The sequence below is a fragment of the Protopterus annectens genome, chromosome 1.part1 (assembly GCF_019279795.1).
Source record: "Protopterus annectens isolate FY-2018-M chromosome 1.part1, PAN1.0, whole genome shotgun sequence".
NCBI classification, from domain to species: Eukaryota; Metazoa; Chordata; order Ceratodontiformes; family Protopteridae; genus Protopterus; species Protopterus annectens.
In genome coordinates, this window is record NC_056726.1 from 17278966 (window position 1) to 17351054 (window position 72089).

Consider the following 72089-nt stretch of genomic DNA (forward strand, 5'->3'; position numbering starts at 1 on the left):
AGATTTGAATGCTGTATTCATAACCTTGCGGGGGTCAGTCAGTATGATTGCATGAAAAACTGGTATGGTAGCACTATACTGAGGAGATTATATTACAATATCCAGCAGATGGTAAAAGGATGGATGAATGGATGGATACAGAATATCACCCACTCTCTCCTTCAACTTGCTGTTGACTTTATAGACGTAAATAAAGCTTTTGTTTTTGAGTTTTGGAATTTTTTTATGACTGACTCTTACATATTTAGGCATCAAAGGAGATTTTCTGATGTGGTGTTAACTCCTTTACTCATAATCTTTACCTCAAGTTATTACTAATAATCGTTACCTTACCCCTTTCTGCTTATGAGTATGCACCCTAGTTGTCATGTCTCCCCCTTTGTTTTTTATTTTGACAATAGAATATGTTACGTTCTTCATTAATCAATGCCAACTGGACTGGGGAGTGGGTTCAATTTTCAGAAGATAAAGTAGTTGTAGATGTCTGGTTTACAGATGACTACATGCTCTTGACAAACACAGAACCAAAACGATACAAAACCAAACCAGTAGACTTCCAGGACAAGAACACCGTCAAACAAACTTTTATTGCACAAAAAAGAACAGATTAAGCCCTGTCATCAGGTTGTAGCATAGGACTTCATTAGAATCTAAACACATATTTCTTAAAACCATTTAAATACCTTGTTAATTAAGTCACATGATCTTCAAATAAGTCAATTAACAAACAAAAACGGTTTACCTTAAAGGAAACTTTTAACTAAAAATCAACATTCTAATAAATAGCACATAATTAAAAATTTCATAGTGCTTTATGCTACTACCTAATCATTTCACTGTACAAAATATAAAAACATATATGTGTATATATATATATATATATATATATATATATATATATATATATATATATATATATATATATATATACATATATGTGCACATAATATAAATACTTATAACGATTTTAAAAAAAATGCATGTACAAAATATGGAGCTGTTAAAAATATTGGTGTTAGTCTTACTTAAATATCATACAATATAATAATGTCACACTTGTCATAAGGCTATAGAACATAAGATCTAAGTTTTAGTATACTGGTTATACTTAAATGGTCATTCAACCCCGGTGGATATAATGCTTCTAACTTTAGCTGCCATTTAAGTTCTTTGGCCTCTAAAATATCCCTTCTTGTGTTCAAGTCAACCTTGTCTATACCAAAAAACCGAAATCTGTAACTGTTGTATTGCCCAGTATGTTTAGCTAAAGAATTTGTACTCCTACCATGTCTAATATCTAGCTGGTGCTAATAAATGCGTTCCTTAAAGTGTCTTATGGTTTTACCCACATAATAACATGTACACACTTTGCACACAACAATATAGACAAGACCCTTAGTATTGCAATTGCAATAAAAAGGTGGGTAAGGTATTCTGCCATTAACTGACAGTGAATTCCCTTCCTTGATGTACAAACACTGTGAACAGCTTCCACACTTATAAGTCCCAGTTCTCTTGTTGTGTGTTCCTGGCCATTTAAGATGATCTTTAATGGAGTTCCCTTTTCGAAATACGACCTTCAGTTCATTCCCAATACATTCAACCACCCCTTCAAAACAAGAAAAATGTCCAGTTTTTCTTCAGTATTAGAACTATACTGATGTCTAAATTGTAGGTTGTAATACATGCATGTGTAAACCTGTCATTGCCCTCTTTTACTATAGCTGTTACATCCCCAGGATGCACTTCTTCATCCCTCAAAACAGGTTTATAAAAACCCTCCTCTCTTTTCCTAACAACTTCACTATAAATGGTGGAAATAAGAAGTTCAGGGTAACCACGCTGGGTGAGCATTTTCATCAATAATTTTTTTCCCTCCTGTACAAATGATCCTTCCTCCAAAACCACACGTGCCAACCTAACATATTGGCCTATGGTAGTTTTGCATAATATAAATAACTCTCCAAATATTTCTGACACTAAATTGTAGCTTAACAGAGAGTTTTAGTTTAAAAAGTAATGTATTACATGCATTCATATGATATGCCACTAGATGGTGCTATGAAAGTACAGAGTAAAAGTTCAGTGACGATGCTATGGAAATGTGGTTGTTGTTGTCCTAATGGTGTTCTGTATGTTCAGCTTATACTGCTGCTCTTTGCAATGAAATTTGGATTATTTATTAAAACTTTTGAACTATTAAGGTGCTAGATTTTTCTTCTAGGATATATAATAAGTGTGAACCGTCAAGAAAAGCTGTGCTAGACATGTAGGTCAAGTAAAAGTTCGGACCGGGAACAACAGACAAGACACTCTGCATTATGAAAAAAGGTTAGAAATATCAAAAAGTTTAATTAAAACAATCTCTCTCTTTTTTGGAGGTCTGCAGTCTTGAAAACTGTATACCAATGGCAAATATGTTCTTCAGTGTTTCATTCCAAATATCAGTGCATACTTTTAAAATTAAACCTCCAACATGAAGTTATTCAAAATGATAGTTTTACATATGGTACCTTATGTTTCTGATTGTGAAAGGTGCCTAATTGGCCTTCACATTCACTGATTCATTTAATACATTATTCTCTGGTATTTAACTTCATGTGGCTGAAGACCATGGGTGGACCCCCCACATACCAGTAAAATCAGTGGGCATGTAGTCGTTGTTCCCATTTTTGATACAATTTGCTATAATGTGGCTCACTGCTTAAACAGAAACAATTTCTAATTGTAAGGTGGTTATTTTGTGCCAGTAATCAGTTGTTGTTGTTTGTCTTTCAGCTTTTTCCCGGTAAGGGTCGCCACGGTCCGCTAATGAGTGGCAGTAGATTTTTACGAAACGCTGAGGTGCCAGCTCGATGCCCAACCGTGGGGAGGACATGCAGACTCCACACAGAAGGCACTCCCAAGCCACGTCGAGAATCGAACGGGAGAACCTCTTGCTGTGAGGTAACAACGCTGCCGCCGTACCACTGCCAGTAATCAGTACTTTAAAAATTATTAATGTAGAACATTTGTTTTTCAGTATTAATTATATTATAGAGGATTATGGGCAGGTCACTGTTCATAACCAACTTATTATGCACTCGAGACATGGATGCCAAGAAATTCACCTCGAGAGATGGGTCTTGGCATCCATGTCAAGAACACATAATAGTGGGCTATGATCAGTGACCCAATCATTATTCTTTATAGTGCATGGAGCTTTATCTGCTCCATACACTACTAGTTATAGAAAAAAAAAGCACTAAGTGTTTTGATGGCATTGAATGCCATAAAGCACTTAGTGTGCACTGTGAGAAAGACAGTTATGTTACAAAAAGTCAGGAAAACATCACCGACACAGACAGCAGAAAAATCTGTTTTTAATTCTGCCACTGTCGTTTGTTGGTGAGCACTGGCAGATTTAACTACCTAGCTCTCTACTCGATCTTAACAAGTGAAGCAGGGGGTGCTTAATAAATTGTTAAGATCAGGTCTTGTGCTATAGAAGTCCTTAACTAAGTTGTCTTTTTCTAGATATTGGAGTGTAATCACTGTGCTCCATGTACTACATCATTATTACTCTTAGCAAAGTTAACTGAATAGGAATTCATCATCATCAACTCTTTTTTTCCCATTTTTGTAACATTTGATCTAGGTGTCATTTCAACGCGTCTATATCATATTATCGTACGATGTAAATAACGAATGCTATTTCATAGTACCGATAATATCGAAACAAAATATCGCTGCTCCGTAAAAAAATAATAAATAAACACAAATTTAAGTGGGGGGCTGTTACGTGACTTCGCTATTTTGCCATTTCGACAGTATCGGATAAACTAAATAGCATTCGCTATTTAGTCCATTCGATAGCGTCATATAGACCCCATGTCAACTGTTGCCACCTCTCTTGATTCAGTGTCACTTTCCTACCTTCTTGCAGGTATTCTCTCCCACAATCCAACAATCTTTTGGTTGGACATCTTCATTTCGTTTTGCTTTCTTCCTATCTCTCCCAAATCTCCTTCACCAAACAGCTTCTGCTTTACTGCACACATCTGTACCACTGTATTATCTTTGATCTTCTCTGCAGTTAAATTGTCTTCATCTCTGATGTCATCATTTGTTTGCTCTCCAGCAGTGTGCATCCTAACACCCATTTCAGGCACTTCATCTCCATCACTTCTAGCTTCCTGAACTGCTCTGCCTCACTGACCAGTTTTCTGTACCACATAGAAGTACTGGTCACACTGGGTAGTAATCGGAACACCTTTTGCAATGCATGGAGTGTTGCAATTATGCTCTAAAATTAGGGAAAAAACAAGCTTGTTCATCACTTTTCTATTATCATAACAGCACTAACAGTGGTCCGCAGCCACTCCAGAAACCACAAATGTCTTTAAAATATATTCAACACTTTGTTCAGCCTTTTATTTGTGTTGGGAAGCTCAGCAAAGTGTCAGAATATGTTTTAAAAGTCTTTCTGCTTCCCAATGCTTTTCTATGGTGGATGATCTCTGAGACAATAAGTGTGTTACAGTTTTAACATTTACTTTTGCAACATTTGTTATCCTACTTTTGTAGTTCATGGAAGCAGGTTAAGCTACGTGTACTACAAACAATTATGATTGGGTTTTTCAGACATAACCCTCCTTGTTATATTTTCTCAACATAGGTATTAAGATTCACCTAGGGAGTGAATTTCTTGACATACATTTCTCAAACAAAACAAGTTGGTTATGACTGGAGACACAGTTATAATCCTGTATACCATGGGTTACGGAAACAGTATCACGGAGATCAAATGAGACAGAGCTTAACAGTATCTGAGAGCCCATCATGAACTAAATTCTATTCAGAGTTTAGCAGGACTGCGGCTATCCGGCACAAAGTAAATGCTAACAGTTTTGTAAGTCAAAAAGTAAGTATACAGGATTAAGACAGGTTTAGATATTGACACTGTGAACAGCATGATATGATGTAATCAGTGTCGTGAGTTAGCCTTCTGATATTTCTTCATAGAGCTTTACAATTCAGAATAACGTATGTAGTTTTTACTGTTGCATTTTGCCTTAGTAAATTATCAGTGCTGAATGAACACCTTTCTAAGAGTCATACTTCTTTTACATATTATTAAATTTACAAGGATTTACTTTGGACCATATAGGCCTACAGTATTCAAAGCAAATACAGGTTCACAATCGTCAGTTTTAAGAACTACTTTGAAAACACTAATGTAACAGACCTAAGGGGGCAAGGATAAGTTTGTACATTGCTTGGAGCAAAGTTTTCATTTTCTTCTGACCTTCTGCTCCCTCCATAGCTCTCATCATCCCACTAAAATTGCACAATAACCATAAGTGCAGTTTTGACATTCACTGTTCATGAAATATATATACTCTGCCATTTAATTTTGGTTGTTTGTTTGCTGTTTGTTTGCTTGTTTGTTTATCTGGAATGTGTTAGCAATGGTGATACACTGATCCATGTTTCAGATATACCCAAATGCAGAGAACAGAAGTTACACAGTGACATGTAAACATTATGAAGAACATATTTATTTATTTATTTAAATTTGTTTACTAGGGAAGAACACTGGCCCCAGATGGACCTATTTCAGGATCAGCTAGGTACAGAACACAGAAAGAAAATAACATTGCAATGCATAAAAAACTATACAGATCAACAACAAACACGGACAAAATCAGCAATTTTCAGTTAATTACAAAAGTATCTAAACAATGCAAACAATAGCCAAAAGAACTGATTCAACACAAAGTAAACACAAAAATAGCAATGTCAATATAGCACTATGTGGAGGGGATATAGTAGTAAACTGAAGAGAACAGACAATGTCATATAATAGATTGTAAGAAGGATACCAACAGTTCTGATTTAAGATTATCTATCAAAGAGAGTGTGAGTGAGAAGGCAGTGGAAATTTGGGTAGAACTGCAAGGGGGAGGGGGTATTAGTGGAAGATATAGAGTGTGTTGCCATGTGGCATTGAGCTTTTTTGGTAACATGCTGCTTGATTTTTTTTTTAAGACAGTTAGGAAAAGTGAGTATCTTACTGATGGGGAGATTATTTACCAGAACTTGTAACTAGGATAGAAAAGCTGAGGTTACTATTTTTTTTCAAGTGAGACTGTATTACGAATGGATGGAGCATAGGTAGGCTGGGATCTATGGTTCTATGCTCCTATTCTTATTCTGAAGCTACCAATGAGGTAAGGAAAGAAGTTTTTTTCTTTTTTGCCATTTTTGTCCCTGCTGCCTATCAACCATCAGTCTTTGGCTGGTGAGGAGGGTGTCCTTTCACTTTTGCAAGGGAGAATTTTCTTCCACGCAGCCCAGCTACACATCAAGTACAGAACCTGTACAAAACAGCCATCAGAGTGACATAAAGTACATCTTGATCTGTGCTTTTATATGCATCATTATACATACTAATTAAGGATAATAACATTTTAGCAGCATTGTTTACATCACAATTTCACAGGAAAAATGTTGAATAGCCACAGTTGGGGATGAGATTTTTGGGCAGGTTTAAGCACATTTAAAAAACAGATAATAACCTTTTATTGCATAGGAAGTGTCTTATCCATTGTCAATAAAACATCTTCATGAATATTGTTCATGAAGAAATGTTCTAAAACTGAAATGTCGCTTAATGATAATGGGATCTACAGATGACCATGACCTCTGTGCAGAGGATGATGATGGACAGAAGAGGAATTTCTCATGGGGAATGAGTTAATGCAGAAGGAGAAGAGCAAAAGTGACAGAACCAAGCCTTGAGACACCCTTGAAGAGGGGCAATGTTAAGGAGGAGGAACCTGTCTTATTAGAGAGTTTTCAATGGAAAAGAAATCTGTTGAACCATTGGGAAGCATTGTTGCTTTCTCCATGGGCTAGCAGTGCAAAATGTAGGCTCTGGGGTCAACATTGTGAAAGTCTTTGGTCAAATCAATAAATGTACCTCCTGTTAGTAATGCTTTGTTCATATATTTCATCAATTAGAGTCCAGGTATCTTGTTGTGATAATCCATTTTGCAAAGAACTGATGTTGGTTCAGGGATAGTAGTCCCTGGACAGAAATATAGTCTGTGAGTTTGGCTGTAAAACAGTTTTTCAAGTATTTTCCCCAAGTGTTAGGAGTATCAAAATGGCATTGTTTCTATTGAGAAGAAAAATGTTTTGACAGAGGCAAAAGTTACAGATGTATTTATGTAGACAAATAATATGTTCAATACAAGCTTTTATAATAAACCACAATTGAAGGACCTCTGAACCTCAGTTATCATCTAGGATTTTTTAGTACTTTTATGTTTGTGCCTTTGAAATAGAATAGTGCAGTGAAGTGAGAGGGACTGGTGTCAGGTGGTGGGAAGGGGAGCCAAGTGGTTAACTGGATGAAGTTTTTTAAGAAACATTTGGTGGTTGCAAGAGCATTAATTGGAGGAGGAACATTTATTTCCTTTGTCAATTAGTTGCTTGGCTTAAGACTACAGTTTTTAGGTCTATTAAAGCCACACATTTGGTGGTCTTTCAGGTACACTGGTTTATGTCTCCAAATGCTGTTTTAGCTGGGCTACATAGGGCAGTGCATTTTTTACTTTGAAGCCTTTGAGGGTTTTTTCTCCCAGGCTTCATTTCTGAGTTATAGTAGGGTTTGTAATTCTTTAGTTAGTCATCTCTTTTTGGTTTGGTTTGTGGAGATATATCACAAAGAACAGTTTGCTATGTAATACTAATATAGTTAACCATTCAGATACTGGCAGCAGATATGGCAACTTGGGAGTATAAGGCAGGTGTCCAGTCCATTTGTGACAGAGCATGTATGAGTTCTGTAAAATTATTGCCTAGGTTGGATCTTAAGGATACTATGTTTGGGCTATGCTTGGAAGTTGTGTAGGTTATTGAACATTGGTCATTAAAAGGAGCCAGGAGAATTGCTGTACATGAAATCTAGGGATATTTCTTTTTATAAGGCCTAACAATGAGATGTTGACAGATTTAGAGTTTGGTCTTGAAGGTTGTGAGATGATTTGGATTAAGCCCAGATCAGCTAGCCATTCCTTTAGGCTGTGATTGCTGTTATTGATGCTCATAACTACTATTTTTTCCACTTGTGGGGTAGTTTTGGTTATTGTGTGGATTAGTTGATGTACTCTAGTTAAGGCGGAAGAGATTATAGGCAGGCAGAAGATATAAAAACAGGTAGGACTTTTGTAAGTGGTAGTCAAACTGCTAACCATTTAGGGTTGTAAGCTGAAGTGGATACAGCTTCTCATCATAGAGCAAGTTGTATGTGGAATTTATACAGAATCATAGTTTCACCATCTGTCCTGTTATTGAGTCTGTTTGATATGTGGTCACATCCTGAAATGTGGAAATGGGGGGAGAGGGTGTTGTCTTTAACCCACTATTCAATTATGGCTGCTATACCAGGAGAATGGATATTTAGGAAAGCATCTAGTTGCTTTAATTTATTTTTAATATTTCCTGCATTAAGTAGGCAGCATTCAGTTGTATTTAGGTAGGTTCTTATATTACATATAGATGACAGCTGAATTTTGCTTTGCATATGGAAATACATATTTGGGGCAGTTTGAATTATTATAATATATACATATCTACAGCCTTGTTTAGTTAAGACAAATCACAGCAAAGGTTTGAGCATTTCACAATATTAATATAGTATAATGTAATAAATATGGGGAGAATGTTTCATCCAATGCAATCTGAGATGTTCACATTAAAGGAAAACACCACCTTGGAACTCAAAAAGTTTTCTTTTTCATTGGATGCTTGCATTCTGAGCCACTTTAATCTTCAGAATCACTCAACACAACTAGCAGCTAAGAGCAGTGCATCCTCTAACCTGTCATTATTAGAGTCCACAGATTGCCATAAACACACTACCACAAGCAGTGTCAACTCAACGTCCACACCCTGTAGTGATCAGTGTTTAAGCTGTCCACACACTATATCAGCAACAACTTATTTAAATAGAGGACCACACAGATTCATAAGAAAAATAATGGACTAGGATCCGTAAGCTACCTAGACAGAGTACAATTCCTTTCATTACAGTCCATCTTATACAGGCTTTTGTATGGTGATTTCTGCCTGATCTTCCATGCTATGAAAGGCCCTCACCCTCTGGATCTCCTCAACCATCATAAAGTATTCATCACAATGAATAAGTGCATGAAAAAACCTCAGCCTTTATCTGTGCATAAACAGGACTTGCTGGCATGATAGATATCGAACCCAATGCATCCCATTCTTTGAAACAGAACCCCTGTGCACATAAAGTAACACCCAAGCTACCTCTAAATCGACACTTAAGAAGTGAATGAGAAATCAAGGATTCTCCCCAGGGGTATATGACATAGATCTTCTTCATTGGGGTGGCTAATATATTACAATTCAACTGGATTACTTGTTTAGGCTTCTCAATGGTCTCCTAGAATGCAAGCCAGTTAACTACCTATGTAGCTATGAATTTTCCAGAGCTATTTTCCATAGAAAGTAGAAAACAAAAACAATGTTTTGTAGTAAGAAGCCTCCCTGCTCCCTTCCCCACTTTGCTGTTTGCTCTCCCACACCACCTATTAATCACCCAATACTGGGGCCAAAACCACTTTCAAAAAAGATGAAATCCTTGGCTTTTACTACTTTTCTTTTGTCTAAGGTTTTATACTCTTGATGACCAAATACTTAGGTATAGGTTGTAGGACTGCAGTAACTTCCAAACGGGATGCAGGGAGCTTACCTCCTTATGAACACTTTTGTATCTTGCACAGCTGTTTTGTGTTTTGACACATCTGCTCTTCTAAATTCAGTCTTTTTCAAATTAAGTTATTTGAGTTTGATTTAATCAGACAAAACCTTTTACAACCTATACATAGAGGTATCCACATATACTGCCATACCACTTCCTCTTACATCTAGACATCAAGTCATTCAGGTCATTAAGTCACAGTTCATCTAACCTGCAACATGACAAACTGAAGCCATCAAAAGAGTCCTGCTGATGCTAAGAAAAGAGCGCTAATAGAAATGCCCCTCCCACCCGGCATGACCTACTATAGCACTTGCTTTCTGACTATGCAATGAGAATATTCATTGAGTTTTCAGTCTTTTTTTTTCTTATTGTTTTTTTTTTTTTGACAAGATATAGTTCAATGGAGCTGTGCCTTGAACATGCCAGCAGAAACTACTGTATATCTGCTCTAGCCAACATTTGCTACTAACACACCACAGTTGCTCTTCCCCTTCTGTCTTCTCCTTACTCCAAGTGCACACCCTCTTGAATGCATCCACTCATTTGATATTCACAACCCATTTCAGAAACCCATTTCACTTTTCCTCTGTCCTGTTGTGAAACAGTATTTTCTCATGACTAAGTTGAAGTTTGTTTCTTCTGCTCAGAATCTGTACAGCCTCATCTTTCCTTTTCAGGTCTGTTTTTACATAGCTTTCCAGAATAGCTTTGTGATCAAAACTCATAGCCCCTTAGCCTTCTTTATCCTAGGGATTACTTCTCCAGCCTATCCTTTCCCTCTCTCTCTCTCTCTCTCTCTCTATATATATATATATATATATATATATATATATATATATATAAATCTAGATATAGATATAGATATATAGATATGTGTGTGTGTCTTCCCATTCAGTCTATCACCATTCCAGCTGCAGACTTATGATCTACAGACCTGGATGATTACTTCTTACTCTCTGGAATCTGATCCCCAGAGATGCAGCCCAGCACCTTGTTTGCTATTATCCTTATTATTGATTTATCTCAATTATTATTATTCATAAGAGCCTCCTACTCCGTTGTTTTAAGCTCTGTTTCATCTAGCTGATATATATGTATCTGGGCTCTTACTGCTCAGGTCCAGAGTTTGCATTTCTCACTATGACATTTCACCTTCACCTTTCAATCAAGACTACTAGTTTTTTTAAGTTTTTGTTTAAGCTGCGTTTCCACGGTCACCTGTTTTTGCTCTTGTTTTTGCATCATGTGTTAATAGTTGATTCCATTCTCTATGCCCTTTTCTATGTCCACTACAACTTTCTCTTTCTCAGACAGTATTCTTCTGAGTGTTACACTCTGCATCCTTCACATCTAAGTATTTATCACCAATACTCTACTCTGTGAAGCTGACTCAATGGCTTTGAAGTCCTCCTCTGTGACATCAACCAGATTCTTCTTAACTACCTCTCAATTTAACCACTGATAAAACTGTACAAGCTTCTTCTGATATCACCTTATAACTGTAAACGTGTGATAACAGCATCTAGTTTGTTTCTTATTCTTCTTCTTTTGTTTCTTATTATGAGTGTTAAAACAGATTTTTTAACAGGTCTTTTTAAATAGCTTTATAAAATATTTCATTTGGACAAAGAAGTTATATGGAGTTAATGGAGGCAATAATAGATAAGAAAAGACGAGATCCAGGTTTAGCAAGTTATTAGAATGGATTATGTAAATTTCCTTTAACTATTGTGAGTGGAACATCATTTCAGAATAAACAGAATAATAGTCATCATACATATAAACAAAAATATCACTTGTGGCTTTTTAAATCTTCATCATATTATGAAACAGCCATGCCAGGGTATTATCTACCCAAAACAGCTGATAAAGAGATCATCTTATAACACAGAATATATTCACCAGGATTCAGTAAAATCCATTCAGGCTCCATGTAGAGCCTGCATGGAATGTACCAGTATACACGGCCACAGTTCCCCATTGGCAGCGTGTCATGCATATTAATCATGCGCTGCTGAGGAAGATAACAGTAACACAGATACTGAATCTGTGCAGGCAGCAGTGTAGTGTCCTGAGGATGTGGATTGTCCAGGGAATTCCTGGACAGATGTTATGTACAAGATAATGTACATACCTGTAATGTACCCTGGTAGTCTAGAAATATGTGTGAATTGTAATTTTTCTTTTTTTAATGCCTGTTTGCATGGCGCAGAGTGCAGCAAAGCCAAGCTGAGCTTACACATACACAGCTGACCCCTGCCAGACATCTAAAAATAGAAATTGGATGTAAGTAATTATTTATTTTGCTTTCTTTGAATGCTCATTTGTGTGCCACAGAGTGGAGTGCAGCAATGCTGAGCTATGCTTACACATGCACAGATGACCTCTGCCAGACATCTATAACAGAAACCAAATATAATTCATTATGTGTCTTTTTCTATGTGTTTTTATTTTATTTTTTGAATGGCCATTTTCACAGCATGAAGCGTGGTTAGCAATGCTAACAGGCAGCTGAGTCTTTCGGCTTTTTCCGGTTAGGGGTCGCCACAGTGGAACTCCCGTCCGCTAATGATTGGCAGCAGATTTTTATGGTGCCAAGTTGCCAGCCTGATGCCCAACCTTCAAAGAAGGCACGCCCATTCATGGATGCACCTACCTGCATGTCTTTAACATCACTCGGCCACGGGGAGGACATGCAGACTCCACACAGAAGGCGCTCCAGACGAGAATCGAACAGGAGAACCTCTTGCTGTGAGGTGACAACTCTAACTGCTGCACCACCGCAGCTCAGTAATATATGTGAAGTCATACTGGTTTTATCAGTATCCAAGTGGCTAAATAGGTAGAGTCACTGCCTACAGTGTTGTAGGTCCTGGTTTCAAGTCCCCAGTAGTCAAACCTTTTTACGTTTATTGCTGTGGAAATGTGTGAGGTGACTGAAAGGGCAGTTTAATGTAAAAACAAATTTGTTACATTTGAAAAATCCACGCGGTGCTAAGCACTGCTTAAATATGGTTAACAGCTACTCCTGTTTGCTCATTGCTAAGCTTTGCTAAAATATGGTTGTGCAAGTTTGCATAACGCTAAGTAACTTGGTGCTTTTTTAATGTTTCAGTATAATGTGTAAGGGCAGGAAAACAGTCTATATTAAAGGCACTAGGCAGAAATTCTGCAGCATTCATTGGAGTCTTATTAACCTGTCGATATGCCTGGTGGTGTTGGTGAGGGAGAGTGCTTTTGGGCACAGATGTGGGGTGTGCAGGAGTCCAGAGTGCTTGTTGGACTCCTGGTCCAAAACTATGAACCCCAGCTGTTGCAGGGCAATTACCAGGGCTCAGAATGTAAACTTGAAGCCTGGGATCAGTTGGCCAAGGATCTTTCTAATGCTACTGGTATCCCCCACACTGGTGAGCAGGGTCATCACCACTATGATGACCTGAAGTGAAGGAAGAGGGAAACTTTGGACACCTGGATCCAAGAGGTTAGGGCTGGAAATGTCCCATAGATATGTAAGTATATTTCTCACTACTTTAATAAAATACAAGCTGAATCTTTGAAAAACTGGTATTTATTTATTTATTTATTTTACATTTGTTGACCAGGCTAGTCTAACTGGATATATGTCCATTTTCAGTAGAGGCCCGGGGTCTATGTTAAATGTTCGAACATCCAAAATATCGAACATTACATGGTCGAGACCAAATGTTCAACATCTGGATGTTTGAACATAAAAAAAAAAAAAAAGAAAACACAGAAAAAAAAACGTTAACAGTGTAGGATGGGGGGCAAGCCCCCCTGCACTCCCACACCCCACCTACTTAAATATACCAACTCCGAGACCGCACTTCAGTGCCGAAAAGGGAAATTCTCCCTATCTGCACCATATGGTGCCATTGAAAGTCTATCTTCAAGCACTCAAGTAATAGATAGGGAAAGTTAGTCAGGGTTAGTACAGGGGCATAACCAGTGTGTTGTAAGGTATAATTTCAGTTTATATTTGAAATGTGATAATGAGAACAATGATGCAAGTTCACTGGGAAGTAGGTTCCAGTTTTTTGCATATGCATAATGGTATGCATAATGGTGTGCTTCTCTTCAAACAGCTGCAGATGAATGGTCTTGCAATGTCCAGTCTCATGCTGGGCATCTAGTCAGGATGCACCATGAGTGCGGTAAGTCCAGATATTTTTTGATAACTGTAGTGCAATAATCAATAAACAATACCAATAACAATAAGCAATAAGATGTAAAGCAGGATCGTGGTTTGATAACTAATGTGTTGTAATAAGGGCAGTAGGGCTGTATTCACTGCTTGTCTGTTCTAATTTTGCTGCAGTCAACTGTAAAACTGAAATAAATAAATGATGCAAAACTATTTTCTTGATAAATGTATTGCACAGCCCACAGTATGGATCAGGGCTGTCTGCATCCCACTTTTGCTCACATAATGCTCTCTATTCCTCCCACTCAAGGAGAAGGCATATGGGTAAGATAGCCCAGGTTCTGGGCAGATATCATGTGTGTAATTCAGAGATTCGAAGGAGCAATAACAATAAAGTGTACAGCAAGAATGTGGTTTCATAAGAATATGTTGAAATTAGTGCAGTAGTGCTGTATTCATTGCATGTCTGCTCTAATGTTGCTGCAGTCAACTGTAAAACTGAAATAAATACAGGATTCCAGAGTAATTGCCTGATAAATGTATTGCACAACCCACAGTATGGTTCAGGGCTGTCTGCAGCTTACTTTCACTCAAGTAACTTTAGTTCAATCCCAATTCCCCTAGGTCTAACCATCCTTAAAGAGCTTGTTAGCAAAATTTGTTTTCTGTAAGCTTAAAAGCTCTGAGACAGTGTATTGTCTTACTTACATTTCCTGGCTTCTGATTATTATTTTTTTTGGACTCCCTCCTGCTGGGGCTTGCTCTGCCCACTCCATTTGGTATTTGGGCTCACACCACTCTCCTACCCTGCCCCCATATCCCACCCACCCCAGTGCTTCTACTCTTATTCACTAGGCTGATACTCCCTCACTCTAGCCATCCAATTACACGCACTTTCTGTTATCCTAGTTTCTCCTCCTAGACCCATAACATGCTTGTGCTACACCTGACACTTCTTACTACAGTCATATTACTGTCTCACTTCACTACTTATCACCACAACACATTCCAGACACCCACTTTTCATCACACCTTAAACCCACCTTACCATACTACTCCATGTACATATCTCACCATCTCTCTTACACTTGTCAGTATTACTAGCCTCCAATATTTTCCACTTAAAATAATACCTACTAATACCTACATACTAGTCACTATAACCCACTGTTACTCAACAATGAGCTCATCAAATGACTGAAATTACTTACCAACATTGCCTCTAGGCTACTGCTTAGTGGTAACATCCAATCAAACCCTGGACCACTCTCAGATAATACCAACCCTCTTAGTCACTCTAGTCTCAACATCCCTGCACACCCAATCCTAAACAGAAAAAAATCAGACCTATTGCTAATGAACATTAGTATTAGAAGTATAGCCAACAAAATTAGACATCCTCCATGCCACTCTAGCCACATACTCCCCAGACATAGTAATAATCACTGAAACATGGCCAAAACCAAGTACAACAGATAATGAAATACTACCCCCAGGTTACACCATACTATGGGTGGATAGACTCAACAAAAGAGGAGGTGGAGTTGCCATCCTCTTTAAAGACCATCTCACTTTAACTTTCCTTGACTGCAAAGCCTCACAACTCCACAGTGTAAAATTCATCTTTATCACACTAACTATAAATTCAAGAAAAACACTTAATATAATTGGCTGCTATATCCCACCTGGAAATAATGCCCCAAGTATAGAACATTTACTGAACTGGGCAAGTAGTACCCTTAGTCAGGAGACATTCATACTGGGAGATTTAAATTTAGACTGGTTTGCACGTGATATAGATCACTCCATCCGTCACATAAATTTGAATGGTTTTACACAAACTATTCAAGATCCTACACGAATAGATAAAACTAGTAAAAAACAATCAACCTTGGATTGGATATTACTAAATAACTCCTCTCACTCATTCCAGTCAGGTTACCTTCCTAATAGTCTGAGTGACCAGCTACCCACATTTTTTATACGACAACACATATTCCCATAAAAACCTACTATGCTTAAACAACTTAGAAAAAAAACATAACTAATCTTGACAACTTCCTAGCTGACCTACAAAGGTGCAATTGGACTCCACTCAAATACCTTGACCTAGATGATGCAGTGAACCACTTTCATAAATCCTTTTTAGATATATTAAATGCACATGCCCCTGTTAGAACCATCAGAGTAAAATCAAACTATGCCTTCTGGCTAAGCAGAGACACTAGGGCCCTTCTGAAAACTAGAGATAAAGCCTGGGAACTATGGCGTAAGACTAACACAGTAGTTTCTAAACAACAGTATCAGGAACTTAGAAATAAGACAAAAAAAACCCAAATAAAACAGGATAAAATAAATTTCTATCATAACATTCAAAACACATATAAAAACCCTCAAAAACTCTGGTCTGCTATAAACTCAATCCTTCATGCAGGAAAATCTACTACACCAACCCCAAACATCCACAACAATTCCAACAGCATAGCTATGATTTTTAACTAACATTTTACTGAATCTGCAATTGCCCTTTCCAAGCATCAAACCCCTACTCCTGATACCAAACCAGCCAAGTCTACAACTAGCAATGCCTCATTCTCTTTCTCCCCAGTTCCTACACCCAATACAAAAAAACTGCTTCAGAAACTAAAACCTACTACACTTGCCGTAGATAAATTACCCAGTGAATACCTCAAAATTGCAGCTGAATCTACAGCCTTCCCAGTATCAATCTTTATAAATAGATCCATTCTTGAAAACAAGGTTCCTCAACTGTGGAAAATCTCCCATGTAATCCCACTTCATAAAGGGGACCTTCCACAGAACTGACAAACTATCGTCCAATTGCTATTCTTTCACCTTTCTAAGCTACTCGAAAGGTGTATTCACCTCCAGATCATAACATCCTTACTAACAAATAACCTTCTCTCAAACACTCAACATAGGTTTTGCCTATCGCATAGTACCACTACAGTTCTCTTATCCTTCACTAATACCATAAACCATTACAGGAATAACAACAACTTTGTATCTGCTATATTTCTAGACCTATCAGAAGCTTTTGATATGGTCTCCCAATCCAAACTAATAGATGTACTAAATGAAATATCCTTCTCACCATCTGCCACAGCTTTGTTTGATAACTATTTCTCTGGCCATCAACAATCTGTTCTATGGCAAGGTGACCTATCTTCAAGCCTTCCTTTATCCATTGGTGTCCCCCAAGGATCTATCTTGGGCCCTCTCCTTTTCTCCCTCTTTATTAATAATCTACACACAGCTACTCCACATGGTTCTATAATACAGTATGCAGATGATTCAACACTTATCTGTGCTGCCAGTTCTCTATCAGCTCTTCATTCTCAAACACAGGAATCCTTCACTTCTGTTGAAACATGGTTAAGCAATGCCCATCTAATGCTGAACCCAAACAAAACTAAATTATTACTCTTCCAGCCTAACAAGACATTGATCTAATGCCCACAATTTAACATAATAGCCAAAGACAATACTGTCATCTCCCCGACAACCCATACAAAGCTTCTTGGAGTGGAAATAGATAATAACCTAAAATTTAACTTACATGTCTCCCTAACAATAAAAAAAGTCCATAAGAAAGACAAAGTATCCTAAAATGATGTTTTCTATAAGGGCAACTCAGAAGGCACTTATTTCTTATCATCTGTGTCATAATTAACATGGGCAGATAGCTGGGATTTGTAATCCAGTTTGTCTTCTTCATCCAATTTTGAGGAGTCAGAATACTTCAGAGGAGATACTTCTCTTTCCTTTTAATGAAGAGGCTCCTGACAAAGAAGGCTGATTACAGTCTGGCTGTTGACTTTAGATTAAATGTAAAAGTCCTAAGCTACCCAAAATCACTCATGAAAAAATGGGCTGGGAGAATAGGGATGGAATTGCCACATGGGATAGACCTGCCAAAAGACATCTTTGATTCCGGTGCACAGGTCTGCAAGGGGCAAGGGTTGGATGCCAATTAATGAGCCTTCAGAGGACATCCCTATGCTCTGACTTAATAGTTTAGATATCCTCTTTGATGTTTATGGTAGGGATAGTGCCCTTTCCTTCCATAGTAAGTAATAGGGTGCCTGAGGATCAGCTTCCATTTCATGAGGGAGATTATTACTTTTGTTCAGGATGACATGCATTTGTCTAATGATGTGGCAGCCTATGGAGAGGAACACCAGATGCCTCATTACTAGCAGACATCAGGTCCACAGGCTGTATGAGCACCTGCACAGACTGAATGCCCTCAGGAGTTGGGAGACCCAAAAATCCACCTACTCAGAAGCCTCCCTTCCCTCCTCCTTTTGGGCTTTGTCTTCCTCTCTAAGACCTTTTTCTTCTTGAAAGGGACATTCATGCTACCCTGGTGCTGTGTTATGGCAGCTACAGCAGAAAGCTTCATAAGAACCTCAAGTCTCTTTTTGTCCTGGTGCAATATGAGGGTTATCTCCCGTCTTTGAATCATCCTACAACTAAACCCCTGATAAACCTGTCATTTAGCAATGTTGTGCTCCAGCCCTGAACAATACAAACACCAGTCATGGAAATCCCTATATGAAATCTGCCTTTTACAAACACACGTGGCTTCTTTAGGGTGGACTTATCATATGGAAGACTGTATGTTGGCTTTCTGGTAAGGCACTGCAAAGGTAACCAATACAATGTGATAAGGGGCTGTAAACTGACCTCAATGAGGTACTTATCTGCTCATTCTGAGTCTTTAGGACTAAATTGACACCAAACCGATGAATGCTCTTTATGTACAACGTGCACATATGTTCACAAAAAATAACTGATGATGGAGTGAATGAATTCCCCATTTATAACAAGATGTGCCAGAATGCAGTCTCCACCCATTGTGTGTGTGTGGGGGGGCAGATGCTCATTTCTGAGAATCAGGCCAGATATCAGACTCAGCCTGTGACAAAGAATCCATCCGTCATGAATGTAATGGTGAAATACATAGAGAACATATGCAGGTTACTACAGACTAAAGGTGGAATTCCTAGTGAAATACATAGAGAACATATGCAGGTTACTACAGACTAAAGGTGGAATTCTTGGTGAAATACATAAAGAACATATGCAGGTTACTACAGACTAAAGGTGGAATTCCTGAAAACCTGCTGTCAGTGTAATTGAGTTAGTTTGATGATTAAAGTATTACTCAAGTGTAACTCACCAGCAGTACATTCCCCAAAGAAACTCACTTACACTGAGAAATAAGTCTTTTTAAATCCTACAGTGAATGCATTAAAAAAAAGGAAAACAGAGGCCATCGTTTGTCAAAAGCAAATGTACATATTTTTTGATTACTACCTTAAAAGTGTAACAGTGTGCTATCTTATAATAGATGAGGAGCTCTATGGTAATCATTTGAGTATAGTTACAATGTAAACAGTACCTTATTAATTAAATTATCAGTGGGCTCTGTTTATAGCAGATAGGATAGATCCCCAAATCCTGTGAGAGTAATGAGACTATTCAAAGTCTCATTACTCCCAGTATTTGTGTTGGCAAGGCTAATACAAACAACAATTGACATAGCTGGCTTCCACATTCAATCTTATCAGGATGGTAGTCCCCCATAGCACCAGGCCAAACACACATTCTGGCTACTCATCTACTTTTTTTCAATTTTTGAGACATATTTGTACTTCATATTGTATTTTATTTATTTATTTATGTATTTATTTATTTATTTTTAAACAAGAAACATCTTTCTTAAATTATCACTTATGACATAGGCAATCATACATTTATATAAATGAAAACAAACCATGTTGTCACAATTCCATTTTACATTACAAACCATATTGACATAATTCTAGTTGCAAACATTATACACCGCTTATAATTGACCCAATCATTTTCATCCAAACATTACATAGCTCATTCAAGTCCTGCCTTCTTTTAAACCTCATTCCTCCACTGTAAGCATTTTTCCCACTACCCCCATTTCTTTCCTATGTAATTTGCTCCTACCCTTAGCTAAAAATCACAATTCCATTTGTTTTATCTCTGTTACTATATTCACTGCTTCTGGTACAATAGGTTTAGACTCTGATTTCCATTTTCTACTAATTGTTTTTGTGGCAGCCACCACAATTAGACTCAGCAAGGCCTTTCTATGTCTAGGAAATTCCGATAATGTATCATAGCACATAAAAATAATTTCCCTAGTTACATCAATTTGCTCACCCAGCATCTCTGACAGAGTAGTCTGCAGGGAATCTTTAAAGTCTGCCAACTTATTACACTCCCAAAAACATGTTCCCAGTTATCTCTTTCTTCCCCATCACACTTCCAACATTTGCTGTCTACTTGAGTAAAAATTCTCTGGAGTCTACTTGGGGTATAAAAATATCTATGTAAACATTCCCATGCAAAAATCCTAAATCTTCCAGATTTTGTTGCATATTTGAGAGACATATATATATCCCCCCATTGTTTCTTTTTGAATTGTTTATCCACTCTCTCTTCCTCATCTTTTCTAACCTCCTCTGGTTGATTCTTATAGTTATCATGTAATATTTTATATGTTCTGCTAATTATTCCTTTTTTAACAGCAGCCTCTGTTCTAGATTCTACTAAAAATTCTACCAGTGCTGGTCTTTTATTTAGGACCCCCTATTTCTTTCTCTTTGCCTATACTCTGATATCAATCCTTGATAGGGAAGGCAATCTCTAACCTGCCATCCAAATAAATTCCTAGTATCTTTCCATTCTATTACTTTTCCCTCTTTTGTCATTTTCTCCCAATACCTTGTTTCCTTTGCCAGTTTTCTCTCGTAAATTTGAGTCCCCTCTTGCCTATTGTCTATATCCCTAATTGCATTCATCACTATCAGCAGAATCTCCTTTCTCCATTCCTGTGTTGGCTTAGTTCTTATAATACTTTCTAGTACTTTATGACTATGATATCCTGTATGATTATTGTTATTCTCCTTAAAGGTCTGCGTCCAAAATCCCAGTCGCTCTCCTTGTTTCTTGAGCTACCCCCCTGTTTCATCATCATCCCTTTCCACTTTAAATTATAGTTTTCGGCTTGTGTTTATATAGGAGCTTTAACTGTATTGCTCTGAAATACCACTTCATATCAGGTAATCCCAGTCTGCTTGTTCCATTGGAAGAATCAGCTTGACTCTTGCCATCTTTCCCTCACAGATAAAATCCTTCAGCTCTTTATTAATTGTTATCCACAACTTCTCCTCTAGTTGATAAAAATATATCTGCCTGTATATAAGACTAAAGGGACTAAAACATTTTAACTGCTTGTATTTTACTAAACATATCCACAAAACAGAGCTTCCAATTTCTCAGTTTTTGTATGATCTTTTGTTTAGTCTCTTCTCACATACCCTTAGCTGCCACACCGGAATAATTTTTAGTCCATACTCCTAAACACTTAATTTTATGTCTCCATAAATATGGATATTGCTGAACCAATTTATGTGTGGGTACATAATTTATCACTGTTGCCTTTGTTTTAGCTTCATTAATTTCAAATCCCAAAAAGATATGAAACTGTCTCAAAATGTTCCCACAACACTTTAATGTCCTTTTCTGGTTTTGTCAAGTGGAAAATAATACCATCTGCAAATAGAGCCAGCTTTTTTTTGACTACCGTACGAATTATATCCCTGAATTTCTGAGTCCCTTATTTTCTTTGCCAATGATTCTAAATATATTACAAATAACAAATGGGAAGGAGGACACCCCTGCCTAGTTCCTCTGCTCAAGCAGAAATTATCAGAGAGGACCCTACCCACTTTAATTTTCACCTCTGATCCCTCATATATCCTCCTAATCAACCTTATAATTTTATCAGGTTGCTTCCATTGACCTGCTCATAAAGCCCCAGCTTACTCTGTCAAATGCTTTCTCTGCATCAAGACCCACCAACAGTGGTATTTTATTACATTCTGCTTCCCTCTGGATCACCAATGTTCTGTTAATTTTGTCAAATGTTTTCCTCCCCTCCACAAAATCACATTGATCCATATCTATCAAATTTGGCATCACTTTTGCCATTCTTTTGGCCATTATAAACATAAACAATTTATAATCATAGTTTAGTATTGAAATGGACCTGTATGAAGCTGGATCTGATGGAACTTTACCCTCTTTAGGTAATACAGCTACTACCACTTTCTTCCAGGATGTTGGTACTTCTCTTCTTAAAATATTGTTAAACAAAACCTTCCAGATATTTATAATTTTTTCCCTCCTAGCTTCCAAACTTCCACAGGAAGGGCCTTTTCTGTAAATTGGTTATTCATCACCATTTTTATCTCATCTCCTCCTATCCTGTTAGTAACTGTGTCTCGTCTACCACTAACATCGGGAATATTTAATTCTTCCACAAACATTTCCATTTGTACCTTATCTTGATTTCCATATTTCCCTGCTTTATATAGACTTTCACAGAATTTCCAAAATATTTCTAATATCTCTGCAGGATCTCTTGCTACCTTCCTTGTTATAGGCTCCCTAAGCTTGCCGACAGCCCTTTCTACTTTCTGTTGCCTGAGTCACTGTGCTAAAAGTTTTTGTGCTTTAGAGTTATCAGAGAACAGTTGCTTAATAGCAATCTTTCTAAACACATGAATATTATCAAGGTAATCCCTTATTTCCTGTTTAGCATTCTGCAGTTGCTCCTCTTCTTGTTCTGTGGGATTCCCTGTATTCTGCAATACTTTAACATTTGTCACTCCCTCTAAATAATTACTGTTACTTCTTAACCATATGCCCCTTTCTTTTATTTCCACCATATTTTTAAATGCCACTTTAGTTTTATCCCATGCCCTAGCTATATTTTCAGAAGAAATTTCTATCCTCCCTAATAGCTCCTGAATAATTTCCACTTCCCATTCCTTAAATTCCTCTTTTTTCAACAGAGAGGTTGGAAAGCACCAGTGTCTCATTTTTATTTCATTACCCTGTGTTTTTATTTTAGTCATTATTGGCTCATGATCTGCAATAGTTATTGGGTGCATATTGAGACCTTCAATTAAATGCACATGCCCCTATAAAATGTAAATTCTGTCTAGCCTAGCCCAATTTTCATATCTTGGGGAATAATATGTAAATTCACTCCAAACTCCTTGTACTGAATTCACATCCTTTATGCCAAATATTTTAATATTTTTTAACAGGCTACCCTCCTTTGTAATACTTTCCCTTGTGGTCCCCCAGACACATCTTCACTTCTGCAAAAAAAATTCCAGTCCCCACCTAAAAGTAATATTCCTTGCTGAAAGCTGATTCTTTCTTGAGCTTCATTATAGCAGTTTTAGGTAAAATATAAATACATGTCAAAATAATCCTCCTCCCTTGCCAGTAACCTCTTAATACTACAAATCTACCATTATTATCTTTTTTATCTTCTTCTATCCCTATTGGAGCTCATTTTGTAATTAATATAAGTACTCCTCTTTTCCTTTGTCCCACATATTCTGCTGAATAGCCATCCTGAAAACCTTTCTTTATCAAATTCACATGTTCACTTCTTTCCAAGTCTGTAGCATAGCTATTTGCACTCTACGTTTTTTAATATAATTCACTACTCTTTCTTTTTTGTATTTATCTGTGAGACCATTGAGATTTAAAGACATTACAGAATTGAGCTGGCACCTCGGCACCGTAAAAATCTACTGCCAATCATCAGTAGACCGGACTACCACTGTGGCAACCCCTAACCGGGAAAAGCCGAAAGAAGAACAACAACTTCCATATTTTATGTATAACAACTTTTTTGTTACATGTCTAGTTCCAGCTTTTGTGTTACATGCATACACTGTTTGGCAGGTTGAACTTTTATACATTTGTTTCTTGTCATATCCATTTGAGCTTATGCCACATCTTACAAAACCTTTTGTTTTATTGAAAGCCCTCAAATAACACACCCTAATATCCCCCTAAAACCTATTAACTTAATATTAACACACAAAACTATGTACATCTTCAAATACTGAAGTTTTACCCTCCTAACAGGAACAAATGTCCCAAACTGACATCCACACTCATAGACATGTGTTAACCTAAAAAAGGTTATCCATGCTAAGATGCATGGTGCAGCCTGTGCTTCTATTAAGTGCTGTCTGGTTTTGTCTTATGTTTATAGCTCTCTCAGCTGAGAAAACACCTGAATGCATTCAGAGAACAATATCTCCGAACAAATTTATCTCTTTTTTTCCTAGCCAATGTCTATTTATCACATTATAACCAATTTCTTTTCATCAGATTTATTTATTTAACATTTGTTGACTGGGAAAGCCTGACTAGGACAGAGCCTTTTTTCAGCAGAGGCCCAGTGAGAAACACTCCATATGCATGTCTTTGGAATGTGGTAGAAAACTGGAGTACTCAGAGGAAACCCACACAATTGCAGGGAGGACATGCAGACTCCACACAGAAGGTACTCCAGCCAAGAATTGAATCAGAGAACCTCTTTCTGTGGGGTGACAACGTTAACCACTGCACCACTATGCCACCCCAGATTGTAGCCAATTTCTCTTTATCAGATTGTCTCCTTGGAGACATGAGAGCCAGATACAGAATTGCTACTAAGCATACATTTATTTGCTAGAAATAAAGCCTTATAATATTCAATATTCTTTTTTGTTTACTTGGTTTCTCTTAAAACATGTTACTAGATCCAGCCAAGGGCCCTAATCCAATCACTCCCCCCAACACAAGAATGAGAAAAAGTACATTAATTTTTCTTTTATCATACATTTTTAGCAGATTATTTTTACATTGTAGTGCCTACATTTCTTAAAACTAAACAAGGGGAAAGAGAGAAGCAGGAAGAAAGAAAAAAATGAGGAAAAAACAGGAGCACATGTTTACAACAGTATTCCCATTACACTTAAAATAACTGGGAAAACATTACTCCAACATACAAAAAAGTCCAATATTTCCACATTTTCTTGTTTTGTCATATTTTACAAATATAATTATTGCTTTGTGGTCCCACATTTGCCAATTTCCAAGTTAATGGCTTTATTCCAGTTCATCTCCATCTCCCAAATCCTGTCTCTGCTTCATTTCCAATGCACCCTTGATTCTAGCTCCTGTGCTCCCATCCTTCTTTCCAGCATTTTCCACTGAAACATTGGAAAAGGTTTCACTGGTACAGTCTCTGTCCATGGTATTTACTACCAGAAGAACAAGAAGCAGAATCTCCATCTGTTTCACACCCAACTTTTTGTTGGACAAACTTTTGTATTTCCTCCTTAGCATGTGCTTAGTCAAAAAATTTTTTTCCTCCAGGGAAGAATATTTTGAAGATAGCTGGGTACAGCAGTTTGAATCTCATGCCTACTTCTCAACATTCTCTGAATAGTGGAATATTTTTTTTTTACTTCCGCCTGGTGTACAGTGAGTAATCATTCTCCACAAACACTCTGCTGTCTCCCACTTTAAGTATTTTTCTCCTTCTTCCACAGTTTTGTCAGAATCATCTCCTTCTGATGGTAGGATTTTATCTTTGCTATTAAAGGTCTAGGCTGCTTTCTCATAATGAGGTTTGGAGCATACATATAATGTGCCCTTTCAACTAACAATTCTTGCTGTAGAATACCAGCCTAGTTGCTTATTTGTGCTTTCATAAAATGAATATAGTCTGTTCTTTTCAGCTTTCCTGGTACAGCTGAAAATTAGAAGATGCACTGTGAAATAAAATTTTACACAACTTGAAGGAGTTCCCGATTCTCAGGTTTTCCCTATATGCTCTGTCCTCTAATTCTATTGTTTTTCTGAAACATCTCTTCTTGAGCAGTCTCATATTCAGCAGTCTTTTCCTCATTTCAACCTCTGATTTTTGCAGTTTTATCATCTCATCTGAATATCTGTTTAAAGCTTCTTCTATCAGTGTTTCATTTATTTTAACCAGGTGTGTGTGTGTGTGTGTGTGTGTGTGGTTATCTTATACTTTCCTCTAGGTTGATGGAAGTCATGTTAGGAGCTTCCACTGCTTTTTGATGAACAGCTGCAGAACTTTTCCCAGTCAGTATTTTTTCCTCACCTTTTGTAACTGATTTTTTTTTCACGTCCTCTGTATTTCTTTTTTCCTGGCATCCAGGCAATGTGTTTACTAGCCCGTTTCTGAAAGTTACCCAAAAATACAAAAGTCAAATGGTCTCTGCTAAGTTTCTGTTTTCACACTGGGGGAGCTAGAATTAAGCTGTTACTTAATGTGCAGCCATCTTGGAAGTCTCTATATTGTCACTACTTATTTACTTTTGATATGTACTAATATCCTTGACAGACTTTGTTCATTTCAGGTACTGCCTTAGTTGCTTAGGCATCCCTGCTTATTCACCACCACCTGGTCTCTAAAGGTCAACAAAATGACAGACACCATTTTACTGTCAAGACATATTCCAGATACTGCTGAAAACAAGCTAATATCAGAAGCACAGTAAATGGACTGGAGAAGTCTCTACAGCAGTACAGATATAACCATAGCCATGTCCACATTTTGCAATATTTTAACACCTAAACAAATCAGATTATTTTTCCTCTAGTAGTCTAAACTCAGAGATAAACCCGCCCCATAGCTAACAACAGACTTAAAACAGCACATCAAAAGCAGAGACCTTGTCTGGTCATTGTGGAAAGCAAAATCTAGCAATAATGTGAAACATATTGATACCTCAGACTTCACAAAGAGGTAAGAATTAGCACCAATAGCCATAAAGCCACACATATTAGAAATATGCAGACTAAATGCCTAGGACAGGCTAAGCTACTTTAACGCACAATTAAAAATCTAGGGTCCCATAAGTTTTTTTCTAAACAACCAGTTGTTCACTCCATGAATCTAGAATTATGTCAGGGAATTCAGAATAATATCACCTTATCCCACCCCACTCAACAGTGCTCCTAAGTTCAACATTAACTCAGTTATTCAACCAAATATTCCCTTATATAAATATGTAGAATACCTTTCTATTTTAAAATGATAACCAATGCACAAGATAAAGAGCTGCTAGACAAATTAAACATTCCATACCAGTTACCCCAAAATATTAAAATTAGACAGTCAAAGGTGTCAACATCTCACCTTTATTTTCTATGTTTCATCATTACCACATGTGCCATTCCCATAGTTTCAGTAACGCCTTAACAACACCTTCACCTAAAACATCCTCCACTCCACAATACCTTATTACTGCTCAACTGCACATTTGTGCTCACTTATGAAGATGATGGAAAAATAGCCTACAACCAAATAATAGAATACATGACTACATATAATATTCTCACAAAGAGCCAACATCTACTAAAATCGAAATAAAGTACTCTAATCTCTATTTACACTCTCACCAGCCAGGTTTACACCAATATGCTCTTTTCTATGACACGAGGCAAGCATTTTGATCACAGTATTACTGTTCATCAAATTGACTTTCATTGGCTTTTCAAGTAATGTAGCCCCTCTGGTTTAAACATTTTCTTTATGGCTGTGTATTTCAAGTCTCGTGTTTTAATTTACAATCTAAATTAAGTAAAAATAAATAAATAAATATATATATATATATATATATATATATATATATATATATATATATATATATATATATATATATATATATATATATATATCCTACAGGGGTGCATGTTAGGCCCTCTACTGTTCCCCAGATTTATTAATGGCTTACTTTTGGATCTACTACAGTTAGAATGCTTCCTATATACAGGCAACATACTAATTACAAGATCTAACAAGACAGTGGCTTCAATCGCCAACAAGCTACAGAGTGATTTGGCCCTATTATGGAACTGGCTGGCTTTCAACAAACTGACCATTAATGTAGCCAAGACTTATAGTATGTTGTCTAACATCCAATAACAGTAAAGAAAAATAAAGACATCACCATAACTGACCCCAGCGAAGCATCCTTTCCTACAGTCACTACTCAGAAGTATCCTGGTGTCATCTTATATCAGAATTTGAATTTTAACCTGCATGCAGTTAATAAAATACTGTCACAACTAAAGATGTCATACAGAATCTCCAATACTCTAACCACAGAAAGCAGGGATGCTATTGCCATCATTTTCTTTTTACCCATCCATGAATGTGATCTCCCAATCATAGCATTTTCTTCAGGGCATAACTCTATATCAATCAAAACAATAGAAAAGAAAATGCTCATATTCATAAATCTTACCAGTCAGAGAACATTGCTATATCCTTGTGCATGACATTGTCAGTGCAAGCTGTAGCTTTACTTCTACTAAATTTCGTTCATATGCTGACCTGACACATTGTGGATGACAAGATGTAGTGTCTGATTTGTCTGGCTTCTTACATCATCTTGAATTTTCTGTAAGTAAACTGTTTTTGTTCTTTAGCTGAGTCAGTGTTGTTAAAAAGTAGAGGCCATAGCATTTACAGTCCACCTAATGGGAGCCTGCCTGGTGCAAACACATATTGCTCTTTATCTAACCTCCATTACTGAAAATCATAATTTTCACAAAGCTTCTACCTGCTTAGCATTCTTGCCACACTCTGAGAGGATCCTGAATAAATCCTGTACCATCCATGGTAGATAAAAGATTTTTCTTACTGATTTGCACTTCATTTAATAGCTGTATCAGCCAATGTTTCACTTTAAATCTTTTTCAAGTACCCTGATATTGTATTGTTTGATGATTGTTGAGAACGGTACTTTTGAGAAGCTTTACTGGCAGTGTTACTGTGTAATTTGCTACTTTATATTTTTGTTGGTACTTAATTATTGTAGTCCTGTAATTTTTGGTCCTGCTAAAGAGATTTTACACAGTTTTCTTTGTTTTATGTGTCTGTATAAATCTGGCATGTTTGAGAGGTTCTTGGTTGATTCTCACAGAGCTCAGCAACACTTGGTGCCCTTGCCTGTGCCTCTGAAGTGATATCCTTGCATCAGGTGCCACCCAGACACAAGCTAGGTACTCATATTTAAAAATAAAAATGTCACTTCCAGAAGCTATTTTAGTGATTGGCTACTCTACAAATTTCTTGTTTTATTTGTGCATTTATCTGTATTTAAGGTTGAAATTACTGCATTTGCTCAAACTGTCTTGCTATTGGTTTAGTTGACTTGAAATCACCTTGTCTAGCTAGTTAGTTAAAATTGTTTTATAGTAGCATACACTCTTAAACAATCTTTTTTGTGCTTTTACATTAAGAGGACTGGGGTGTTCCATCTAGTGACAGTATGAGGCGGCCTGGTCTGTTTGAGGTGGAAAACACAGACGTTAACCATAAAAGTAGTATTAGGACTGTAACCTGAAGTTTAGTGACACATTGTACATATTTAAGTTCAGAGCATCTAGCTTGCGAGTCAGACAGCATCAATACCATATCCTAGCACTATTCAACTCTAGTCCCTAACCCTAGAGATTATCCTAGAAGACCTCTGTAAAACCCAGTCTTCAAACCTTAACAGCCCATCCTAATACAGGACCAAACAACATGGACATGTAATTTCCAAATGTCTCCATAGCTTGATACATATGGGCATCCTAAGACAATGTAGCAATTGTCTCATGTTCATGGCAACCTTTTAATCCTTAAAGAAACCAACAGAGTATGCAAGAGATGTACATACACAATTTCCTTGAAGGCAAAACTCGCATACAAACAAGGTTGTCAAGAACACACACACTACATCCACCACACATAGACCATCTTATGCTGAGGCAATAAAAAGCAATCTCCCTAAACCTCAAAGATCCCCTAAGCCTACAAACAACAATGCCTATCCCCAGTAATCTATAAAGCATACACCAAAAGCAATACCAAACACCGCACATAAACCTACACCCAATGGGCCCCTGTAAATAAAGCCCTTAAGACAAGTAAACAATTTACCCAGGACTCCTGTCATAGGGGACTCCATTGTACAACACACAGATGCACCAATTACTAGAATGGACAAGTTGAATATTATGGTCAGTTGCTTATGTGGAGCTAGGATCCACCAATTTACACATGCACTCAAGTCATTGCACTACAGGTACCAGTGAGATTCTATTATAGTCTACTGGGCGTAAATGATCTGAGATATACCTTTCTGGATTATATGAAGAGAGACATTATGGATCTCTCTGAAAATGTGTCTCAGACTGGTATGTGCCTTGCACTGAGCAGTATTCTACCTTCACCAAGGATGCTGCCACAGTATGAATGAAAAATTATTGACTTTAACAATTGGTTTAGTTTCTTGTGTCGATCCAGGGGGATTCAATGTCTGTCAGCCTGGGATGACATACTTAACAAGCCACGTTGTCTTGCCAAAGATGCCCCCCCCCCCCAGGCTTCTGGAATTTGGCTTAAATTTTAACCACTTCCATAAAGTCTTTTTTAGACAATGGCAAACTGATAAACCTAGTGACATAGCAAATAAAACCCAAATGAAACTAAGGGTATCACTGCTCAATGCTAGGAGCCATAACAAGAAACCCAACACCCTACAAGCTCTCCTCACTTTAGAGAATGTAGACATCTGTGCCATCACCAAGACATGGATTAAAATTGCAGAAAGCACTCCAGCAGTGCAAGACTACAGTACTTTCCACACATTTAGACCATCAGCCACATAGACAGGGACTAAAGGTGGAGGTGTCTTGATCTACACTAGCAACAAGTATTCCTTAAGGCTTATTTGCAGGATGATACCCCTGGGGTTCATTTACATGCAGATCACCTTAGATAGAGTCCATTAACATATCTTAGCAAGCTATAGGTCACTATCTATGTCTGAAGAATCCTGCAGCTCTTATCTAGACCTACTGGATGCACTCTCCATCCAACCAAACACTCTATTTATAGAAGACTTTAACTACCCATCTAGACTGGGAAACATACACTGCTACTAACTTGCAGACACAATGTTTCCTGGACTTTATTAACAAAAATGCCCTTGATATGTTAGTGCACACTTAAATCAGAAGTTCAAACATCCTGGACCTTGTTCTCACCAATATGGGACAGGAGCTTCACCCCCAGTGTCACATCCTCACTAGTAAGGTCAAATCACAAAGCTTTCTCATTTGAAATAAAAATCAGCTTGGAAAACCCAGCAAAACATGTTGCAACTAGAAACTATTCTAAAGCAAACTATTCTTATTAAGCAACTGTTCGTCAAAATTCAATGCCCTGACCAACCCAGAGTTCATAACTTATGCAGAATTCTTCACAGAAATACTGTACAAACATAAAAATGGCTGCATAGAGGTTGCTGTACCTACCAGATGTAAGCCCAAAACATACCACACTGGTGGAATCTTAATTTTAACAGGGTAAGTAACAAAAGGAAAAAAGTCATGGACAAAGTCAGAAACAGCATCTCTCATAATGACAAGAGCTCACTAATAAAAATAAATAGGAAACTAACAGGACTAATTAAATCCAACAATGCCAATTACAAGGTCAAGATAGTTTCTCAGGCTAAAGACAACCACAAGGCCTTCTAGAGCTATGTCTGAAACCTCAAAGGTAATGGGCAACAGTGTGTAGAACTGGCAGTAAATCGCACCACCTTCAAAGAGCAGAGTGACAAAACAAATCTGCTGTCCGAAGAATTCAGCTCAAACTAAATCCTCCGACACCTGTTGTGAAATCCCTACCAGCATAATCACCCCAACTATCAGCAGCAAGCAGGTCATAACAGTGCTCACTAAGGCTAAAAATCCAGCTTCAGTGGGGCCTGACAATATTCCAGGTTCCCTCCAAAATAGGCTGAAACATGACCCATCAGGAACATTTGAGTCACTTTTCAACTACAGCCTCAAAAGAGGCTATGTGACAGGCGAATGGAGGATGGCAACGGTTAGCTCCTTTTACAATTCCTTTGGAGTATATGTATGTGAGTTAGAAATGCATAATGTTTTGTGTTGTACACGCTGATTTTTACTAAAGCCATTTCCTTTTTTAAAAGTTTATTGTGGGAAAGATTGGCTATTAATTAAGCAATTATTCAATATTAGACAATGTATAAAATGGGTGAGTGTAAATGATAGTATGTATTCTGAAGAAGTTCGGAAGGACGAAACCTAGGTCAATAAAGAAGCGTTTGTAGTAGAGTTCGTGTGGTGGCTTTTGTGGAGTTGGTTGGAACTTACAAGTTACAAGTTAAGATTTTTTATACATCGAGTCTGTTTTCATCTCCTTATTGGCAAAATCGGCCTCACCTTGCTATTCATCATCAAGTTGCAGTTAAGTTTTTTTGGGTTACCAGTTATATGGCGAGTGAGAGTGTTCCGGTGGATGTCGGGAGCATGTTACAGCATATCAATGAAACCTTACAAGAACATTCGGTTCTTATACAGAAATTACTTACAAAGGAAACGGTGGATTCAACGCAATCAGGGGAAAGTCTGGGTTTCCCGCTTACACAACCAACGCCACCTAACTCAACCATGCAAGGTAACTCCGCTTATGGCAATAAAGAAAGAACTGTTAAAGATGTAACTAGCTGGAAAAATAATGGCTACAGTTTTCAAAGTGGCCCCGTTAAACAAACTACAACAATAGAAGCAATATATGAAATACAACCAATGCAGGATATGCTTAGAACATTTGAGAAAAAACTGTTTAAACTTAAACGGACACAACTTGAAAACAGTTACTTGTTACGGAACATTGAATTGGGGATTATTCCTAAAGGTTTACGGCTTTGGAGGTATCCAAGCGGCTGTGAACAAAATGTGAATATGTTGAATGATTTACATGAATTATTTGACAATTGTGGTATCCGGTTGATGGAAATCATAGTAAAATATAATGGTATTAAAATTGCAGAATTACTAACTCAATTAGAAGAGCTTAATGGTCATATATCAAAAGACCTTTTGTTTGAGCATATTTATGAACAGTATACGCACATTATTTCAGATGTTACAACATGTTGTGACACTATTTTTCAAAAGAAATGTAACAAAATTCAACGGGATATTCATAGATATGCACACCAACAAGCATATCCCAAATCGTGTAATTCCAAAGGCCAACACCATAGTAACCAACAAACAAAGCAAGGTTTGGCACTTGTTGATGACGTCAATCCGCCGTTTGAGGGAGATGACGACAACATCTGTAATGAAGGTGAAGAGAGTTTGGAAGAAGGCGTCAGGCGTTCCGATCGATTGAGGAACCAAAATGAAGTTAACAACCAACAAGAACCTCACAAAACTGGTGCTAGACCAAAACAGACTTTTTTGGGACTTACAGCAGGCAAGAAAAGGAGAATGTAACGAAAATCATTGTCGGAGAAGCGGGGGCAAAGATAGACTTGGCTTATACATGTGGACCTCATGTTATTTCACATACGGATGAACCGGAATATTACAACAACATAGTGGGTAAGCCCCGCTTAGACTTCAATATCATGTGTCTTGGTAATGAGGACAGTTATACTACACTGACGACTTCTTCCTATGTTATGACACCTGTAATAAACGTGATAAATGATAATATTAGTATACATGAAAATGATAATAACAGCAATTTAATTACACAAATTTATCAAAATAGTGATGATAACATGAATGATGATGCGTTATTGGAATTAAGTATATACCAGTATAATGAAGATATGCTTAGTAATGGTGTAAATAATGAGAGAACTAGTAGTGTAAAAAAGTATATATCTGAACATTTATGTGATCAAAGTCAATTGGTTAATTTTAATATAGATTTGGACCCGGATTACTACATAAATTGCAGTGAAAATGGAGTGCAATCACATGATACAAATGCAGAAGTACATTTGAATATAGGTATAGTATCTGATTGTAGTGATAATCTTTATTTAAGTAATCCATGTATAATAACGAATACAAAGCAAGATTTCAAAGTGTATAACTATTCTTCAAAGAGCATTACAGTAGAACATGCTGATTTATTCTCTAAAGGGTTCAATTATGTCCCATGTAAAAAAGGCAATATGGCAGAATCTATACTAGACTTAAAGTTATTTTCAAGGAAATTGAATTTAAAAGTATATTTTAACAATAACATTGAATGTCAAAATGGGCAAGACAAGATGTTTACAAAACCAAGTCTATTCAATCCACCTATGAATGATGAAATAATGTATTTTGAAAGAAGAAATGAACATGATATAAGAACATTTTATAAGAAATATAAGCACAACAAACATTTTAATATTACAACAATTGAGGGAAAACTACTCAAAGACATTAAAAATGACCCACAATTAAGAATTATGAGGCCTGACAAAGGTAATGGTATAGTCATATTGGACTACAATGACTATAGTTTATATATGACTAACATGTTAATGAGTAATACATATGCAGAAATAAGTAGAAATCAAGTACACATAGCCTACAGAAGAATAGAAGGTATGTTAGATGACATGTTACACCAAGGGGGTATCACTGAAAAAGAACATGAATTTTTACGAAATGAACATCCAGTTATCAGTGGTATCTTGAATACCAAAATACACAAAGGCCTCAACAATTTGGAATTTCGACCCATAGTAGATGGAAATAGAAGTATAACATGCAATATAAGTATGTATTTGGATCATTTTTTTAAGGAAAGTATGAAATGTTTCAGCTATATAACTAGGGATTCATGGGATTTTTTGAGTAGACTAAATAAAATAGTTATGAAAAATGAATATACTTTTTTGACAATAGATGTCGTAAACTTATTTACTACAATTCCTCATGATATAGGCCTATTATGGCTGGAAGAACAACTGTTTGAGACACATCTTTATGAACAAGATCAAATTAATACTTTAATAAATTTGATGGAAATAGTGCTCAACAATAATTATATATATTTTGAAGGAAGTTATTACCAACAAATAAATGGTGTAGCCATGGGGGCACCCTGTGCCCCCATGTATGCAAATTTAATTATGAGTTACTGGGAACACAACTATCTATTTACAACAGATTTTTGTAAACATCTTGTAACCTATACCAGATATTTGGACAACATATTTATTATATGGGATCAAGATAAAAATATGTTGCAAAAGTTTTTGGAATATATTAATACTACAGTAAAATTTTTAAAATTTACTTATAATGTCCAAGAAGATAAAATTAATTATTTGGATGTGGAAATAATATATGACAAAGAAGTTAATATTTTGAAAACACAAATACATAGAAAGCCCACTTTTTCTAATGCATACTTGCATTTTGATAGCTGGCACCCTGGCCATCAGAAAAAAGCCATTGTTAAAGGGCAGATGGTCAGGGCAGCCAGAATGGTAAGTGAAGAACTGGACTTTATTGAAGAATTGAAATACATTATGCAATTATTCATTAATAGAGGATATCCAGAACAATTCTGTGTTAAAATATTCAATGAGGTGAAAAATAAAAGAGAAAAAGGAATTTATACGGCAATATTAAAAACAGGTTCCTTGAATAGAACCACATTGGGTAATAAAGATACATTGGAGAAGGATTGCCATACTAATATCCCATTGTATATTATCAAATTTGATGATTGTTTCAAGGAAATAGAAAATATCATTAAGAGAAATTGGGACTTCTTTGTCAGTGATAAAATTGGGAGACAAATCTTTAATGGACCAATAAAATTTGTATATAAGAAGAGTCCTTCTTTTAAAAATAAATTAGAAAGTAAAAGAAATATTGAAAAATATAAAAATAGAAAAGAGGGAAATTTTAAATGTGGAACATGTAGCACATGTAGTTATATACACCAATCAGGTACAGAAATAATGATTAATGGGTGTAACATTAGGATATATGGACATTATAATTGTTTAACAAAAAATGTAGTATATATAGCTTTATGTCAGCAATGTAAAGCCTTTTACGTTGGAAAAACGAAAAGGAAATTTGGAGAGCGAATCAAAGAACATCTATTGGATATACAGCACCATAAAAGTAGTAATGCTCTGGCAAGACACATTATAGAACATAATGATCATAAATTTAAATTCATGGTTATTAATCAAATTACACAGGATCCACAAGGTAGGATAACTATGTATCATTTAGACATGGAAGAATTAAAATGGCAGATTTATTTAAATTCATGTATACCCCCGGGAATAAATGAATATATGACCATCATGCCATTATTGAAACTTAATAGAATATATAACAAATAATACATGGTATCCATCATAACGTTACATATATACATGTACAATTATATATGTTAACATACATGTATAATATGTAATTAAACAAACAATATCCATTTGTTTATTTTATTTTAAAATTATTTTTATTTCATTATTTTTTATATATACATAATCATACTTTGAACACATTATATTAATTTACAAGTGACATGTACTTGAATGGTTGATTTAATAACAAAAATTGGATTGCATATCATATGTTTATAAAAATATATATTAATTGCACTTATATGGATAAAAATTTTACATCATTAACTTATTATAATATATTTGTTCATATTGGTTGTATTCATGGTATACCAATCATACATCTCTATTTTATATACATTATTTTATATACCATACATTAATAGGAATATAATGTATATATAAGGAATATCTTACAATATATATATATGTTCCAGTTGGATGTGTTAGATAGGTATATTCACATTTTAAACAAGTATACATTATTAAAATAATATGAAATTAGTTACATATTATATAGGGTTTAATACATGTATGTATAAAAGTAAGCATTTTTTAAAAAATTATATTTAATTTATGAACAAATTGATTATTTGTATATTTAATCAGTAGTTTTTAAGTGTTTACATACACATAATTCCTTTGGAGTATATGTATGTGAGTTAGAAATGCATAATGTTTTGTGTTGTACACGCTGATTTTTACTAAAGCCATTTCCTTTTTAAAAGTTTATTGTGGGAAAGATTGGCTATTAATTAAGCAATTATTCAATATTAGACAATGTATAAAATGGGTGAGTGTAAATGAGAGTATGTATTCTGAAGAAGTTCGGAAGGACGAAACCTAGGTCAATAAAGAAGCGTTTGTAGTAGAGTTCGTGTGGTGGCTTTTGTGGAGTTGGTTGGAACTTACAAGTTACAAGTTAAGATTTTTTATACATCGAGTCTGTTTTCATCTCCTTATTGGCAAAATCGGCCTCACCTTGCTATTCATCATCACTGTACAAACATACAAATGGCTGCATAGAGGTTGCTGTACCTACCAAATGTAAGCCCAAAACATACCACACTGGTGGATTCTTAATTTTTAACAGGGTAAGTAACAAAAGGAAAAAAGTCATGGACAAAGTCAGAAACAGCATCTCTCATAATGACAAGAGCTCACTAATAAAAATAAATAGGAAACTAACAGGACTAATTAAATCCAACAATGCCAATTACAAGGTCAAGATAGTTTCTCAGGCTAAAGACAACCACAAGGCCTTCTAGAGCTATGTCTGAAACCTCAAAGGTAATGGGCAACAGTGTGTAGAACTGGCAGTAAATCGCACCACCTTCAAAGAGCAGAGTGACAAAACAAATCTGCTGTCCGAAGAATTCAGCTCAAACTAAATCCTCCGACACCTGTTGTGAAATCCCTACCAGCATAATCACCCCAACTATCAGCAGCAAGCAGGTCATAACAGTGCTCACTAAGGCTAAAAATCCAGCTTCAGTGGGGCCTGACAATATTCCAGGTTCCCTCCAAAATAGGCTGAAACATGACCCATCAGGAACATTTGAGTCACTTTTCAACTACAGCCTCAAAACAGGCTATGTGACAGGCGAATGGAGGATGGCAACGGTTAGCTCCTTTTACAAGGGTGGACCATCAACCGATCCCAAAACCTAAAAGACACATTAATCTGGCTAGTCTAATATGCAATTCCATGGAACAAAGTATCATAGAAATGATCAACAAAGACATTGGTAACATACATACACTTGAGATATTCCAGTTTGGTTTGGTCAAAAGAAGGTAGTGCCTACTTAACATGCTAGACTTCTTTGAGAAGGTGACCAAGGCAATGGATGAAGGGAAAATGGTGCATACTGCCTACCTAGACCTGGCTACGGCATTAAACACAATACCCCACTCAGGTATTGTGGACAAACTCAGTGAAATAGGCATAAATCCCTGAACAACTCAATGGATTGCCAGCTGGCTTACAGATAGGACCCAAGAAGTCAAGATTGGTAAGATCACCCCCACCAAGAGGTAGGTCATCAGTGGAGTACCACAGGGCTCCATGCTGGGCCCACTCCTGTTTGATATCTATTTCTCAGAGGTCAAGGCTAATGTCAAGGCAAATTGGGAGCTATCAGAAATTCCCCTCATGACATTAACATCCTGCAAGAAGGTCTAACACAGACAAATGACTGGTGCCAAAGTCATGGATTAAAAGTCAATGCAAAGATGTGCATTATAGCGCCTTTTGGGAAAATGTCTACCAAGGCAAATTACTCCATTGATAGGACACCCCTAAGAGTTGACTTAGTAGTTAGAGGTCTAGGAACATATGTAGACAGTAATCTGACCTTTGACCAACATGTAGCCAAGGTAGCAAGAAAAGAATTCTATGTCTCCCAAGTTATAAGTAAGGGTATGGCATCCAGGTCCAAGGAATTTATACTACCACTCTACTTGTCTGTTATCCGACTCATCAATGAGTACAATGCCCCCTTCAGCATATACTTAACTAGGTATATGCAACAGCTGGGACACCCACAGAGGTTCCTCCTCAAGAGAATCCAGGGCATTAACACAATGTCCTATATAGATCGCCTTAATGTCCTGTCTCCTACATGTTGTTGAGAGGCAATCTGTGGTTAGCATATAAGGCATCCTTAGATCCAGCCCTGATGGAGCTTTTGCACATCCACAAAACAAGCAGCACCAGAAATGCTGGATCCAGGGATTTTAACTTTGCTTGTAACATAAATAGAACATGCTGATGAGACAGATAATATGGCTCAAAGAATCACCATGCTCTGGAATGTTACCCATCCACATGAAGCAAAGTCCATCCATAACCCTATTCAAACATAACCTTGACCATTGGATTGGAAAATCGCAAATTCATTCCTAGGCTGGCCACATGTCTGTTATAAACAAAGGTGGACAGTAAACATTCCCTGACTAACAATGGATGCGTAATCATAAATTCATCCCCAGGCTGGCTTCTATGTCTCTAATAGACAGAGGCCAACAGTAAACATTCTCTAACTAATATACCACCCCACACACAACTTTTTAACAACCTCATAACTAACATACCCCTACTAAAAAGCATAATGTCCTAATTAAGACACACATGTTATCGGGGGATGCAATTGAGTTGGGCTGCATGGCTAGGCTTATAAAGATACTGGTGCCTATTAGTCTAGTATATACCTATGAAACTATAAATACTTTCACTTACAAGCTGCTTAATGAAAGATATTGCCCATCTCTAAAATGCCGACTATTTGAGCAAGAGCGAAACAGTCTATTCTGTCTGCAGTAGTAATGAACTATTGCTAGTCCATGCCCCTTTCATTCTCACAGATGCAGCAAAAACTTTATTTTATTTTATTTTATTTATTTATTTGACATTTGTTTACCAGGAAAGTCAGACTGGGAACAGAGCCCATTTTCAGCAGAGGCCCAGGAAGATAAGCTCCAGAGCAATAAACAACTAACAATGATACAAAAATATATCAATACAAAGCATACACCACATACTAGAATTACAGAAATACTAAAATACAAAGATATCTGTTGTGTATACATACAAGTACATAATAAATTCTGATTTCACATAGGTTAGAGGGCATATTGCCTTACACAGTGAGGAGCACAGCCACCTGTATAGTAAAATACAAACGTGATTTCAAGAGAGTGTAGTATTTTACATTGCTGAGCAGAGCAGGTAAATACACATAACAATATACCCAAAAAACTGCACAAATCAAGTAACATGGGTGGATAAGCGCAAAGAATTATTACAGACTATGGGGATGGAGTAAGAGGTAGTCTAGTTAGCAGAAATTAGAGTGAGAGGGATAGAGAATAAAGGAATGGTGGATAGTTTAGTAAGATGAGGGGAAAAGAGTAGAAGATAAAGAGTATTAAGGGGTAATAAAGAGAAAGGTAGTTTTGAGGGGAGTGGAGAGGTAAGGGGTGAAATAAAGAAATGTGCCAATTTATTTACTTGTGTTGGACATAGAGTGGATGAACTGTAGATTGGAAGTGATAGGCAGGAAGAATAGGTTTTACCCCGGGACGGAACATGAGCAAAGCTAGTTATTACTTAGGTAGTCCTTAAGCTGTTTCTTGAAGTGAGTTAGGTTGACAGTAGTTATAATTGGCTGTGGGATAGTGTTCCAAATTTTAGAAATATAACTGCAGTAAAGGGAGTCACCAGCACTATTATTAGATTTGGAAATTTGTAGAAGAGATTTATTTGAAGAGTGGATGACTCAAGCACTAGTGTATGGATGGAGCACAGGGGTTTTGTCGAGTTGGTAAATCAATTTGTAGGTGGTAATGGGTTGGGTGAAAGTTAAATAGTTGGGTAGCTCTAACTAGTTCAGTTGCTGTAAGGCTGAGCAGTGGTGGGTTTGATGTAGGGAGTAAACTAGTTCACTCCTACTGGATCGGCGTTTCACAGGAGATTAAAACAGCCTGACAATCTGAAGATCTCTTAAAAGTAACTTAAATCACATCTAGGTAGCCTAAACCAATGCAGTTGTTTTCATGTTGTTGGCTAATACCTATATTATATTATATTATATTATATTATATTATATTATATTATATTGTGTTATCACTGTTTACCTTAGTTTTTTTTAACTTTCCATCTAGTCTTTTGAAGGCACTAGTTGTCTGTTTGTTTCCTCTTTACTAATCACTTTGCTCTGCTAACAACTTCTCACCTTGTTAAATCCATTTCACATTAACTCTCTCTTCTTGTACGATCTAACTCCCATATGCACTTCCCCTAGTTTTGTCTCCATTGGCTAATGTCTAGCTACATAAATATCTTATTTACACCATTTGGCCATTATCCTTATTTACTGTTTGCTCAGATTTGTCATTGTTTCTTCCTCGGATCAGTTCACTTACCTGATTAACAAAAGTAAAATAATAAATAAATAAATAACATAAACCTTAATTATATTTACCAAATACTCCACCTCATACATTGCAAGCAAGCCTGACAATCTGAGTCACTAAATTTCATGGATATGTGTCCAAGCCTGTTTGGAACCACTAAAAAAGTATATTCCCTTATTCCCCACCCCAATTCCCAACATCTGTCAAGCATATCTCCTGCTTTAAAAGCAAGGTAAAGGAGATTGTATACAAGGCAGTAGGTACCTAAAATGTGAAGGAGTATGTATGTAGTACCTGTATAAAAATAAATCACATTTGCTATTCAGGTAAGCCCACTGGACACACAGTCCCTTTGCAAGGGTGACCTGGGACCAGCGTCTGGTTAAGTAACTTGTTCAGAGTTACACAGCAGGCGAATGGAGGCTGTAAGAAACATTGCCAATGCTACTGCAGGGCCTAAGTCTAACAGCACTGTACTCTGAAACAGGTGTAACATGGGAAAGAAGAGAATGTTTTAAGGCTTGAGAAACAAATTAAGAGACATTTGATGACATAAACAATTTATCACATTTGTTACCATAGTTATTTCATGTATTTTTAAAGTCAAACTGCAAATGCACAGATCACTGGCAAATATAAACATTTAATAATGAGATGCAATACTGAAATCAGGTTGTTTTAGTGCATAGCATATTGTTCTGCTTGTTAACATGAACCAAACTGTATTACTTGAAAGGCAGGAGTCATGAAAATGTACAGATAGTTTACTATATGCCATCAGAGCTGTGTACATATTAAATAAAGCATTAAAACAGAAAGCAGAACTGAAAATGGGACTTAAACAATACAGCAACATCTGTGGATGCCAATGAAGACTGCATTTAGCTAATACACAAATTAGTAATTAACCAATAAATGTATAAAATGTCAACATTTTGGTTACTAAAGACTTATGCTTGAAGCTGGTAACTAAGCTATGGTATAAGTAAATAATATTATGCAATTGAAATGACTATGTCTCCCACACAGAAAGCAACGTTACTATTAGAAGTTAGAACTGCCTAGGTGTGTTTTACATGTCTAGAGGGGACCGAAATACCTAGCTATACCTTTCAATTCAGCCGGTCCCAAAGGCAATGTGCTCATTAAAAGGATTCACTTGGCATGTTGACAAGCAACATTCCTGTCACAAGCAGTGGTTATTGGGAACAGGGACTAAGAAGAGAGAGCTTAAAATTTAGCTAACTTTCCTGAAAGCTGTTTGGGCAGAACTTTAGCAGGGTGCGGTTGCTTTGCTGGCACATTGTTTGCACAAAGCTTTGTTATATGTCTTCTTAAACTCTTCAGGCACTGCATTTGCAGACAGCTTTGTTGCTAAACTGGCAGGAGCTTAAGGGTGATGCAGTAGAAGATTGTCCTAACAGACTGGGCAGTGTACTGGTCTTCAATGCCACGAATCCTAAAACTAGTCTGCATTGACTGCCTCATATAAGATATGTCCATGCATTCATACTGATGTGCCTCACCCACCTCCCCAGTGCTGGGGAATCCTGCCTGAAAATGAGTCATAACGGGATATCAGAAGGTAGCATTAACAGACCGTATAATACTAATGAGAGACAGTATGTGGTAGTACATGGGTCTTATGGGCCACAAAGTGCAGTCTGCTAGAAAGCTTGGCAAGAGTTAATAAAACGGTGCTGAGTACTTAAAGTCTGAATTTGTTTTATTTTTGTTCTGTGTATAATAGATTTATGGTACAAAATATATTGTTATAGTTGCTGAACAAAAAAAAAAACACTAATTACAATACTAAAATAGTCTGACAGAAAAAAAAATCATAATTTATTTACATGAGCATCATCAAAACATAAGTATTTCCCTTGAAATACATTTCATCAGATACCATCAAGTTGCACAAATATTGGGAAGCCAAGTAGTTTAAATTATTCAAAAAAGGCAGGAAGTATAGACAAAAATACATTACTCACATGTTCCCATGAGTTTTCCACAATCCCTCTTCACTCTCAATTAATATGTTAGATGACAAGATTCAAACAGCAATGTCGACGTGTGTTTCAAGTAATCATCAGTTTAGAAAACAAAATATAGCCTTTAGTGGTCAGAAAGTTACACTTTTAGATCCAAGATGACATGACCGGCATTCAGCGCTCACCGTCCCCCGTCAGTTACTGACACACACACACAGACACACACACACCATACTTGTCACTTTTGTCAAAACATCCATGGTGTCTCCTTTTCTCCTGCATGATTACAGACATTTAGGTTTCACACTACATATCACTCAGTAAATGCATGCTAGAGTGTAAGTTATTTACAAATTGCAGAGGCATGTCTAGCATTTTCCTACTTCCCCCACGTATGACACAGCATGCCACAGACAGTGCATAATGCCTAAGATCTTCAATACATAGATGAAAACACAGTTGCTACACGCTCAGTTAGAGCAGTTATCAGTGGTGTGTTTTGCCTTTTTTCAGTGCAATGTAGGCAGTCCTCTTTTTTAAATGATCTCTTTTCCTCCTTTTTCCCCCTATTTTTTCTTTTTTTGTACTATTTTGGCAACTGTTAGCACGGCAACTATGTATCCCAGTGTCTGGTGTCTCCCCCCCCCTGATGTCAGGGTACTGTTAGCGAGTGAGGTATCCCTGGTGTGTATTCACATAAGTATCCCTACGTGCAGGCGCATGGTAGGTAGTATCCTGGGTATCTAGTGGTTCTGCGACTGGCTGTTGCTAGGGCTGGACCCACACACATGCACATGCACACGCACACACACACACACACACACACACACACACACACACACACACACACACACACACACACACACACACACACACACACACACACACACACACACACACACACACACACACACACACACACACACACACACACACACACACACACACACACACACACACACACACACACACACACACACACACACCTAATTCAATTCCTCTACCACCCTACTGCTACCTCCCAGGCAGAGATGCACCTCACCCATACACTCACCTATGCAGTCCCTCACATACATGCATGTATGCATATACTTCCTAACTCTACATTACCACTTCCTAACCTTATCTTACCACTAAATTCCCTAGTAATTACCTCTACCATGATGGCTGAACATGGCTTTTTGGCTGCGTTCACTACCATGACATGGTATGAATGGCCTTGCTAATCTACATGGCACATAGATGTCTTCCTGAAGGCAGTTCTGGGTAGAGAAAAGAGAGAGAGGGAAAGAGAGAGAGAGAGCGCATGGCTAATTAGCTTATGACTCTCCCTGAACTATCTGAATACCATCCAGCATGACTGTGGAGACAGCCTGACACAATGCTGCACATTTTCATGCAAAAGCACCACGTTAAGGCTGTCTTTGAATTCAAAAAGGTGTACCCCTCATGGTAACCTTTATGAATTCAGCTCCATGTTTTCTAGAGTCAGGGAGGTATTCATTTACTTTGTTTCTTTCTTCTTCTTTTTTTTTAGCAAACTTTATTGCAATAAAAAGCCAACAATCAATAAAAGATGCAACTTGTCAAGACAAATCCATATCAGTAAAAACCAATAAATAAAAAAGTTTTTTACAGAAACTTAGATGAATGATAGTGATCAAATAGGTCAGCATTTTTGTAAGGGGTCCCAATCAGTGTAGGTTCACTGGCAGATCCCAGTTTGGAATCCCAAGCCAAGTGGCTTTGCTGCATTTCTCTACCCTCTTGTCTACTAGATACATACAATGTCCAGCCTCCTCTTTACCACCATGTCATCCACTGAGATCTGCCAGTGAACCTACCCTGAGTGTCGCAATTCTTAGTTCTTGTTTGGCAGGTTGATTGATTTTATGTCCAGCTTTTGCTCAACAGAGCAATACCAGGTAAGCCAAGCTGGGCAACTGGACAACCCTCTACAAAAATATAAATGGCTACATTGAGGCTGGCGTACCTACCAGAAGTAAGCCCAGATCTAACAACAAAAACAAACCACACTGGTGGAATCCTTACCTTAACAGGCTATACAACGAAAGAAAAAAGTCATGGCCAAATTCAAAAAGTGCAAATCTCATAGTGACAAGAGCAAAACTTCCTCAGACAAAGAAAACTTTACAAAAACAGAACCATTTATACAGGTGAATTAAAAATCACATGACTGTGTTAAGACTTAAAAGTATATGCCCAATAATACAATCGTAAACAACTTTCCTAAAACATGTGTACAAAATGTATTAATTGTTTAAAAATGGACAATATTAAAGAAAATACTATAATAAAAATATATACTTAAAAAAGTTAAACTGAATGTACTGGACAAGGTGAACCAGCCTTAATATTTAAAGCATGGAGAAAATCTTCCTTCCACTACTTCTGTTTATGCAAAAATATATATATATAGCAAATTACCTTTGTAAACTTCTTAACTTTAAAACACAGGCTAATGAACACATATCATTCAAGCATGGTAAACTATAAGCATTTAATTTAATTTGCCATAGTAATTCACATACTTCTAACATCAGGGTAAATGGTCCTCCCTTAGGGTTATGTTCTGTCTGATCTATGACTCTGAAACTGAAACTATGTGGTGGATGTTCATGGATATGCTTAGCCAATGCATTCTCAACTTTTGGTTTCTTAATGCTGGAAGTATGCTCATTTTTTTAAGTATATATTTTTATTATAATATTTTCTTTAATATTGTCCATTTTTAAACAATTAATACATTTTGTATACATGTTTTGGGATACATGTTTTAGGAAAGTTGTTCACAATTGTATTATTGGGCATATACTTTTACGTCTTAATTAACACAGTCATGTGATTTTAATTCACCTGTATAAATGGTTGTGTTTTTGTAAAGTTTTCTTTGTCTGAGGAAGTTTTGCTCATTGGAATAAGATGAAAGCTCTTACTTTATTGTCTTTGGGATTATTAAATCTGTTTTTCGTGGAACTTCGTTGCTGCCTGTGGCCTTTATTTTTTATTTTGAAGTGGTACACCTTTTCGTTAGCCTGTTGGAATTGGCTGAGGGCATGAGGGACACTGTACTTTGTTTCTGGACAGCCAGCAGTAGAGTGCAAGCCATGCATGCATTTCCCCAGCTGCTCCAGTTACGGACGACAAGTAAAATAAACAACTCAACACTTTTAGGAGCTGCATTTACTGGATTACTGCACTAGGTGTGTGTGTGTGTGTGTGTGTGTGTGTGTGTGTGTGTGTGTGTGTGTGTGTGTGTGTGTGTGTGTGCATGTGTCTGTGTGTGTGTGTGTGTGTGTGTGTGTGTGTGTGTGTGTGTGTGTGTGTGTACCTTAGGCACAAGGAGCAAGAGCATGAGTTCTCTACCCATACCACCACTTCTGATTGAAGGAGTTGTAGCTCTCAATTGCACAAATTTTCACAGAATGGCTGGAATGTTTGGTTCAAACTTTTGGTCTGTTCCTCTTAAAATTCAGATGGTGTAGTTGTGCAGCAGTAGTGTTGCTGCCGCACAGCAAGAGTTTGGTTTGATTTTTGGCTGAAATGCTTTCTGTGTGGAACCTGCATGTTCTCTCTATGTTTGTGTGGGTACTCTGGTTTCCTTCCATGATACAAAGACATGTGTCTGGAGCCTCTGCTGAAAATTGGCTTAATTCCAAGTCGGACTTTCCTGGTAAACAAATGTTAAATAAAAATAAAATTTGTGGTTTTATGGCAAATTAGTGAGAACTGAAATCACTAAATAATGATAGCCATTTAAGTTCCAGTCTTCCTATCTTTCAGGAAACACATGGTAACACATTTTATTCTAGCAACTTTCTAAGATTATACAAGCAACATTTAAAATGTGTCCCCAGTTTTGGGACTTTGGCCCCCCAGTACATTTTGGCTTTTTCTTGATTTCATGTGCTGCAGTTCTTCAGGCAGAGAGGAAACACATGGTAACACAACATTTTATTCTAGCAACTTTCTAAGATTATACAAGCAATGTTTAAAACGTGTCACTGGTTTTGGGCCTTTCTCCCTCCCAATACATTTTTGGCTTTTTCCTGATTTCTTGTGCTGCACAGTTCTTCAGGCAAAGAGAAGTTTAGTGCTGCTTATGCAAAGTCTACTTGTATTGTTAGTAGCACAACAGGTAGTATACTTGCTTTTGCTGCAGAAGGCTGTGGGTTCTACTCCCACAGTATGTAGATGGATTCCTGATACTGTACTGTGTTGTACTTTTAAAGGGGTGGATGCTACAGTCCTGAGAATGTCCTCCTTTGGCGGAGATACCTAGTAACTATGAACCTGTTATCAGTTTGCCATCCATTCCCTATTGAAATATTACTAGCTTATTATTTATTTAATGTAACATAAGCAATTTATTCTTCAAGGGCTGCAGGCACTTTACTTGTAGATGAAACAATGGAATATAAAGTTGTTTGCTAGCTGCAACCTCTTCATTAGTTGCAGATCTCTTTAATGTGGAATTATTTAGATGGCTTTTACTTCTGCAGAGATTGTGCATATTTACTGATACTGGTGGACTGTAGAAGTTTGAGTAGACTTTTATGATGGAAATGTTCTGAATTGGGCAATTTTGTCATTATTGGTTTGTGCATTTTGTTTCATTGCTTACTGATAAAATGTTCAAAACAATAAATTTAAAATGCACTCTAACAAGTGTGCTGTATTATACAAGGAATATAATTTAATACAGTCAGGAAGGTGTATTAATGAACACATGTATGTTTTGTGTGCAAGGGGCCTATGATTTGAAAACAGCCCAAAGTAATCTTTATCCACCACTGGCCAGGTGCATTTTCTTTTAATGTGGGTTTCAATGCTGTTTCAATGAATGTGAGTTTCAAGGGCAGAGAAGTTTTAATGCTAAGTCTATTTTCATTGTGAGACTGTATTGCTTTGCTTAGCAGATGTCTATTAGTGTTTATACTATAAAATGTAAAATAAACGTTTTAAATGAAATCCAAATATCACTGTAGAAGTAAACTAGTATGCACATTACAGTGTTTATGGTAAATGTGGTGAAATAGCCAAGTAATGGGACATTGGAATGGCTACAGGGGGACTCCAGGGTCATATTTTGGTTGTCTATTCTTCAGTTTGCGTTTGAAAGCTGGTATCCCACAATCCTATTGGAGTGGGTGGGGTTACATAATTATGTATGCACATTTTATGTTAATTAGCATACAGATTTGCACCTATTTTTTCATGGGCCTTTGTCCAGATTTTTGATGTTTCCAAGTTAAGTGGTATGTGCTCCACTAATTATTCCTTTCTTAATGGGAACTTCTGTTATAGATTCTACTAAAAACTCTACCAGTGCCAGTGTTTTATTTAGGACTCATCCATTTCTTTCTCTTTGCCTGTATATCAGTCATTGATAGGGAAGGCAATCTCTAACCTGCAGTCCAAATAAGTTCTTAGCATCTTCCCATTCTATTACCTTTCCCTCTCTAGTTATTTCCTCCCAATACCTTGGTTCATTTGCCAGTTTTCTCCCAATAAATTTCAGCCCCCTCTTACCTATTGAATGTATCCTTAATTGCAGTCATCCTATCAGGAGAATCTCCTTTCTCCAGTCCCATGTTGGCTTAGTTCTTAGAATACTTTCTGCTACTTTATAAATATATTATTCTGTATGATTATTGTTATTCACCTTAAAGGTCTGCTTCCAAAATCCCAGTTTCTCCTTGTTTTCTTGAGCCCACCCCCCATTTCATCATCATTTCTTTCCACTTTGAATGATAGTTTTCTGCTTGTGCTGCTTTGAAATACTCCTTCAATTAGGGTAATCTCAATCCGCCCTGTTTTATAGGAAGAATAAGCTTATCCCACTTGACTCTTGCCATCTTCCCCACTCAAATAAAATCTTTCAGCTCTTTATTAATCAATATCCACAACTTCTCCTCTGGTTGATAAAAATATGTTTGACCTGTGTATAAGACTAAAGGGACTAAAATCATTTTAGCATGCTTGTATCTTACTATCAATATCCATACAACAGAGCTTCCATTTTCTCAGTTTTTAGTTTATCTTTTGTGTAATCTCTTCCCACATATCCTTAGCTGCCACAGTAGAATCATTTTTAATCCATACTCCAAAATACTTTATTTTATCATTTCCCCATAAGTATGGCTATTGCTGAACCAATCTGTATGTGGGTACATAATTTACAACTATTGCCTTGGTTTTAGCTTCATTAATTTTATATCCTGAAAAGATATGAAACTGTCTCAGTATGTTCCCCAGCACTGTAATGTCCCTTTCTGGTTTTATCAGGTATAAAATAATGCCATCTGCAAATAGAGACAGCTTTTTTGACTACTATACCAATTATATCTTTGAATGTCTAATTACCTTGTTTTCTTTGTCAATGGTAACTCTTTGTTAATTATTGTTCACAACTTCTCTGCTTGACAAAAATATGCCTGACCCATATATAAATCTATAGGGAATAAAATCATTTGTACTGTTTATGTCTTGCTATCTATAAACAACAGCTTCCAGTTTCTTAGTCTTTGAATTATCTTTTGTCTAGTTGCTGCCCACATATCCATAGCTGCCATAATAGAATCCTTATTAAGCCATACTCCTAAATACTTCATTTTATCATGTCCCCATACTTATGGGTATTGCTGAACCAATTCATGTATGGGTAGTTTTACAGCTATAGACTTTGTTTTATCATCATTAATTTTACATCCCCAAAAGACAGACAACTGTCTCAAAATGTTCCACTGCACCAAGATATCCTTTTATGGCTTATCAGATACAAAACAGTATCAATTGCAAATAAAGCCAAGTTTTCTTCATTACCATACCAGTTGTATCCTTGAATTTCTGATTACCTTGTTTTCTTTGCCAGTGCCTCTAAATATAAAGTAATAACAAAGAAGAAAGAGGACACCCCTGCTTGGTTACTCTGTTCAGATACAACTTATTAGAGAGAAACCCTCCCACTTTCATTTTTGCCTCTGATCTCTCATATATCCTCCTAATTAACCTTATTATTGTATTAGAGAATGCAAATGCTTCCATTGCCTTACTCATAAAATCTCACCTTACTTTGTCAAATGCTTTCTCTACATCAAGACCCACCAACAGTGGTATTTTCTTATATTCTGCTTACCTCTGAATCATCATTGTTTTATTAATGTTGTCAAATGTTTGCCTCCCCTCCACAAAACCACATTGATCCATATCTATCAATTTCAGCAACACCTTCTCCATTCTTTTAGATATTAGAGACATAGACACTTTATATCATGGTTTAAAATTTAAATGGGTCTGTGTGAAGATGAGTATTTGTCATTTTAGGCATTGCAGCCATCATAGCTTTCTTCCAGAATGACAGTGCTTCCCCTCCTTTTAAAAACTGTTAAAAAAACTTCTAGATCTTTATCACTTTATTCCCTCCTAGCTTTCAAATATCCAAAGGAATACAATCTATTCCTGGAAACTTTCCTGCAAATTGATTACACATCACCGCTTTTATCGCATCTCCTCCTATCTTAATTGTTAATTCTTGAGCCTCATCTACCTCTAACCTTAGTATACTTAAGTCTTCAATAAATATTTCCATTTGTTCTCTTTCTTGAGCTCCACATTTCTCTCCTTTATGCACATTTTGATAAAATGTACAAAAATATCTCTAATACTGCTACAGGATCTCTAGTTATTTTTTCTGTTAAAGGAGCCCTAAGTTTGGCAACAACCCTTTCTAGTTTCTGTTGCCTAAGTTGTTGTGGTAAAAGTATCTGTGCTCTGGAGTTATTATAAAAAGTTGCTTAACAGCAATCTTTTTAAATGTATGCATGTTATCCAGATACTCCCATATTTTCCCTTTAGCAGTCTGCAATTGTGCCTCTTGTTTTATGAAATTCCCCTTATTCTGTAATACTTTAACCTTTGTCAGCCACTCTCAGTAATTCCTGTTACTTCTTAACCATGTATCTTTTTCTATTACTTTTACCCTATTTTTAAACTCCATTTTCATTTTATCCCACTCACTAGCTGTAGCTTCTGAATAAATTCCTATCTTCCCTAATAACTCTTGAATAATTTCCACTATCATTCCTTAAGCACCTCTTTTTTAACAGGTAGGTGGGGAAGTGTCAGTGTCTCATCTTTAGTTCATTACCCTGCATTTTAACTTAGTTGTTATTGGCATATGATCTGAAATAGTTTTTGGATGTGTGTCGAAGCTTTCAAGTAAATGCACATGTCCCTGTGAAATATAATTTCTATTTTAGTCCAAATGTGCCTCCATTGCTATTTGCACTCTGCATTTATTAATATAATTCAATGCTCATACCTTTTTGTCTATACCCGTGAGCCAATTCATGTTCCAAAATCATATGGATAGTATAGCCATTATAATAAGCAGATATTGTTCCCACCTACTCTATATGACAACTTTTTTAAATATCTTTTTCCAGCTTTTGTGTTACACGCACCCACTAATGGTTTGGAGGTTGATCTTTTATACAATTGTTTCTTGTCATTTCCATTTGAACCTATGCCACATTTTACAAGACATTTTGTTTTAATGAAAACCCTTAACCAAAAAAAAAAAAAACAAACACGCCCAGAACACATCCATAATCTATTAACTTAAAAAAACACAAAAACCTAAAGACATATTCAAATAATGAAGCTTAACCCTCCTGATAGGAACAATTGTATCAAACTGAGAACTGCACCTGCAGGCATTACCTAACCTAAAATTAAGGTTATTCATGCTACAACCTGTGATCCTACTTATAATAATTGCTTAAATGTTCTTGTCTTATCTTTATTCCCCTTGCAGATGTGAAAAACAGCTTGCTTGTTTACTTTCAGAAAATATTAACTTTTAGATTTAAGAAAAAGTACACTGATTATTATTAAATAAAACTAAATTATACACTGTTCTAGTAAAAGCACTGAAATATATAGGTACCAGGAAAGCTATCTCTTGTTTACTTCCAAGAATTTCAAACTTTATTTTTTACTAAATTGCTTGCCCCTGTACCTTTTAATTTTATGATTCCCTAAGCAAACAATGCCCAGCTCTATCAAGATTTATTGCCTGCACCTATAGTCAGCTTATCTCCATGGAAACATAAGAACAGAATGTACAGCTCCCCTCAGCTGCAGACTTCTCAACTCATACAAAGTGGGAGGGTGGCATAATGGTTAAGGTGTTTACTTTACAGACACGAGGTGCAGGGTTTCATTCTCACATGAAGTAATTGGCTAGGTTTAAAATTGCATACAAGGGCAATTAGCCTAGTACTAACCTATAAAACACACAAAACATTTATTTACTAAAGGAAAACTGTAATCTCTTATTTTTAAAGCACACATAAAAATGTTATTATATTAAGCCAATGACATTAATCCATTCACTTATGCAAAATTAAGAGAAAACATCTCAACTTTACATATATACATATATTACAATCAGTGCACTTTTACACCCCATCACCCACTCCAACAGCACAAGATTATAGTATATTAACTTAAACATGCTTTTGTCTAGCCTTTCTCCTCTTTTTACACTGCAATGCCTATATTTTTTTAAAACTAAAAAAGTACTTGTTTACTTCCGTATCCTTACCACATACAGCAATCATTGAAAATGCTTTACTATATAAGATGTAATTTATATCATGAAATGTTTTATATAAATATTAAGAGATTTTTTTAACTTACAGTTACTTTTCTTTTTTTCCCTTTTTGTGTCCTTCAAAACATTAATGACATGAAGTTGGGTATATGCTTTAAAGTCCCCCATAAGTTTAACAAAGCCAATGAAAGTCCAGCCTTTCTCATCCACTTTTTCTTGTAAAGCCATACATCACAAATGTGATTGATGCTTTATAGTCTCACATTTATTCACTAATTTCAATGTTGCTGGTCTTCTTCCCTTTCATCTCCATCTCCTAACCATAGACTCTGGTTCAAATCCAACATACTCTCAATTCTTCTAATCAACTCCTGTGTTTTTTTCGGGTCTATATTAGATGAGCGACCATTCCAATGTTCGAATCATAGATGGTCGATATCATATGATCGAACGTCGGAAAGGTTGAAGGTGAAAGTCAATGGCTTTTCACGTGCAGAATGGGAAATTTTCCCTTTCTGCACTGAAGTGCATTCTCGGAATTGGTATATTTAACTAGGGGGTGTCAGAGGTGCAGGGAGGCTTGCCTTGCTTGCTCAGAGCAGTAAGGTAAGTTTTTTTTTTTTATTTTATTCTATAGTCGATGTTTCGAACTTTGCTCATATGAGTTCGCTCATGTGAGGTTCGAAGTTTTGAAACTTCGACTATATAATATACACCCCTTTTTTTCTGTCTGTCAAGCATTTTCCTTTGAAACATTGGAAAATGTTTCATTGGCAAAATCTATGAGTTTTATTATCAGAAGAATGAAAAACAGAGTCCTCTTCTGTTTAATGGCTCACTTTTTGTTGAACAAACTTTTGCACTTCTTGCTTAATCTATTCTGCATCAAAAATTACTTTGATCCCCCAGGAAAAATGTTTTGAAGATAGCTGGATATATCAGCTTTCATCTCACACCTGCCTCTTGACATTCCCTGATTGCTGTGATAAAATTGCTTCTTTTCTGCCTGGTGTAGAGTGAGTGACCATTTTCCACATTCTACTGTCTCCAATTTTTAATATATTGCCCATCTGCCTTGATTTTGTCAGGATCAATTATTTCTCCCTGTATGATTGCATCTTTACTAATCAGGTCTTGGCTGCCTTCTCATGGCCAGGTTTGGAGCATCCACACAACGTGGCCTTAAAGTTAACAAATTCTAATGAGGAATACCAGTCCAGTTGCTTATTTGTGCTTTCAAAAACATTACGACAGTCTGTTCTTTCCAGTTTCTCTGGTACAGCAGAAAATCTCAGGTTTTCTCTGCATGCTCTGTCCTCTAACTCGACCATTTTTTTGTAACAGCTCTTGAGCAGTCTCATACTCAGCAAGCCTTTTCTTCATTTTAGTCTCTGATTTTTGCAGTTTTATCAGTTCATCTGAATAGTTGTTTAAAGCTTCTTCTATTTTTCCATCCTTTTGTTATTTTAGTTGATATACTCCTTCAGTGTTTCATTTGCTTTAATCAGTGCTGAACACATTTGGTTTATTTTTCCTCTAAATTACTGGAAAACGTTGTACCAAAGCTGGAGCTTAAACTACTTTTTGTTGAACAGCTGTAGGATTCTCCCTAGTCAGTGTTTTCTCTTCACCTTTTCTAGTTGATTTTCTTTCAGGCTCTCTAAGTTTCTTCTTTCTGGCATCCAGGCAGTAGCCAGTAATTGAATTTTACTAAAACTAGCCAAAATACTACCCCTTATCTCTCAATTTCTTTTTTTGTACTGGGAGAGATGAAGTCAAGCTGTTGATCAGTATGCAGCCATCTTGGAATTCTGTGGATAACTCTTTCTTGTGTACTTGTGACTTACTCCATAAATAGAGTTTTCCTTCCTTCCTATCCCTTCAGCAGTGTTACAATCCTCATCTACCAACCAGATTCTCTTGGCTTCAAGCAGGGTACAGATTGCTTTCTGCTTCATTAAAAGGTGTCTCTGCCCTAGCTCCCAGGCTCATTCTCCCCAATTTTTGCTGACTTACAAGTTCACAGATTCATAGGGCCTTTACAAGCCTAGCCACATTACACCCATGTTCCCTAACTGACCATGGTTAGATGGACTTTATTTACAGACTGAATATGCTGAGTCTATGATTGGCACCAACTGCCCCTGTTCATGAAGAACATAGGTGCCATCCTACGGTGAATTTACAGTCTGCCATCCAATTGTCTATGTTGCACTTAAGTACGGTCATTAAGGAGCTCTGCTTCACATGAATTGGGAGTTTATTCCAAAGGAGGCAATCTCTGTGAGACATGTCTGTCTCTCCAGCATGTTCTGTTGATGTCACAGGCTAGGTTGAGATCCATGGAATGAATAACTCTTGTTCCATTTGATTTTTGGGCATTCAGCATTTCCATTACGGCAGGGTCAGAAACTGCTCTGTAGGCCAGGCACAAGTTGCCTCTCTGCAGCCTATAGGATACAGAGTACAGTGATAGAGCTTTCAGTCTTTCCATGTAGGTCATGTTTTGGAGGCCCTAAATTTTCTTGTTGAGAAACCTCTGTGGTCTGTTCAGCTGCTTCAGTGTTTGGTGAGGTACATGCAAATGGGAGTGCTGTACTCTATTAGTGGTCTGATGAGAGTCAAGTACAGAGTTCTAACATCCTTAGTCTTGAATGTGATGCCCTTATTTATGAGATGCACAATGTAGAAGGCTTTCTGTACCACTGTGGACACATGGTGATTGAAGTTTAGGTTTCTATCAACCTGTATTCCCAAATCTGACACCACTGGGAATGAGCTTGGGGGGGGGGGTGCTGTTAGAATTGTAATTTGCAGGGACTTTCTCTTCACCAAAGGGGATGATAATTCATTTTTTTGAGTTTAGTTTTAGTCCATGGCTTTGGTACCAATCATTTGTCTGTGTTAGCCCCTTTTGTAATATAACATTGTTGCAGGACTCAGTGATTGCACCCAGTTTGCAATCATCAGCGAACTTGCAAGCCACAGGTCATCTACTTTCACCTGGACTTCCGAGAAAAAGGTTCCAAACAGTAGAGGGCCCAGCACAGATCCATGTGATACACCAGTGGTAACTGGTCTACTGGTAGAGGTAAACTCTCCAAATTTGACAATATGTGTTCCGTTGGTTAGCTGAGCCAGTTGGCTACCCATCTAGTGATGTATGAGTTAATCCCCAGCTAGGAGAGCTTTTCAATGATGCCTGAGTGAGTGATTGTGTTGAAAGCCTTAGCCAATTCAAGACAGGCAGTATGTACTGTTTTGCCTTCATCCAGGGCTTTGGTGACATTCTGTTAGAAATCTACCAGATTTAATAAACATGATCTACCCTTAACAAAGCCAAACTGAGTCAGGTCAACAATTTGAAGTTGCCTATGTCCTTGATGACAAAGTCCATGATGTTTCTTTCCACGGCCTTGCAGATAAGACTGCTTAGGCTTATGGATCTATAGTTCCCAGGGTCAGCTGGTGGACCCCCTTTGTGCAAGGGGTTTACTGTTGCTGTTCTAAACTTTGCTGAAACTAAGCCAGTGCTCAGACTGTGGTTAATGAGAGTGCCAAGTGGTTTCCTAGGTCTTGTTTCAGATTGTTTAGTAAATAGTTTGGGATGTTATCTAGCTCCATAGAGGCCAAGCTTTTGGCCTTGGAGAGCACAGATATGACTTCTTCTTTAGAGATACCAGGTAGAGAAATGGTGTCAGGTATGCTTTGGGGTATGGCTGGTGGGGACAGGGGGTGAAGTTTGCCCTAAATCTGTCAGCTAGCAGGTTGGTAATTTCCTCTGGTTCAGTTTAAGTGGTACTGTCTGCTATAAGTTTGGCACATAGCTGGACATTCTCTTTTAAATTTTGGATGTAGCTAAAGAATGCCTAATGATTGTCCTTAGCTAGGGATGCTAATTTAGCCTATTAACTAGCTTTAGAGGACTTCACAAGATATCTGATTGCTTGTTCAAGCTGTGGAGGGTATTCTTCCTCTGCTGAGTAAGTTTCTTCTTTTTCATAGATAACAGTTTCTTCCTTTTGTTATATAACCCATTTATATTTGAAGTCCACCAGGGTGGCTTGTTTTTTTGGGAAGACCTGGTTTTGATCCGGTCAGGTACAGGTGAGTCTATACATTTGTATAAATGGTTGCGTAGAGTAATTGTGTAATCCTCTGCATAGGAGTCATTGCTGGCTGCATTAGCAGGGGGTTTGAAAATTTTATACCATCAGTGGTGCTGCGGTAGCATTGTCGCCTCACAGTTAGACGTTGCCCGTTCGATTCTCAGTTAGAGTGTCTTCTGTGTGGTGACATGCGTGAATGTGCGTTCCTTCGGTGAAGGTTGTGCGTTAGACCCGGCAAGCCAGCACGTAAAACTCTACTGCCAATCGTTAGCGGACCGGAGTTCCGCTGTGGCGACCCCTAACCGGGAAAAGCCAAAAGACACAAACAAACTTAGTAGGCTGTAGTTTGCTTTGGAGACATTTTTCATTTTTTTGCTCCTGTGGGGTGTCAGGTCTGATTGTTATTTTGAATGAGACAGATTTATGGTCTGACATTACCATGGAGAGCAACACACAGAGGGTAGTGCAGTGACCCCCCCCCCAATATCGGTGAATACTAAGTCCAGGACACTTGAGCCCCTTGTGGGAGTGGAGACTAACTGTTCCAGGGCACTTGTATTGACAAAGTCCAGGAACCTCAGGGCAGGCATGTTTGTGCTCTTGTATGTCTCCCAGTCGATAGAAGGATTTTTGAAATCTCCCATGACCAAAGTGTTTATTTGTATAGTGAGTGACTCTAGCAAGCCCAGGTTAGAGTTTGCTTCTCTTGGTTCATGGCGAGGGACCTGTAGCTAGCTATGATGTGGTAGAGTGTTTTGCCTATAGTTATTTGGACCTGGAGTAGCTCAAGCAAGTCATACTATTTAATCAGTCTCGAGGTGTATTTGGTTTTAATGAAGATGGATATACCTCCACCTTTGGCTCTTTCATGCTCGTTTTGTGGTCTGAACATGTAGAAGGCATTGTAGTCTTGTAAGGCTGGGGTGCTGTCTGTGGCCCTAAACCATGACTCAGTGACTGCACAGATACCAGCATCTCCCAAGCTGAGGGGGGCTTCCAGGGAGTGCAGTTTCCTGTTTAGGCTCCTAGTGTTGAGCAGCATAACCTTGAGTTTGTCTCGATGGATTTTTTACGTCAGGAAGTTTGGGCACACAACACAGTAACTGTACTTTGAATAGATTATTACATTTGTACATGAGCGCGCACACACACACACACACACACACACACACACACTCTCTCACACACACACACACACACACACACACACACACACACACACACACACACACACACACACACACACACACACACACACACACACACACACACTCTCACACATTCATTTTTTCAAGGAAGGCTTAAAATATCCTCTTAAACTGCAGCCTTCTATCTTAGTCCAAGGTAGCAGACTGCCACCTCATATATTACCAGGATTGGGACATCCCACATAATTGTTTCACTCTTTTTAGTAAGCCAAATAACTATAAACATAAACAATAATATCTCATTAGGCAGTCTTGCCAGTTAGAAGTAGATGCCAGCAGTTGGCCACCATTTACTAATAAATGTCCTCTTATCAAAAATAAGTAAACAAATGACCAGCCACAAGGTATTTTAAAGATGAATAAATAAAAAAATGCTTTACTTGAGAAGGAATGAGGTAAGTAGCACAGTTAACAGTTAAGTATACTGATGACTATGGATCTGCATATGGAAACAGAAAATAATCCTTTGGAACAGACAAATTACAAGAAAGAAAAAAAAATCTGTCTAGACTTTTCCCTAGCTATTCTAAACTGAAATGAAAAAATACTTTCTTAATCTAAACTGGCTGAATTTCAAAGCAGAGAGAAACTAGTGCTAAAACTGTTCATAAGCTGTAGGGCAGTTCTTCTTTTTCTTTTATTTTATGTTCTTAGTTGCAGTAGATGTATGATCCCCTGGATCTGGCATGACCCTCAGCTTTAAGTTGAGGAGCCTACGCTAAGGAATCTTCATCTGAATCACATTCTTTCTCCTCCTCAGATAAAGATTCATGTTGCCTCTACTGAGAAGGGTGAGGAAGTGAAGGAGTGGAAAGGAATGAAGGGGGTTTCAGAGACAAAATAGCCTTCTATTAGCCCTGTGATAAATCAACCCATTCCCTTTCTCCAGATGTCTGAGCAGGAGAAACATTTGTTTTTTTTTTGTTTCTTTTCCTTAAGGGTGATGTCAGCCCTCATGAAGCATGGTGGGTCAGAATCCTGATGGATCTTAATCAAAGTACCAGATACCGCTTACATAACAAGGATTTGAAGAATGCCCTCTGGTCCCTCTAAAATGATCACCCTCAGTTCCCCCTTCTCAACCGTATCTGTATGAGCAGTCTCGTTGGTTGTGCAAGTGTCAAATACCATAACAGCCTCAGGCAGGGTCCAGCAGCATGCATCTGAGAAAGAGTCAGATGCACTGCTGATTCCTGAAGCATCTCAACAGGTGTGCCTGAATGAGACTGAGCAGAAGACAATTCAGGTCTTGTTTTCTTGAATTTCTTTTTAGGTGATTGTGGAAGATCTGAGGCTGAAGGTTCTTCTATTTTTGGTTTGCGCAAAGCACTTCAGACATTGGGTTTCTAAGAATGCATTTAGCAAAGAAAGTTGAGTATGGAGAGTTTTAGGAACAAACAATTGTCAGATCTGACAGTTTCTGAGAATGTATTCAGCCCCTAGACAAAATAAATATCATGGGTAGAGCTCCTTACACAGTATCTGCCTACCACAGTCACACTTCCCTCTCTTAACTGACATTAACAAATCTTTTTGAGAAGACTACAGGAAAAAGAAGGTTCCCAATACAGCACTTATCTGAATAAGTGTAGGCAAAGGTAGTAGCTAATAACAGCATGGAGAACAGAGTAACAGGAATGAAGCTCCTGCATTTGGATTGGTAGCAAGTCAGAGGATGTTATGCTCCTACATCCACTTATATACCTCTATTCCTACAGGCTTAGGTCACTTGCTTAATACACAAGCATTTAGAAGTTTTTTGGCTTTGGGACGCTGGACAGATATCAGGTTATCTCGGTGAGATAACCCCATCATTATTAGAATACTGCAACAGTGATCTAAGGAAGGACATATCATGAATACTGTGAAGAGCCATAACAGTGTTATTGTTCAAAAAATGCAATTCATTTACAGGCTTAGAACATTTTCTGGTGAACGTTCATGTACAAATTAAATCCATGCTACAGTTATGATATGCACTCCAAGGAAAGTATCAGCAGGTCTCTGAAGTAAAAAAAAAAAAAAGAAAGAAAGAAAAAAGACGAAGAACTGAAACAAAAGGAACATTTAGGTGAATACTTCTAGCAAATGTCATCCAAAGATATCGCACCACTTTTAGAACAAATCTAGCGTGATGGCCACCCCAGTACAATTTCTTCACTTGGTTCATTTACTGCTGCTGGGATTTCACAGTGAAAATTCTTCAGCATCTTTTCAATTTCTGTCTTTCAAACACCATCATGTCCAACATTTAAATAACTGCCATTGTCAAACCCCTGCCAAGCAAAAAGAAAAAATAATCACACACTTCTTTCTTGCTAGAATTATATCTTCATCGCACACATTTTATGCAAAGTCCTTGAAAAAATTATCTACCTCCAACTTTCAAAATACATCAGCAAATATCAACGATTACACTAACAGGTTTGGGCACTTCGATTACCATCTGGTCCCTCAGTGATGATGTTCTTATGAACATGGACAAAGGTTTGTCCTCCAGAGCTATTTTCGTTGACTTTGAAAAGGTCAACCACTGCATAGAGACCACCTTACTGAAACAGATTATCATCACTGATGCCATCCTCGGGTTCCACAACAACCTCGATAATTTCCATTTCACTGTTAACTTCAACTCTTCCACCTTCTCTAGCTTCCCTTTACTTAAAGGTGTACCACAAGGTTCATCTCTCACCCCACCATATCTTCCAGCTATATTAACAAACTTTTTCTTGACCTACCTTACATCCTTTTATTTTTTGCCAGTTATATGATCCTCTGCTGCTCAAACCCTTCTTGCAATGCACTGCAGTATGATCTCTAACCTGTTTTTCACTCCTTTATGTAATAGATTACAACTAAAAACCTCACACTTAACACATCAAATAAAATAAAAAACATGCTATACATTACTAAACAAACACTCATGAGAACTACAAATTATCTAATAATACAATATCACAACAATACTTTACAAGAAAATAGCTTAGAATATGGTTATTCCCTCTCTCAGTTTGAATATACATCTGGGCTACATACGTAAAGATTAGCTCTTTCCCTTTTGTGCCCAAAACAGTCTTTCCCTTTCAATTACTTTCCAGGTCAGTCACAGGATGGAATATCGTATGCCCACCACATGCATATTAACTCCCACTGGTTATGGCTGCATACAGGCTTCTCTCTCTCTCTCTCTCTCTCTCTCTTTAGTGTAAATATTTTTGTTTTGTATACCATATGGTGAGGCTGAAATTGGTCAGTTGTGATTATTGCTCTACCATGTTAATAAATAAATAAAATAAATAAATACATACAAAACAGTAGAAGAGGTTGTTGATCTATTGTCCACCTGAGTGAGAGGCAAGCTGCTTATTTATTTTTATTTATCTTTTGGTGATCAGGTTAGCTCCATGAGGCCAGCGGCCCCCTTTTCATGGAAGAACTGAGGTGGTACTCATTTTGACTAGTGGAAATTTGATCAGGGTATTGAGCAACTTCTGCTATTCTTTTTGATAAATGCTGTGGGATCTTTTATATCCAGCTGAGCAACCACTAACTCAGGCAAATGGGGGCACCATTTAATGTCTCAATCTGAAAGACAACACCATGTCAGTAATGAAAAAAAATAAATCTAAGCACCTGGGGTTGAAATAGAACCCACAGCCTTCTCATACTCCCACATCAAAGGTGAGGGAGTGTGCAACCTGTTGAACCACTGACAATCACAATTTTATTATGAGGATCACTGAGTGTTTGATTTTCCAGAACCTTAATATTATTTTTTTTTAAATTATACTCACTCCAGTTTTCTTGTTTGCACTAAAGGTCATAGAACTAGTAAGCAAAGTATTCGTTGAGCTAGACCTTGAACCAGTAAAAAACTATACCTAGGAATATGATCTAATCCAGCTCTGTGGTTTAACTGACTTTCTATTACAATAATTACAGTTAATGTCCTACATTTCATTTACCCAAATATCTACCCTGTTATTTAGGCCTCTAGCTTTATTACTTGATAGTTTAACTGACTTGTTATGTAAGTGGTGACATAGCTGGAAGTCTGGAATCTACTGAAGTAAGATGCTGGCTAAGTTATACCTATCAGCAATAATGCTACCATGTTCCACAAACAAACAACCACTGAACATGCACACCTATGACAAATATGGATTTACCTTGTTACTAACTTTATTTCTTGAGCCATGCCATACATTACTAAATAAAATAGCTGAAAAAATTGGCATAATTCCCTGCTCATTAACAAATGAGAAGGCAGGCCTAATGTCTTTAATCACTTCTGACCATTTCCAGCCAATTAAAGCACTTATGTCTTGTGGACTGCAATCCCTTTGTACTTTACATCAAATGGCAATAGTTTAATTACAACCTCATGGATGTCCGGGAGGCTTATAACTGAATCATCTGAGTTGTTTGTGGAAAATATAACTATTTCTTCTTAATAAATCTCCAATAACTAAAGTATGATTTGGATTAATTTCCTTATTTTCGAATAGAGTTCTAAATTCAAATTCATATCATTACTTTATGGACCCTGTATAAAGATTACAGAGTTTATTTTTTCCCCTCATACTAGTAAAGATGTTTTTTTGTGATGCATGGTAAAATATTTGTACATGTTACACAAGTCATTCCCCTCCTGGGCTTTATCTTTCTTTCCTTTTCATGCTTAGGGACTAACCTGAGACCAGTGTTTCAAAGCTCATTGTCTAAATTTTCCTATAGCAAGTGTTTAGAACTGATTGGAGAATAAGTATCTACCTGAGTACATATACTCTGATTTAATTTCAGATATCTACAGTTTGATGTTCTAGTCAACCATAGGCTTCTTTTTTATTTTCTTTTGTTACCTCCATGTATATCTCTCAGATCCAAGCTTAAATTGCTACTTATTCCCTGATTCTGAATATCTGACTTTTTCCCCAACAGAAGTATGATATGAAACTGAAACACACATAAGTCAAGTAACTATTGATATCAGACATGTTGGCTGCAGCATACTTATCAGACAAGCATGTCAATTGTTAGAAGAGGTGCCATCCTACGGTGAATTTACAGTCTGCCATCCAATTGTCTATGTTGCACTTAAGTACGGTCATTAAGGAGCTCTGCTTCACATGAATTGGGAGTTTATTCCAAAGGAGGCAATCTCTGTGAGACATGTCTGTCTCTCCAGCATGTTCTGTTGATGTCACGGGCTAGGTTGAGATCCATGGAATGAATAACTCTTGTTCCATTTGATTTTTGGGCATTCAGCATTTCCATTACGGCAGGGTCAGAAACTGCTCTGTAGGCCAGGCACAAGTTGCCTCTCTGCAGCCTGTAGGAAACAGAGTACAGTGATAGAGCTTTCAGTCTTTCCATGTAGGTCATGTTTTGGAGGCCCTAAATTTTCTTGTTGAGAAACCTCTGTGGTCTGTTCAGCTGCTTCAGTGTTTGGTGAGGTACATGCAAATGGGAGTGCTGTACTCTATTAGTGGTCTGATGAGAGTCAAGTACAGAGTTCTAACATCCTTAGTCTTGAATGTGATGCCCTTATTTATGAGATGCACAATGTAGAAGGCTTTCTGTACCACTGTGGACACATGGTGATTGAAGTTTAGGTTTCTATCAACCTGTATTCCCAAATCTGACACCACTGGGAATGAGCTTGGGGGGGGTGCTGTTAGAATTGTAATTTGCAGGGACTTTCTCTTCACCAAAGGGGATGATAATTCATTTTTTTGAGTTTAGGTTTAGTCCATGGCTTTGGTACCAATCATTTGTCTGTGTTAGCCCCTTTTGTAATATAACATTGTTGCAGGACTCAGTTATTGCACCCAGTTTGCAATCATCAGCGAACTTGCAAGCCACAGGTCATCTACTTTCACCTGGACTTCCGAGAAAAAGGTTCCAAACAGTAGAGGGCCCAGCACAGATCCATGTGATACACCAGTGGTAACTGGTCTACTGGTAGAGGTAAACTCTCCAAATTTGACAATATGTGTTCCGTTGGTTAGCTGAGCCAGTTGGCTACCCATCTAGTGATGTATGAGTTAATCCCCAGCTAGGAGAGCTTCTCAATGATGCCTGAGTGAGTGATTGTGTTGAAAGCCTTAGCCAATTCAAGACAGGCAGTATGTACTGTTTTGCCTTCATCCAGGGCTTTGGTGACATTCTGTTAGAAATCTACCAGATTTAATAAACATGATCTACCCTTAACAAAGCCAAACTGAGTCAGGTCAACAATTTGAAGTTGCCTATGTCCTTGATGACAAAGTCCATGATGTTTCTTTCCACGGCCTTGCAGATAAGACTGCTTAGGCTTATGGATCTATAGTTCCCAGGGTCAGCTGGTGGACCCCCTTTGTGCAAGGGGTTTACTGTTGCTGTTCTAAACTTTGCTGAAACTAAGCCAGTGCTCAGACTGTGGTTAATGAGAGTGCCAAGTGGTTTCCTAGGTCTTGTTTCAGATTGTTTAGTAAATAGTTTGGGATGTTATCTAGCTCCATAGAGGCCAAGCTTTTGGCCTTGGAGAGCACAGATATGACTTCTTCTTTAGAGATACCAGGTAGAGGAATGGTGTCAGGTATGCTTTGGGGTATGGCTGGTGGGGACAGGGGGTGAAGTTTGCCCTAAATCTGTCAGCTAGCAGGTTGGTAATTTCCTCTGGTTCAGTTTAAGTGGTACTGTCTGCTATAAGTTTGGCACATAGCTGGACATTCTCTTTTAAATTTTGGATGTAGCTAAAGAATGCCTAATGATTGTCCTTAGCTAGGGATGCTAATTTAGCCTATTAACTAGCTTTAGAGGACTTCACAAGATATCTGATTGCTTGTTCAAGCTGTGGAGGGTATTCTTCCTCTGCTGAGTAAGTTTCTTCTTTTTCGTAGATAACAGTTTCTTCCTTTTGTTATATAACCCATTTATATTTGAAGTCCACCAGGGTGGCTTGTTTTTTTGGGAAGACCTGGTTTTGATCCGGTCAGGTACAGGTGAGTCTATACATTTGTATAAATGGTTGCGTAGAGTAATTGTGTAATCCTCTGCATAGGAGTCATTGCTGGCTGCATTAGCAGGGGGTTTGAAAATTTTATACCATCAGTGGTGCTGCGGTAGCATTGTCGCCTCACAGTTAGACGTTGCCCGTTCGATTCTCAGTTAGAGTGTCTTCTGTGTGGTGACATGCGTGAATGGGCGTTCCTTCGGTGAAGGTTGTGCGTTAGACCCGGCAAGCCAGCACGTAAAACTCTACTGCCAATCGTTAGCGGACCGGAGTTCCGCTGTGGCGACCCCTAACCGGGAAAAGCCAAAAGACACAAACAAACTTAGTAGGCTGTAGTTTGCTTTGGAGAAATTTTTCATTTTTTTGCTCCTGTGGGGTGTCAGGTCTGATTGTTATTTTGAATGAGACAGATTTATGGTCTGACATTACCACGGAGAGCAACACACAGAGGGTAGTGCAGTGACCCCCCCCCCCCAATATTGGTGAATACTAAGTCCAGGACACTTGAGCCCCTTGTGGGAGTGGAGACTAACTGTTCCAGGGCACTTGTATTGACAAAGTCCAGGAACCTCAGGGCAGGCATGTTTGTGCTCTTGTATGTCTCCCAGTCGATAGAAGGATTTTTGAAATCTCCCATGACCAAAGTGTTTATTTGTATAGTGAGTGACTCTAGCAAGCCCAGGTTAGAGTTTGCTTCTCTTGGTTCATGGTGAGGGACCTGTAGCTAGCTATGATGTGGTAGAGTGTTTTGCCTATAGTTATTTGGACCTGGAGTAGCTCAAGCAAGTCATACTATTTAATCAGTCTCGAGGTGTATTTGGTTTTAATGAAGATGGATATACCTCCACCTTTGGCTCTTTCATGCTCGTTTTGTGGTCTGAACATGTAGAAGGCATTGTAGTCTTGTAAGGCTGGGGTGCTGTCTGTGGCCCTAAACCATGACTCAGTGACTGCACAGATACCAGCATCTCCCAAGCTGAGGGGGGGCTTCCAGGGAGTGCAGTTTCCTGTTTAGGCTCCTAGTGTTGAGCAGCATAACCTTAAGTTTGTCTCGATGGATTTTTTACGTCAGGAAGTTTGGGCACACAACACAGTAACTGTACTTTGAATAGATTATTACATTTGTACATGAGCACACACACACACACACACACACACACACACACACACACACACACACACACACACACACACACACACACACACACACACACACACACACACACACACACACACACACACACACACACACACACACACACACACACACACACACACACACACACACACACACACACTCTCACACATTCATTTTTTCAAGGAAGGCTTAAAATATCCTCTTAAACTGCAACCTTCTATCTTAGTCCAAGGTAGCAGACTGCCACCTCATATATTACCAGGATTGGGACATCCCACATAATTGTTTCACTCTTTTTAGTAAGCCAAATAACTATAAACATAAACAATAATATCTCATTAGGCAGTCTTGCCAGTTAGAAGTAGATGCCAGCAGTTGGCCACCATTTACTAATAAATGTCCTCTTATCAAAAATAAGTAAACAAATGACCAGCCACAAGGTATTTTAAAGATGAATAAATAAAAAAATGCTTTACTTGAGAAGGAATGAGGTAAGTAGCACAGTTAACAGTTAAGTATACTGATGACTATGGATCTGCATATGGAAACAGAAAATAATCCTTTGGAACAGACAAATTACAAGAAAGAAAAAAAAATCTGTCTAGACTTTTCCCTAGCTATTCTAAACTGAAATGAAAAAATACTTTCTTAATCTAAACTGGCTGAATTTCAAAGCAGAGAGAAACTAGTGCTAAAACTGTTCATAAGCTGTAGGGCAGTTCTTCTTTTTCTTTTATTTTATGTTCTTAGTTGCAGTAGATGTATGATCCCCTGGATCTGGCATGACCCTCAGCTTTAAGTTGAGGAGCCTACGCTAAGGAATCTTCATCTGAATCACATTCTTTCTCCTCCTCAGATAAAGATTCATGTTGCCTCTACTGAGAAGGGTGAGGAAGTGAAGGAGTGGAAAGGAATGAAGGGGGTTTCAGAGACAAAATAGCCTTCTATTAGCCCTGTGATAAATCAACCCATTCCCTTTCTCCAGATGCCTGAGCAGGAGAAACATTTGGTTTTTTTTGTTTCTTTTCCTTAAGGGTGATGTCAGCCCTCATGAAGCATGGTGGGTCAGAATCCTGATGGATCTTAATCAAAGTACCAGATACCGCTTACATAACAAGGATTTGAAGAATGCCCTCTGGTCCCTCTAAAATGATCACCCTCAGTTCCCCCTTCTCAACCGTATCTGTATGAGCAGTCTCGTTGGTTGTGCAAGTGTCAAATACCATAACAGCCTCAGGCAGGGTCCAGCAGCATGCATCTGAGAAAGAGTCAGATGCACTGCTGATTCCTGAAGCATCTCAACAGGTGTGCCTGAATGAGACTGAGCAGAAGACAATTCAGGTCTTGTTTTCTTGAATTTCTTTTTAGGTGATTGTGGAAGATCTGAGGCTGAAGGTTCTTCTATTTTTGGTTTGCGCAAAGCACTTCAGACATTGGGTTTCTAAGAATGCATTTAGCAAAGAAAGTTGAGGATGGAGAGTTTTAGGAACAAACAATTGTCAGATCTGACAGTTTCTGAGACTGTATTCAGCCCCTAGACAAAATAAATATCATGGGTAGAGCTCCTTACACAGTATCTGCCTGCCACAGTCACACTTCCCTCTCTTAACTGACATTAACAAATCTTTTTGAGAAGACTACAGGAAAAAGAAGGTTCCCAATACAGCACTTATCTGAATAAGTGTAGGCAAAGGTAGTAGCTAATAACAGCATGGAGAACAGAGTAACAGGAATGAAGCTCCTGCATTTGGATTGGTAGCAAGTCAGAGGATGTTATGCTCCTACATCCACTTATATACCTCTATTCCTACAGGCTTAGGTCACTTGCTTAATATACAAGCATTTAGAAGTTTTTTGGCTTTGGGACGCTGGACAGATATCAGGTTATCTCGGTGAGATAACCCCATCATTATTAGAATACTGCAACAGTGATCTAAGGAAGGACATATCATGAATACTGTGAAGAGCCATAACAGTGTTATTGTTCAAAAAATGCAATTCATTTACAGGCTTAGAACATTTTCTGGTGACCGTTCATGTACAAATTAAATCCATGCTACAGTTATGATATGCACTCCAAGGAAAGTATCAGCAGGTCTCTGAAGTAAAAAAAAAAAAAAAGAAAGAAAGAAAAAAGACGAAGAACTGAAACAAAAGGAACATTTAGGTGAATATTTCTAGCAAATGTCATCCAAAGATATCGCACCACTTTTAGAACAAATCTAGCGTGATGGCCACCCCAGTACAATTTCTTCACTTGGTTCATTTACTGCTGCTGGGATTTCACAGTGAAAATTCTTCAGCATCTTTTCAATTTCTGTCTTTCAAACACCATCATGTCCAACATTTAAATAACTGCCATTGTCAAACCCCTGCCAAGCAAAAAGAAAAAATAATCACACACTTCTTTCTTGCTAGAATTATATCTTCATCGCACACATTTTATGCAAAGTCCTTGAAAAAATTATCTACCTCCAACTTTCAAAATACATCAGCAAATATCAACGATTACACTAACAGGTTTGGGCACTTGATTACCATCTGGTCCCTCAGTGATGATGTTCTTATGAACATGGACAAAGGTTTGTCCTCCAGAGCTATTTTCGTTGACTTTGAAAAGGTCAACCACTGCATAGAGACCACCTTACTGAAACAGATTATCATCACTGATGCCATCCTCGGGTTCCACAACAACCTCGATAATTTCCATTTCACTGTTAACTTCAACTCTTCCACCTTCTCTAGCTTCCCTTTACTTAAAGGTGTACCACAAGGTTCATCTCTCACCCCACCATATCTTCCAGCTATATTAACAAACTTTTTCTTGACCTACCTTACATCCTTTTATTTTTTGCCAGTTATATGATCCTCTGCTGCTCAAACCCTTCTTGCAATGCACTGCAGTATGATCTCTAACCTGTTTTTCACTCCTTTATGTAATAGATTACAACTAAAAACCTCACACTTAACACATAAAATAAAATAAAAAACATGCTATACATTACTAAACAAACACTCATGAGAACTACAAATTATCTAATAATACAATATCACAACAATACTTTACAAGAAAATAGCTTAGAATATGGTTATTCCCTCTCTCAGTTTGAATATACATCTGGGCTACATACGTAAAGATTAGCTCTTTCCCTTTTGTGCCCAAAACAGTCTTTCCCTTTCGATTACTTTCCAGGTCAGTCACAGGATGGAATATCGTATGCCCACCACATGCATATTAACTCCCACTGGTTATGGCTGCATACAGGCTTCTCTCTCTCTCTCTCTCTCTCTCTCTCTCTCTCTCTTTAGTGTAAATATTTTTGTTTTGTATACCATATGGTGAGGCTGAAATTGGTCAGTTGTGATTATTGCTCTACCATGTTAATAAATAAATAAAATAAATAAATACATACAAAACAGTAGAAGAGGTTGTTGATCTATTGTCCACCTGAGTGAGAGGCAAGCTGCTTATTTATTTTTATTTATCTTTTGGTGATCAGGTTAGCTCCATGAGGCCAGCGGCCCCCTTTTCATGGAAGAACTGAGGTGGTACTCATTTTGACTAGTGGAAATTTGATCAGGGTATTGAGCAACTTCTGCTATTCTTTTTGATAAATGCTGTGGGATCTTTTATATCCAGCTGAGCAACCACTAACTCAGGCAAATGGGGGCACCATTTAATATCTCAATCTGAAAGACAACACAATGTCAGTAATGAAAAAAAATAAATCTAAGCACCTGGGGTTGAAATAGAACCCACAGCCTTCTCATACTCCCACATCAAAGGTGAGGGAGTGTGCAACCTGTTGAACCACTGACAATCACAATTTTATTATGAGGATCACTTAGTGTTTGATTTTCCAGAACCTTAATATTATTTTTTTTTAAATTATACTCACTCCAGTTTTCTTGTTTGCACTAAAGGACATAGAACTAGTAAACAAAGTATACGTTGAGCTAGACCTTGAACCAGTAAAAAACTATACCTAGGAATATGATCTAATCCAGCTCTGTGGTTTAACTGACTTTCTATTACAATAATTACAGTTAATGTCCTACATCTCATTTACCCAAATATCTACCCTGTTATTTAGGCCTCTAGCATTATTACTTGATAGTTTAACTGACTTGTTATGTAAGTGGTGACATAGCTGGAAGTCTGGAATCTACTGAAGTAAGATGCTGGCTAAGTTATACCTATCAGCAATAATGCTACCATGTTCCACAAACAAACAACCACTGAACATGCACACCTATGACAAATATGGATTTACCTTGTTACTAACTTTATTTCTTGAGCCATGCCATACATTACTAAATAAAATAGCTGAAAAAATTGGCATAATTCCCTGCTCATTAACAAATGAGAAGGCAGGCCTAATGTCTTTAATCACTTCCGACCATTTCCAGCCAATTAAAGCACTTATGTCTTGTGGACTGCAATCCCTTTGTACTTTACATCAAATGGCAATAGTTTAATTACAACCTCATGGATGTCCGGGAGGCTTATAACTGAATCATCTGAGTTGTTTGTGGAAAATATAACTATTTCTTCTTAATAAATCTCCAATAACTAAAGTATGATTTGGATTAATTTCCTTATTTTCGAATAGAGTTCTAAATTCAAATTCATATCATTACTTTATGGACCCTGTATAAAGATTACAGAGTTTATTTTTTCCCCTCATACTAGTAAAGATGTTTTTTTGTGATGCATGGTAAAATATTTGTACATGTTACACAAGTCATTCCCCTCCTGGGCTTTATCTTTCTTTCCTTTTCATGCTTAGGGACTAACCTGAGACCAGTGGTTCAAAGCTCATTGTCTAAATTTTCCTATAGCAAGTGTTTACAACTGATTGGAGAATAAGTATCTACCTGAGTACATATACTCTGATTTAATTTCAGATATCTACAGTTTGATGTTCTAGTCAACCATAGACTTCTTTTTTTATTTTCTTTTGTTACCTCCATGTATATCTCTCAGACCCAAGCTTAAATTGCTACTTATTCCCTGATTCTGAATATCTGACTTTTTCCCCCAACAGAAGTATGATATGAAACTGAAACACACATAAGTCAAGTAACTATTGATATCAGACATGTTGGCTGCAGCATACTTATCAGACAAGCATGTCAACTGTTAGAAGAGGAACCAGATATTCATTGGGTAACTCCACAGCTTTAGAAACGCAGTTACTGAAAGGTGTTACAATCAAAGGCCTGTGGAAAAATCATCAGCAAGGGAAAAAAGTCTGTCATTTTTCTTTCAAGAAAGGTATGATGCCCACCACTGCTACCAATATGTGATGTCTCCACACTGGGCAAGTAATCAGTGAGCCTGAATCTTCACTACTGACACTGGAGAGGGACGTGAACTTGGAATACAAATGGATGCACTCAGTGTTTCCCAGATGCAGATGTCTCTGCATCAAGTACAATTTAACACACTCAGCCCAGGGTCTGGATTTCTCTACATCTTGGTCCCCATTAAGACTCCCCACTGGTACAGCTGTAGGGTTAGGTCCTCAGCCAAGCATCCAAGCCAAGTCCTCCAGCACCCTCTCTGTGAACCCAGTGCTTCATGTCCCTGCCCCAAGTAGCTGACAGACACACACACAATGAAATTTGATTATTTACACACACACACACACACAAGCACGCACACACACACACAAGCACACACACACAAACTATGAAATTTGATTCTTCACATACAGACACACACACACACACACACACACACACACACACACACACACCTGGGAAAGGCTGGCAGATATTTACCTACTATGTCCTCTTCTGCCCAGAGTATAAGGTAGTTATCACCACTACCAGACACTCTACAATCAACTACTCTAAGATCCTTAACAAGGGGTGTCCAATTATACTCTATAATATTAATACAAATACAAATGGTAGTAGTTGACTAAGACAGGTAGGCCTTCTGGAGTGGCCCATGCAGTGTCACCAAATAAATTTAAGCAATCTC